Source organism: Dreissena polymorpha, chromosome 10 (genome assembly GCF_020536995.1).
Source record: "Dreissena polymorpha isolate Duluth1 chromosome 10, UMN_Dpol_1.0, whole genome shotgun sequence".
In the NCBI taxonomy this organism is placed as follows: Eukaryota; Metazoa; Mollusca; class Bivalvia; order Myida; family Dreissenidae; genus Dreissena; species Dreissena polymorpha.
The window spans coordinates 88,436,634-88,493,147 of NC_068364.1; the positions used below are offsets into that span (position 1 = coordinate 88,436,634).

At 35.2% G+C, this 56,514-nt stretch overlaps 2 long non-coding RNA genes and 2 other non-coding genes across 5 annotated transcripts; all 4 read right to left on the reverse strand.

The window, feature by feature from the left end:
• Positions 1-14,596: 14,596 nt before the first annotated feature.
• Positions 14,597-14,671, reverse strand: Trnat-ugu (transfer RNA threonine (anticodon UGU)). The gene has a single exon. It is a non-coding gene; the product is annotated as a tRNA-Thr (tRNA).
• A 199-nt stretch (positions 14,672-14,870) lies between these two features.
• On the reverse strand, positions 14,871-14,945 carry Trnat-ugu (transfer RNA threonine (anticodon UGU)). Its single transcript has one exon. It is a non-coding gene; the product is annotated as a tRNA-Thr (tRNA).
• Positions 14,946-18,370: 3,425 nt separating this feature from the next.
• LOC127848115 (uncharacterized) lies at positions 18,371-37,107 on the reverse strand. Of its 2 annotated transcripts, none has more exons than XR_008034367.1 (5): positions 36,968-37,107; positions 34,432-34,503; positions 32,542-32,613; positions 28,300-28,371; positions 18,371-18,424 (listed from the first exon to the last, which is right to left on the reverse strand). It is a non-coding gene; the product is annotated as an uncharacterized LOC127848115 (long non-coding RNA). The 2 variants fall into 2 exon arrangements; XR_008034366.1 differs by having other exon boundaries at positions 36,972-37,093.
• A 16,367-nt stretch (positions 37,108-53,474) lies between these two features.
• On the reverse strand, positions 53,475-55,193 carry LOC127848927 (uncharacterized). Its single transcript, XR_008034822.1, has 4 exons — positions 54,771-55,193; positions 54,348-54,515; positions 53,996-54,194; positions 53,475-53,557 (listed from the first exon to the last, which is right to left on the reverse strand). It is a non-coding gene; the product is annotated as an uncharacterized LOC127848927 (long non-coding RNA).
• Positions 55,194-56,514: the final 1,321 nt, after the last annotated feature.

The following is a 56,514-nucleotide window of genomic DNA, read 5'->3' on the forward strand; positions in this document are numbered from 1 at the left end:
TTTCCTGATGTATTGATTAATTTCGCATGCAATGGTACCAGTTTTTGCCATTAAAGTTACGCGTAATAATTATTGGGGACAAAAAATCAGCTGTCGTGACTAAGACTTAAAATCGTGCATTTCGACACTGATGCGGCCAATTTAGTGCCTCTTTTAATCGCCATTTTAAGACCTTTATGCCCATCCGAATGAACTCAAAATGCATATTCATTGTAAAAATAGTTCAAATCTCATGTGGAGAAAGTTTGAAAAAGGTAGGACAAGGTTGAGTTCCCTTAAAGGTTACATTACACTAAATCATTTTGTATCCCTCCGTGGTCCATTCGAAAGTGTAGTGCCTATTACTAAAGAGTTCCTTTTCTCTTCTTGAATAAAAGCCATTAAACAATGTGACACATGTCTTTTGTGGATATTTGTAATATCATATATGTGTCTGGAGTACTTTGATGCCTTGGATTGGAAGCTAACTGAAAAGATGAACTTTTGGGGGTGTCTTTTCTATTGTGTGGGGCATTTGTCGAAATTAGGCTTGCAAAACAGGTTTTTCTACGGTGGGTGCATTCAACAGCGATTTACTTTCTTAGAAGTTGCGAGACGGTATGTTTTTGAATGCAATTATTGGAAGAGGACACATCCATCTTTAAAATGATACCAGGTTCGGAAAAATTGATACGTCGGAAAGACAAGAAAAATTGAAAGTTGTCAGTTTTATAATGGGACCCTATGGGAATCCGAATTAGTGTAATATAACCTCTAGTTTAAATTTGTAACGTGTGCTTATTGCTGCGGATACGTATGCGTTTGTCGCATTAAGTATGTGTGGAGTTACATGACTATCCATTTCAAAGCCATAATTAAGAAGCTGTTCACTACAGGTTCCTAAGGTTGAAAGGTCCGTACCAAGCATTGCGTTTAATGTTCAGTTGAAACTGTTTATAGGGTACTCTCATCTTTGATAAATCTGTTCTCAAGTGCACCTTTGTAATTGATAGCGTTCATAATGTTGCTAACATATATGGCATGTTATCTCTTGCGGAATACTCTTTTTGACGATACATTAATTGATCAAGCGCAATGCCCTTCATATGTGATCCGAAGTTTTACTAACCATCATTTGTTATATGCTTCTATCATTATCACCCACTAAGAAATAAACATTTGGCTCAGTTATTACTGTATTTCGAAAAAAGAGGAGCATCAAGAGATAACATGTCGTGTATACGAGCTTCGTGCTGGCGACGATTGTAGTGGTGCATTTATTGTGTTTTACGTTGTAGGCTCCACCCCTGACGAAGGACAGCCTGTCCCGGCTGGTCGAGTACTTCGTGGCCTACGCCGACAACCCGTTCGAGAAAGTTCGAGCCTTCTACGTCTGGATCACTCACAACATAAAGTACGTGCACGGGATGAGCGGCTGGGGAGCTGTATTCTGTATATCACAATCGACATTCGTTTGTATACTCTTTTGTGTTGTTTACTTTTTATTATAATACCAATGAAGACTTAATAATATATGAGAATAACACTTAGATTTGAGCATTGATGTTTGCTCTTCATTTAACGCAAACCCTTGTTAACCAAATATTGATAGAAACAACCAATCATACGTGAATGTATCTTAATGAGCAGCATTTTGTGAAAACTGTGCTTAATGCATGTGCGTAAAGTGTCGTCCCAGATTAGCCTTTGCACTCCGAACAGACTAATCAGGGACGACACTTTCAGCATTTATGACATTTTTCTTTAAAATGAAGTCTCTTCTTAGCAAAAATCCAATTTAGGCGGAAAGTGTCGTCCCTGATTAGGACTGCACAGGCTAATCTGGGACGACACTTCACGCTCATGCATTATGCCCAGTTGTCACGGAACGCTGCTCAAATAGTTTAATGAAAGTTCAAGATGTGGGTCAAACAGGGAACATCACGGTCGTTAGGCAGCAACGTCATCTTGGCTGTTCCTGAAATAGCGATCAGTCACAGTCGAACATTTCCGCAATCACATATCATCCCTCTGAGACAAGGAAGATGTTCTCATTTTTGCTCCACAGTATCTATCAATACATTATGTCTAAAAAATTTAACGTGTCCCGGCTATCGGTTACATAGAAAGGAAACCAACTACAATTTACCCTTAACTTGTTGTTTTGTGTGAAAACGATCAAACAACCAATATCTAAATCAAATGAAATGGCATTCGCATCCGGGATATTTTTGCTGTTTTAAAAGTAGACACTCAAAATGATAACTTTAGGGGCTACTAACCCACTTTTTCAGTTATGACACATCCGGGTACTTCAATCGTGCACCACTGCGTCCCACCGACCCGGACTTGGTACTGGCAAATCGAGTGACTGTCTGCGAGGGCTATTGTAGACTGTTCGCTGCGTTTTGGAGGTCAGATCTTCTGATGGTACAATAAAGGAATTATATGAATTAATGATATATAGGGTTTGTCATGTCATATCATATTTAGTACATTTGTATACGAATTCAAGTATCATGCTTGTCAGAAAGCGAATTAATAATATTTATACTTAATGACAATATACTTTCTTAGTCGATTGAAATAGGCTACACTTACCTCTGGATCTAGCTACATGAAGGCATCAATTACAAATTACAAATATAACGTCATGTGTTAATCGCAGCCGGAATTTATTTACAGTGTAAACTGAAATTGCTTTGACTTTCAGTGAAGCAGAGATTCCGGCTCAGATAATTTGTGGCTATGCAAAATCATACGGCTATCAGCCTGGCGATGACGTCATGAGCAATAGTCACAACGCACATGCGTGGAATTCAGTATATATCGACAACGATTGGTTACTTGTGGATGTCACGTGGGGAGCAGGCTTCGTGAAGTCAAAGGAGAGAAAATACGTACCAAGGTTTACAAACGCGTATTTTTTTACAGATCCAGAAGTGTTAATCACAGAGCATTTTATTTCACGGTCAAATTATATGAATACTACGAAAGCGATACAAAGTGGCATTTGCTGGAGAAGCCTTTGTCAGACTGGACTTCTGTTCTGTTGTGAATTTCGATCAGTGTGGTAAGGACTGGGGCATTCGCAGTCTTACGCATCATAAAGCGATAATTTATAACATCGAGTATGAAATAGATATCGAATTAGAAACAATGCACACACACATATCAGACTTTCTTGCATTCCTTTACAAAGGGGAGCGGAAAATTGACAACTTCATTTACGCGTATATGCCGACAGGTAAAATAGTGCGCGTCCATGTTTGTATGCTCAGGCGAGGGGCATTCATCCTGCAAGTTTATGCACGCAGGCAACGAGATATTCCACATGGTGACTTCCAGCCAGTTGTAAAATATATTTTACAGTGCATCAACTCATTTGATCAGCCCATAACTTACCCCACCCACCACACGTTTTATGGGCCCGTTAAAGAGTTGGCAAAATATGGCATTGAAAGCATAGACCAAGACTTGTATTATGTTTAAGACGACGGGGAGATTATATTTTCTGTGAAACCCAAACGCTATATTGACATCTTTCCAAGGCTTCATTTTCAAGACCATACCATCGACTTAAACAATTACAGTTTTGTTGACCACTCGGATTATGGGATATTTCTGAATTTTCGACTACGTTACGAAGGCCATTACAAACTCGTTTTATTTGGTAAACAAGAAAATTGTTCGCCTTTCGCTTCGTATCTTATAAAATGCACCAAAGCGTGCTTAGACGGAGTATTTCCTGACGCTCACGAATATGCACTCAAATATAAATGTTGCATACTAGAGCCGTTAATCAAAGCGCTATATCCTTCCGCGGAGGTTTTGTTTTGTATCAAGTCGCCTATAGCTAAGTCACTAAATTGCAACGGTTCAGTACTAAAAAAGAAAGACGCCTGTACGTTCGAAGGTACGGGGAAAATGCCGGGCGATGATGTCACGGTGATGTTGGAGGGATGCGGGCTAGATGGCTCATTTCATCGCCTTTATTCCTACCACGTGGATACACAACTGAACACGTTTCGATTTTTCCTGGAAAATATACTGAATACAATAAAACATAATTATTGTAATATTATGTAGAATAATCATCATTTTAACATGATACTATAAGTAAACGATAGACAGCTACATAAATAAAATACTGTTCACGCATAATTATTAATACAGGTCGCAGAAAGAAACATTCCCAATGTACGCACATACTTATTGGACGAAATTATATGGACTGATATCTGACATTATTGTTCAGGCATGTTTGCCCGTTTTAGGGGCTTAAACACGCCGACACGGTAGAACGACGAAAATACGCGCCGATAAGACATATACAATCTGAAACTTAACACATAAAATGAGAACTGAAACTAAATATTTTAATCCAAAATGAATGATTCTGAAAGGTGACACGATTCATTGAACGAAAGTTCAACTGAGATCAGGGATGGAATTGAATATTAAATGAACTTTCCTTTTAATGCGTGTTGTATGATGGCTGATTTCTTTCATATGCAGGACAGTGGTGCCAAAACGAACGCTAAGACTGTTAATGTTAGAATTGTAATATCAAGTTCAAAATACCGTACGGAGTATAAACAATATAAATGAGAAAAACTCATTAGTTATGTTTTCTTGATTGAATATAATCCATAACGGTAGAGTATTCATTGAAAATATGACTTAAAAAACGATTTGCCAGTCTGTTAGCAAGTTCTTTTAACATTGTCGGTACGCAACATGTTAAAAACCCTATACTTAGCAGACCTTCGTACGTGTGAATTCACTTGTATCCTAATAAGACGACCTTCGATGGAGAAGATCAAGACATTTCAAACATAATCAAGTAAACGTCGGACACAAACGGTAGTCCATATTATTGTCCTAGACTTTTGACCCAGAAGGTACGCCATACTAATGTACTAGACGTTTGACACAGACGGTACGCCATACTTATGTACTAGACTTTTGACACAAACGGTACGCCATACTATTGTACTAGACTTTTTACTCAAGCGGTAGGCTAAACTATTGTACAGACTGACGGGTTTTTGGAGAAGTCAGGGTTCTCAAGCAGATCTTCAGAGAGATTACCATGGAGAAGATGAATTTCAGGAACGTCATGTTGCACGGGCCATGGACACAGTTGCTATTTATCTTCTGAGTGCAGGTCACATGATAGGATGTCAGCTTCCAATAGTTAGGATACACCCATATGCTGCCTGCAAAATTGAGAACAGTCAATATTGGAACGGCAGCAAAATGCGATAATATCATTTCAATATAAGATACTGATTAACTTTATTTTTAGCTCACCTGAGCACAACGTGCTCATGGTGAGCTTTGGTGATCGCCTTTTGTCGTCCGTTGTGCGTTGTCCCTTGTGCGTTGACTGTTGCGCGGCGTCAACATTTGCCTTGTTAACTCTCTAGTGGCCACATTTATTGTCTAATCTTCATGAAATTTTGTCAGAGGGTTTGCCTCAATGATATCTTGGATGAGATTGAAAATGGTAACGTTTGCTTGAAAAACATGGTTGCCAAGGAGCGAGGCATTTTTCCTTATATGGCTTTATATCGCTAAAATCTTTTTAACACTCTAGAGACCATATTTATTGTCTGATCTTCATGAAATTTGGTCAGAAGGTTTATCTCGATAATATCGAACGAGTTTGAAAATGATGCCGGTTGGTTGAAAAATATGGCTGCCAGGGGGCGGGGCATTTTTCGTTATATGGCTATAGTAAAACATTGTTAACACTCTAGAGGCCACATTTATTTTCCGATCTTCATGAAACTTGGTCAGAAGATTTGTCCCAATGACATTTCGGATGAGTTAGAAATGGTTACGTTTGCTTGAAAAACATGGCTGCCAAGGGGCGGGGCATTTTTCCTTGTATGGCTATATATGGCTATAGTAAAATCTTGTTAACACTTTAGAGGCCACATTTATAGTCCGATCTTCATGAAACTCGGTCAGAAGATTCATCCCAATAATAGCCTGGACAAGTTTAAAAATGATGCCGGTTGGTTGAAAACATGGCCACCACGGGGGCGGGGCATTTTTTCTTATATGGCTATAGTAAAACCTTCTTAACACTCTAAGAAGTCACATTTATTTTCCGATCAACATGAAACTTGGTCAGAAGATTTGTCCCAATGATATTTTGGATGAGTTCAAAAATGGTTTTGGTTGCTTTAAAAACATGGCCACCAGGGGCGGGGCATTTTTCCTTCTATGGCTATATATGGCTATTGTAAAACCTTGTTAACACTCTAGAGACCACATTTATTGTCAAATCTTCATGAAATTTGGTCAGAAGAATGGTCTTTATGATATCTTGGATGGATTTGAAAATAATTATGTTTTCTTGGAAAACATGGCTTCCAAGGGGCGGGATATTTTTCCTTATTTGGCAATAGTAAAATCGTGTTAACACACTAGAGGCCACATTTACTGTTCATGAAACTTGATCAGAAGGTTCATCCCGATAATATCTTGGACGAGTTTAAAACTACTGCCGGTTGGTTGAAAAACATGTCTGTCAGGGGGCGGGGCATTTTTCCTTATACATGTATGGCTATAGTAAAACCTTGTTAACACTATTGAGGCCACATTTATTTTCCGATCTTCATGAAACTTGGTCAGAAGATTTGTCCCAATAATATCTTGTTATCTCATGTGAGCGACTTTGCGCCTTTCAGGTCCTCTTGTTTAATTGGGAAATCGCAGTGTCCAGTTTTTCGGCTTTCAAACTGACGGTCTGAAGGACATACGGACAGTCAAGCAAGATGCATTGTGTATACTTATAATTGTGTTATAATGGTGAAAATAATTTTATTGTCAATTGTATAGGTAAGCAAAAGAAGAAAATCCATTTAACAGTTAGTGAAACGACATGGAACGCAAAGGACTCCAGTCTGTTAACAAAATCGTTGAATTAAAACACTGTTCATAGTGCACTGTCATATCTTACACAGATGTACCTAGCAAGAGTCCCTATAAGATGTAATGAGCACAATTTGCTTACAGTGAGCTTTTGTGATTCCATTTTGCACATTGTTAATCATTGTTCCTACCTTGTCCATTGTCAAAATCTTCATTATTAACACTCTAGAGATTATATTTATTTCCAATATTTACGAAACTTTGTAAGAGGATTAATATAAATGACGATTGGGTAAATTAAAAAACTGCTTTCAAAAACGAGGCTGCTATTTTAATTTAAATGAAAAGTTTCTGAACATTTCAGAAGTTACATGTTTGCTCCGAAAGCTTTTTAATGGTATATCTGCTGAGTTTGAAAACGGTTCAGGTCTACTGAAAAATATGACTGCCAGGGGGCTAAAACGTTTTCAATAGGAGGGTGTTATGAAACTTTGTGAACAATCTAGAACTCAGATGTTTTGCCAAATTATAATGTAACAATCAGAACAATTGTTCTCATGATATTTCAACAGTATTCGAAATTGATTCTGTCCGTTCCAAAATACGACTTAAGGTGAACGTAGTTTAGGGAGGGATTATTTCGAAGTCATTCTTGTTGATCGTTCAGTTCGTACGATTTTTAAAATAATCCCATGGTGGTGAAAATTGGCCCCTTCCTGAAGGTAACTTCCTTTATATGTACGAAGCAAACACTTAAACATTGTGTTCTTTGAAACCGCAAGGCCAAGATGTTTGGTTTTTTTGTCATTTTATTATGGTCCTTTACTATTCTTTTTAAATATCGTCCCTCGGGTTAAAACGGACCACGCTCAATGATGACGAAATATTTTAAGACTTAAAAACGTTGTTTTTTTTCCTCAAAACGTTATGACGGGGATTATTTATTTGTTTAACATCGTATACTTGTCCTGTAATTTTTTTTAAATAATCCGGTTTGGGTTAAAATTGACCCGGACCTATGGGTTACTTGTTTAATCTTATGTGTTAGTGAAAACTTTGAAAATCTTCTTTTCTGAAGCAGCAGGGTCCAGAGGCATGTAACGTGTTATAGTAGTCCACTGCTACAGTTGTTCAAATTATGCCCTCTGTAGTCAAAACTTCTGTTGTAGTCTAGCCGGTGTAATTAATACAACGCAATGCGTATGTGGCTACATGTTTATTCACTAATGTCCCAGCTACAAATGTCCAACAAACTATGTAACATAATCATATAAAGGCAACTCTTACGTATCTAGTTTAGTCTAATACATTTATGTTCCTTTCACTATTTCATTATGATATAGAACAACTTACATCCAGGAACTTAAATTATGTATAGACTTGTATAGTAAATATTGATTACTTCAAAAAAAAATCTTCTTTGAAACCGCAAGGGTCAGGGGTTTGATATTCGGTGTGCAACTTAAAATAATTCTCTTCTTATAAGTTTTCTCAAATTATGTGTCTGGGGTCAAAACTAAAAATAAAATTCCGTTTCGCAAGATCATAATGTCCGCACTTTTGAACATCCGAAAAAATTTGCCAATTATCATTCTGCTTAAAAACATCGACAAAACAAAACAATCCGAAATTATTTATTTTGGTCCTTTGTCGCAGTGCTAAGTATTAATAAGGGAAATTCTCGAACTCTGAATCAATCAAATCTTGCAAATCTCTTATAAATCTAGCATTCGCTGGACAGTCTCTAATCACTATGAAAATCATCACAATACCCGCTATTGTTTACATAATGCACGTTTTACGGTCCCAAAGCACTGAAGATGGGAACAATGTGAATCAGTTGAGCGTAAAATACCCCGTGTAACTATCAATCAATTATTTCAGTTGGCTTTGTTGTATTAGGTTAAATATTTGGAAAATCTATAAAGCAATGGGCTGTTACACCAAATTTCAAAGCTCAAAAAGCAAGAATATATAAATGCATTATAAAAAATATTTTTTTTTAACTTACACTAATTAACTTAAATAGTAGAAGCATTTAAAAAAATAATTTTTACTCTGAGATAACTTATCACAACACATATTCAACGGCATTCACTTTGAACTTCTACCTGAAACCACACATGAAAGAAGATTAATGTATGGTTATCATGTGTCCTAAACCGAAACATACGGTTAAAAAAGTGTCATAATTTACCTGAATACCTGAAATATCTTCGGACTCCAAACTTTCAGAAAAAGGGAGTCCACAGAACTCCTTTCTCAGAATACCGTTAGTTGGTGTTGAGCAAACCACTGCGCCGACGTTTAAATGCTATAGACACGTACCACACCAAGCCCATTGAGCGGACCGAAAAAAATCGTTTTAGTGCTTGTCACGGCGACGGAAGCTCTTGGCAATGAGGCTGCCAAACAACAACGTCAACACGCCGCTCACGATCAGGTAGATTGGGATTATCTTCTCGATGTCGCAGTGGTGCAGGTTGATAACGCCTGAAACGTGCAGCATGTGAAATTATAAACACATGTAGTTGAACGTTTTATATCCGGTAAATGTTGATTTTAAAGAAAAAAGGTTAAACAAGTATGGTAAGGTCAACATATTTTTAAACAAAAATTATAAACTCTCCATAAAGCAATATGAATCAAAGGTGTATATTTTAGGCAGATATATATCGAATTTCAATGACTAGCAATTTATGAATTAATCCGTGATTCTTGAATTGCTTTTTTTCCAAACAATAATAAGCTAACATGGTCAATTTTGCCAATATAACTACTCACAACGTCAACAAGCCTCATGGTAAATATTTTATAAACAGTAGCAAATCCTCACCCTAAACCGGATATTAATTAAAACACGATACTTGCTGTTTTTATATGGAATAATATGATGTTTAAACGCCCTAATGAAACAACGTAAAAAAGATCTTATTCTGGGAACAAGACATACATTATGGCTCTTAATTGCATACATATATGTAATTTTATTCTTAAATAGAAATAATAATCGCGATATGATATAAATGCTAGTTTGACAATACATAGCTTTTTTCTGATGCGTGGCTGGGCCACCGCTCTCGTTGTGTTTTCCTAAGCTTCCAAAATCCTAACCATTTTTTATTGGACGAAATCAACAACAACAACAACAACGATAAATAAAATCATGTTATCATATACAAAATATGTTTGTTTTTAATAAAAAATTGTCCATACCAATGTTACAAAACAAATCCAGCGCCCAATGCTATGCGTTAAACGAGTTTATATAGATGTTCATCGAAACCCGCTAACGTAAGTAGTTGCCTAACAAGAATGAAATAAGTCATACGAACTTCACTTTAAAAGCCAATATATATATATATATATATATATATATATATATATATATATATATATATATATATATATATATATATATATATATATATATATATATATATATATATATATATATATATATATATATAATAGTTTTAGTATTATTATGGCAACAAGGCACTGCAGATTTGAACAGTTCTTTATCAGTTATGCACGTTTTATGGCAACAAGGCACTGAAGATTTGAACAGTTCTTTATGAGCTATGAAAGAATAACCCTGTGTTAGTATCCATCGATATTGGGGTATTTATCAGGTTTGTATTACATCCTTGTTTATATCGGGTTTGGTTTATATTGTCTACCCATATTTAAGGCTCAGTACCAGATGTACTGCAGCTGTATTGCGGCACTGAGAGAAGACGATTAGAACTGTATATCCAGCCTGCACAGCTGTCAGTGCTAAACAAGCCTGGTTCTCTACACAGCGGCCTAGCTCCTTTACCGGCTATTAGTGCAGTGCTTTAAGACACTTGGGAACTTTAGTTTGCTAATGGACATTTGAACATGCATGTGCAACAATTTGTCCATTGTTGTGTAATGAAGACAGTAGTTTTAGTTTGTAAGTGACTCGTGGGACCAGGCTCAATGTTAAGTGTGTTTTTTATTTGTTTACATTCTAGTATGAGAGCAGATTATTGGCAATATATTGAAGTTATGTGCAATACAAATTAACTGTCGTTTCAGTCATGGGCACTTGCTTTAAATCACTTATTAAAAGATGTACTTGTAAACACTTGTGGTGCTGCAAGAGTTAAACATTCACATGGGGATATCGAAACATTTTACATAGTTCTTATTTGAGATTGATGAATATGTTTGCCTAACAGGACATAATGATTTTTAGCTCGGCTGTTTTCGGAGAAAACCCGAGGTATTGTCATAGCCAGCTCGTCGTCCGCCGTCCGCCGTCGTCGTGTTAAATTCTTAACATTGGCTCTAAAATATAAGTGCTTTCAACGACAACTTTGAAACTTCATATGTAGATGCACCTTGATGAGTTCTACACGCCACACTTATTCACACCCATTTTGTGGTCACTATGTCAAAGGTCAAGGGCACTGTGGCCTCTAAAAAAAAATCTGACAAACTTTCATTTATTCCAAACTGCACCCGCAGCCGAGCGTTGGAACCCGTTATGCGGTGCTCTTGTTTATTTATGTCATGATGTACAGCTTTGTATAGATATAATACAACTGGTTTAATGTGTTATAATTGTCCCATCTATTTTGGGTGAAAGGAATCTAGATTTTAAAAATCCTGCTTAAGGTCAACATTGCATCCCTTTGTTAGGTATCGTATATGAATGTGGCTATACTTTCTTAAATATTAAACTTGGCAAAATGATTATAAAAAACAACATTTTAGTACAATCTCTGAGAAACTTAACACATTGACCGACTGTGTTTGTCACATACATATCAAAAACTGTTATTTCAAGATTTTAAATGTTCATTGTTAAAAGTACCGGTGCTGTTACCAATTTAACGCCAAACAAAATGTTGACAAAAAAACCTTTGGCTCCAAAACCTGATTTGATTGACGATGCTGCTTCAGCAGCGCGTCTAAGTTATCATATCATGAACAAAAATCTTCACAATTGCGACCTATGTAAAAGACCAAGCCAGTCCGATGGAGATTTTTCTAATCGGCATACCTTGCTGATTAACATTGATAACATTCACCTAGCAGAGTTATCGTTCGTGCCTCAACATACAACAATGGCCGCGCCCATGAGAGAATGTTGACACTCGTGTCAACACTTTCTTACAGCAATAACCGGCTTGTTTGGCTATTTAGAAACTGTCATTTAGTATATTTGAGTTATTTATTCACTAAATCTCCGCGTATGACAACGGATGTAATTCGAAGGATATATTCGATGTGTATGAAGGACTTTCTGGATCTTGACAGCTTGACACGGCAAAACTGGAATACTGGTATTTTTAGTTATCAATATAAGTCACGTTTTGCTTAATAAATTGTATTCGAGTATTTTGCGACTTATTGAATGACTATGATACCCGATATCAACATATCATAGGGAATTTGAAGATCACCAAGCTGTCCTGAAATTAAACATTGAATACAAACACTTTACTGGTTTGTACTTTTTCATCCGTCTATTTTAGTATTTCATATCATTTTAAAGTTAAATGAACTGTGTCACAGTAAAAGAGACATTAAGGCGAATTTTGCCAGTTTGGATCCAGATCAGCCTGCGGTCGCTTGAAAGCTGTTTGACAATAACAAATAGTTTAATTGGATACTGATTGGACTGCGCTGTTCCTGTGACCTGGCTCAAATAATAGAGCTGTCATTAATCAAATGATTTATTTCGAACATTAATCTTTTTTTTGTATTGTCCCTCGGGATCAATGACTCCATTTTTTTCCTGTTGAGATTTGAATACTGCTTAATGCGATGCCAAGTCGGCGTGAGATATGTTGCACCTCCCATTATCGCTCGATTGTTCATTGTCGGCTCGGGTACTACTTGCATGTACCCAAGGTAGTATATTTACATGTTCCCCGGGTACGGTAAATATACTAAAACGTACCCGGGAAATTTAACGCTAAATCGGTCGTTGTCGGCTATATTTTTTATTAATTATATATTCATATTTATGTCAATTTTCAGTAAAATGGCCTGTATATTTTTGGAACACATACTCAAAAAGCATGTTGATGCAGTTTTTTGTTTAAGATAATCGGTTGCGCGTTTTACGCCATCGGATTTTGGGCGGGAATACAACTCGGGTACAGTGTAATATCGACCGAGTACGATTACGTATATTTACCGTAACCGAGGTACATGTAAGTATACTTAAGAGTACCCGGTTACATGTAAGTAGTACCAGAGCCGACAATGACCAATCGAGCTCCATTATCTCTCATGAACCGACTCAATAAAACCGAATTGGCAATATTTGACTAAATTTTTTGGTTTGGTTGCTCTCGAGGGATCGAACAATTTCAGAATCTTCCTAAAAGCCAAGTGGTAAAGTCTCGACTTTTATTGCAGGAGATTGCGTTGCAGGTTTGATCCCCAGAAGCGACATTGAAAACTAGATAACTTTGTTATTTAAAAGGCTGCTAAACCTGATATACTAAGATAATTTTAATTTTCTCTCACATGATGGTCATCATTTATATTATATAAAAACCCACAGCAGTAGTAAACAATTGGACAATAATTAATGAACGCATGTTTCATTTGTAATTGACATTTTGATTTTGACCTGGCCTCGATTTAAATATGTGACTTGACTTTATCAGCACTCTTGTAACAGACTGAGGTTTAAATGTTCCAATGAAAATCACCTTAAACCAGATTTGCTATAATAGAAGTGTGGAAAGTTTTAAGGTTGTGACAAGTAAGCAAAAATTGGTCATTAACGAGAAGCCACAACTGATCTACGACTGTTTAAAACAAGGAAAATACATAGTTCATTAAAAACTAATTTCAGAAGCCACAGGGTAACAGCTTAACGTTCATGTTACCAATGTGTCAGACCAGGGCATTGATTTTGAAATCTAGGACATGCATGGTCGGGTCTTGATGAAGTGAGGAAAAATTGTATTTTAAGTCCTTAATTGACCTGGCTATATTTCTCAAATTATTATAAGCTCAATCAGTATATTTATATCAATATCTATGCCTTGTGTATTGTAAACAAATACACAATCATGCAGTTACATGATTGCAATAAATAATAACAAAGCCACCCATACTATAAAGGTCATCGACAAAGCCTATTGTAAAAATGTGAACACAGTAAGTTATCGCCCTCTCGTGCCAGCAAAACAACACGTTGAAAGGTTGTCAGTTTTGACAGTTCTAATTTCACTTTCATTTTGTGATATCAAACTATTAACAATTATGTGGCTTGGAAAAAAATCTCCATTGCTTATTTAATATATTTTCTGCAAACTTCTTCAAAAAACTTACAACAATACCCGATTTTTTTCGTTAATTCAAACATTACTGACAGGCTACCGCTTTGTTTACATATTTCGCTTAAATTTAGACGGGCGTAGGTAGGACCGCATTACCGCTTCCGAAATGTGTATTCATACTATTGCCTTCGAGGTACTTATCCGATGTTTGACGGAAAGAGCCGAAAATGTGCGATTGTGGGTCAAGTTCCCCACAGGTACTAGTTCCCCGTACCCCCAATTTTTGTTCCGTACCCAAAATTTGTTCCACCCAATTTCTTTCGTACCCAATTTTTTTTCGTACCCACATTTTTTCATCACACCCACATATTTTTCGTACCAACAATTTTCTCGTACACAAAGTTTGTTTCGTACCCATTGTTTTTGTACCCAAATTTGGGTGGTGAAAAGTGTGCAGCCAGTCCGGGACTCGAACCCGGGACACCTCGCTTACAGGGCGAGTGCTCTCCCGACTGAGCTAACCGGGCCGCCACACATCTTTCCACCTATCCCGCTTAAGTTCGGTACCGTGACATTCTCCCCTGCCAAGTTGGAATTTGTCCTCGAATTCGAGTCACAGGGAACAGTGAAATACTGATCCCGACAAACCCACGGGCAGGTTCTATGGAGAACTGTAAACGCCACGGTCCCCCGTTGGGCGCCATTGTCGCCGGGTGGTGAAAAGTGTGCAGCCAGTCCGGGACTCGAACCCGGGACACCTCGCTTACAGGGCGAGTGCTCTCCCGACTGAGCTAACCGGGCCGCCACACATCTTTCCACCTATCCCGCTTAAGTTCGGTACCGTGACATTTCCAAATTATTTTTCGTACCCAATTTTTTTTTCGAATATTTTTTTCGTACCCAAACTTTTTATACCCACATTTTTTTTCGTACCAGCATACACAATTGTGGTAATGTAGATAAACTTAAATTGATGCTTTTATATCCATCCTCTTCAAAAGCATCGTCACACCAGTACTGTCAGTACTTTGATATATTTAAAACGTCTTTATAACAGATGGGGATACAAATGGTATTGGTCAACACGCTTGTTTGCAATCTTAAGAAGACAATACTTAACAAATGAAGTGTACTTATACACATAATATCTTGTTCGGTATATACTTTGATATTCATTCTTTGCAGTGAATACCAAATTCTATTCCCTTAGCTTACTAAACATACCAATATTATTATCTAAATGGTTTTATTAGTGAACATTTATTGATTGATTTTTAAAACTAAGGGGGATTTAACCCTGGTTTTCTGCCTGAAAGATGACCTCTTACCGAAGTGCTGAAGTACTTTTCATTTTCAATAGTATGTTATTATGCCCCGACTAAGATGGCATATAGCAGTAGGACTGTCCGTCCGTCTGAATGGCATTCCGTTTTCAGGATGTTTTTAGGCAACACTTTCGGATATTGAGCTGTTTTTTGGTGAGTCCACCTACATGGCTTACCAATGAAGTGTGAGTCTTATTCCATTGATTTGTTTCGAAGTTATGGGCTTGGACTAACACTTTCTCTAAAATAAACATTTACCGTCTGATTTTTTGGAACGCTTTTAAATAAAGAGCTAAATTTTGTTATGTTTGTCCACCTACATGACTTATAGTTAATGTGTGAGTTTCCTTGCAGTCATAGATTTGTTTTGTGAAATCATGGGCCTTGGACCTACCTAATTTCTCTACAATGGCTACTGTGCGTCTCAAAGGGCAGTATGGGGAATTGTGTTTCTTTAACACCTGTCTTATTTGCGAAGTTATGGGCCTTGGACTTATAAATTGTCTCTAAAAAACCATTTTTCGGAGGGTGTTAACGAAATCTCTCAAGTATTTCCCTGATTTCGCTGATTGTTGGTATGTGAGTCTACCTACATGACTTGCAGATGAAGAGTGTTTTGGAAGAGAAACTTGCGGTTTATATATATATATATATATATATGAGAAAGAAATTGTTCAAACAGTGTAAAACTTAAGTATCTTATACCCTAGCGCTTTCGACTACGTCTTCTTAAGGGGTGTATACAGATATGATACTTATCTGTATACACCCCTGAAGAAGACGTATAGTCGAAAGCGCTAGGGTATAAGATACTCATGTTTTACACTGTTTGAACAATTTCTTTCTGATATATATACTTATTTCTTATTGTTCTTGTATCCGCATGGGATCCTGTGTTTTTGAAAGTATATTCGTTGGTGTTTCATTATATTTTTCAACCATATATATATATATATATATATATATATATAGATAGATAGATAGATATATATATATATATATATATATATATATATATATATATATATTCACACATATGGCCAGTTACGGGGTCTCTGATTTAGAAATAGGTTATGGGGTTCCCACTTTAAATACATGTATCTCCATACCCTTTTTTATCCGATATAAACACGAATTAAGGTATATAGGGGTACCTACTATTATTATTGTATATAAATACGTCATTTATTTAACGTCTTATACAAGGAAATATATAGCGAACTTATGTGCGAGGTATATACAATTTCAATTTCAGACCTGATTGTGGTTTTCGATTTAAGACCTTATTGTGAGATTTGATTGCATTACCTCCCCTACACCCCCCTCATAGTAATTAAAGGAGCCTAGAATGCGGGGTTGTATATAGACCCCGTTTTTTATATTGACCTCGTAAGTAAAGTCTGAAAACTACCGAGACCGCGTAACTGGCACTATATATTGGTATATATATATATATATATATATATATATATATATATATATATATATATATATATATATATATATATATATATATACATAAAATAATGAAAGAGAGGTTATTTTTCAGGTTGTAGGAAACATCGGTACTACAAACAACCACGTTAATGGTATACTTTGTACAAAATTCGGGTTCCTCAAAGTATACTAGAAATTTAATTTATTATATAACAAGTAATTCTAAACAAGAAATAGTATACATTGACCGTATTATAAGCACAATTTATGTTAATAAATATCACTGCGTTATTGCCTACCTGTATACAGCCTGACTTTTTAGTTTTTTTTTCTTCCCAGGTTTTTGGCTTATTAAACATAATGCATTTTGTAAGAGAAATATACGGTTTTCTATAGAAATATATTCATTCCTTTCCCCCATAGAGTCGCGAAACACGGCGCTGAGTGGAAGTCAATGATTTACTACTTAAATGTAGCGAACAATCTTATTGTGGACGAATGCAGTGCCACTGACTGACATGCATTATTCAGTAAATGCAACCGTATGTTAATTTTATTTGAGAAGAAAGAACCTCAAACAGTGTCTGTTACGCTTTTTTTAAAGGTAAACATTTCAAACTGTTAGGAACACGCGTTTGCACAAATAATAGAGCATATAGTTATTTTTCGATATCTATATAACCAGGGCTTTCACTTACAGCTTTGATAGGTAAGCCAAAATGCTTCTTCACCCATACGCATAACAAGAACAATAAATTAACTAAAATATCGACATTCTCGTGTACATACAATTTATTGCTCTTAAACGGAAAAGAGAACAATTATATACAACTGGTATAATCGAACACTATTAAGCATAGCACATACGCAAACATGTTCATGAAAATTCCGAAATCTAAGTACATTTTGAAATGTCATAAACACCACTTCCACAGCTTAACAATTGAATTGTAAATTATGTTTTTAACCGACATCATCATTATCATCAAAATCATTATCAGGATGATCATCAATTGGTACAAATGGCAGTAGGAATACATGTAGGAATAGATTAAATGCAAATCGTTGGTTCCTCGTGCCCCATGCACCTTTTGTATATAGCAATCTGATTAGATCATGAACGCTTAGCAAATTGGTGTCTAGCATATTCAGTAGGACTGGTCGGTTAGGTCGCATTTGTCGGATACAAAATTGTGCAACGTGTTCTGCGAAATTACTCCGTTGCATTATTATCGTTGGTGGTTGTTCTATATTATTAATTCTCATTAATTTCTTCTCGATAGAATAGAATGATGTCCTTGTTTGAAATACGATAAAACAATGACCAAAAGGACCTTCTATTTCTGTTAATATCCATACGCGGCTAATACGTTCATCTTCTCCAATGACACCTATTAGCCTAGCCAAATGCGGCGCACCTAGACACTCTCTCCTTATCCTTACAGGAAACGCTCTCCAGTGAGGATAATAGTTGTCAAAGATGATATTCCAGAGCCTGTTGTGCCTGTTGTCTAAAGCCTAAAAAGAATGATTTTCAAATTATGTTTACTGCATTGATAAGTGTACTAGTGCGAATTACATGTTCAACTTTAAACATAGGCTCCATTTAATTGACATGGAAATGGAAGAATCGCTCATATGTAATAATTCAATCACATTTATTGCAACACATGTTGTCGTAATAAAGAATAATATGGTGTTTACATATTTTACATAATTCAATGGAGAAAGAGGAGAGGATAATAACTAGATTTAAATGTTCCACTAATTTTGTGGTAAATAATAGGGCCTGTATAATATACAATTGGGTCTGAAAGGCTCAGAGTCGCTCACCTGCGATAAAAAGAAATGTCCTGTTCTTTGCAACCCAATATATCAATGGAATAAATGTTCTAACCAAGTTTCATGAAAAGTGAACAAAAAAAGTCCCCCCTGGCGGCCATGTTTTTCAACAGATCTGAATCATTTCTGAACTCGTCCAAGATATCATTGGGACAAATCTTCTGATAAAATTGCATAAAGATCCGACAATAAATATGGCCTCTACAGTGTTAAAATGGCAAATATTCATGACGCACAACCCTTACCCTAACCCACGCACAACGGAAGACATACAAATGGCAAAAGGTAATCACAAATGTTCACCATGAGCAAAACATATTATGCTCATAAAGATTGTCACCATGTTTGAAGATGATATTATTAAAACTAATTGAGTAAACTAAATCAGGATATTATAACAACATTTTTACTCAGCAAGTGTCATTCAGATTGAACTAAAAATGTTACTAAAAGTATTCACAATGCTTCACTATAAACAACTATCGACATACAAAAAACCACCACCACCCCTGAGAGCCTTGTTTTTAAACAAACATTAACTATTTTCAGACTCACCTTTCAATTATCAATAAATCCGTGTTAAAACACAAATCTGCGATAATCACACATACAAAACTCAGACGTCATCAATAAACTGTGTGCCTCAAAAATTATATCCTCTCTTATCTATGGTGCTTCACATCAAAGAAATAGAAGAACAAGGTATCAAGTATCTGATCTAAATAAAGAACAACAAGGTTCCTTCAGAGATGTGTATTGATTTATGATCAGGCAGCTGATAAGGGTCAGTTGGAGTAATTAAGTGTGCATTCATGATTGGAATTTAAACAATTCAAGCTATAAAACGTTTTTTTCTCCCTTAAGTTATTTTCTGCGAAATAAATACTACTACATTAAACTTGGAAACATGCCCGCTCCCTGGTGGCCATGTTTTTCAACCAACCCAAACCATTTTCAAACTTGTCAAAGATATAATTAGGATGAATCTTCTGACAAAGATTTATGAAGATCGAACGATAAATGTGACCTCTAGAGTGTTTACAAAAGCCATATGTAGCCATATAAGGAATAAATGCCCCGACCTCTGGTGGCCATGTTTTTCAAGCAACCGGAACCATTTTCAAACATGTCCAAGATATTATTGGGACAAATCTTCTGACCAAGTTTCATAATGATCGGACTATAAATGTGGCCTCTAAAGTGTTAACAAGGTTTTACTATAGATATATAAGGAAAAATGCCCCGCCCCCTTAGTGGCCATGTTTTCAACATACCGGAACCATTTTCAAACTAATCCATGATATCACTGGGACAAAACTTCTGATTAAGTTTCATGAAGATCAGACAATAAATGTGGCCTCTAGAGTGTTAACAATATTTACTAATAAAAACAATAAATGGCCATAAAATAAAAAGTTCCCGCTCCTGGTGGCCATGTTTTTTAAGCAACCGGAACCATTTTAAACTGGTCCAAGATATCATTGGGAAAAATCTTCAGACCAAGTTTTATGATGATTGGAAAGTAAATGTTGCCTCTAGAGTGTAGACAAGGTTTGACTATAGCCATATAAAGAAAAACGCCCCGCTCCCTGGCGGCCATGTTTTTCAACCAACTGGCATCATTTTCAAACTCTTCCAAGATATTATTGGGATGAATCTTGTGACCAAGTTTCTTAAAGATTGGACAATAAATATGGCCTCTAGAGTGTTAACAATGTTTTACTTAGCCATAAATAGCCATATACGGATAAATGCACCACACCTTGGCATCCGTGTTTTTCAAGCAAACGTAACCATTTTCGAAATCACCCAATATATCATAAAGACCAATCATCTGAACAAAGTTCATGAAGATTGAACAATAAATATAGGCTCTAGTGTGTTAAAAAGTCATCTATTGACGCCGCTTCCCGGTGGCCAAGGCGAAACAAAAGGCGATCACAAAAGCTCACCATGAGCACATTATGCTCAGGTGAGATAAAAATGCCCTGCCTCCTTGGTGGCCATGTCTTTCATCCAACCGTAATCATTTTCGAACTTGTCCAAGATATTATTGGGAAAAATCTTCTGACCAATGTTCATGATGATCGGAAATTAAACTGTTGCCTCTAATGTGTTAACAAGGTTTTACTAAACCATATAAGGATTAATGCCCCGCCTACTAGCGGATGTATTTTTTTTATTCACTGTCATCATTTTGGTACTCGTCCAAGACATTATTGGGATTATTCTTCGGACCAAGTTTCAAGAAGATCCGACAATAAATGTGGTGTCTAGAGGGTTAACAAGGTTTAACTATAGCCTTATATAGATTTAAGGAAAACATCTCGGCCCATTGGCAGCCATGTTTTTCAAGCAAACGTAACCATTTTCGAAATCATCCAAGATATCATTTAGACCAATATTCTTACCAATTCCATGAAGATTGGACAATAAATGTGGCCTCTACAGTGTTAAAAAGATTTTAGTATATTTATATAAGGAAAATGCCCCGCCCCCTTGGCAGCCATGTTTTTCAACCAACGGGAACCATTTTCAAACTAATCCAAGATATCATTAGAACAAATCTTCTTATCCAGTTTCATTAATAGAGGGAAATAAATGTGGCCTCTAGAGTTTTAACAAGGTTTTTCTTAAAGCAATATATAGCCATATCAGGAAAAAATGCTCCGCCCCACTTGTGGCCATGTTTTAAAAACAACCGGAACCATCTTCGAACCTTTCCAAGAAATCAATGCGACTTATTTTCTGACGAAGTTCCATTATTTTCGGAAAATAAATGTGGCCTCTAAAGTGTTAACAAGGTTTTACTATTGTCATAAAAGGAAAAATGACCCGCTCCCTGGCGACCATATTGTTAAAAAACTGGCATCATTTTCGTACTCTTCCAAGATATAATTGGGTTGAATCTTCTGACCAAGTTTCAAGAAGTTCCGACGATAAATGTGGCCTTAAGAGGGTTAACAAGGTTTTACTATAGTCATACATAGCCATATATGTAAAAATGCCCCGCACCTTGGCAGCCATGTTTTTCAAGCAAACGTTATCATTTTCGAACTCATCCAAGATATCAAATAGACCAATCTTCTGACAAAATTTCATTAAGATTGGACAATTAATGTGGCATCTAGAGTGTTAACAAGGAAAATAGTGACGCCGCACAACGGACGACGGAAAACGGCGATCACAAAAGCTCACCATGAGCACATTGTGCTCAGGTGAGCTAATAAAAATAAATCAACATTGAACCGACACATTGCCTTAAATACACTTAATGTATAGACTACAAACGTTACTATATGACAGGATGCGCGGGCTGCATCTAAGAATACTCAGTTTCGCATTGTTCTTCAATGTTATAAAACTAAGTATGTCCCTAAAATTGGTATTAAGATAAACAAAGCATATGTGTCAAGCTCATGTCAATTGGCGAGATATACTTATCACTGCAGTTATGCTCTTCTGTTGTTGTTTTATTTCTTGTATTGCTTTGTAAGTAGATATGTAGATAGTACTAGATTTAAACAAGAGCATCGCCTAGCGGGTGCAGACCGCTAATCTACTTTTCTTTTTCAAGGTGAAGGGACCTATCTCAGTACTTCAATCAAAAAATTGGGAGGGTGATGGAGAGGTGTTTGGTCATTTATTACATTATCTTTCAAAATAAGAAAAACATTGAAAACAGTAGTTTTTTTTTTTTTTGGGGGGGGGGGGCGATTTTTGGGTGGGATTAATGGACGGTCTTTCAAAAATAAAATAATATAAATAAATATTTGTGTTGGTTTACCCATTTTTCAAAAAACAAATAGGGGCGGGGTTGGGGGTTGAGAGGGGGTATAGTGTGAGGGTGTAGTCATTTATAAGATGATCTTTCGAAAATAAGAAAAATTGGAAAAAAACATTTTTTTTGAGGGGGGAGAGGTATTCTGGGGTGGGGCTTGGGGGATCATTTTGGTGGAGTCTATTGTGGTTTGTCAGGTAAGTGTTAAGTTATGGCAATTTTAGCAATACTTAATAATACTTTAGAAGTAAAGAGGATCTAAACACAAAATTTAACTAAATATTTAAAGTTACTAAGTAAAAAAAGAGTTATGCAACTTGTCCTGTACAGTCCCCTTATAATAGTTAGTTTCGAAGTCTGAAAGCAAAAGCTATGATACTTTAGGAGTAAAATCGACCAATACACAAACCTTTACTAATTTTTCTAAGAATAAAGGGTTCAAAATTCTGTTAAAATTGTTATTATTATTATTATTATTAATTATTAATTATTGATTTATAATAATAATAATTCTGTTCAAATGCCAGTCAGAGTAACATAACTTTGCCTGCAAAGTCCCCTTATGATAGTTAGTAAGAGTTGCAAGTATAAAAGCAATAGCTTTGATACTTTAGGAATGAAGTGGACCTAAACACAAAATTTCACCAAATTTTTATTTTTTTAAGTATAAAAAGAGCACACAATTCTGTCAAAATGCCAGCAAAAGTTATCAAATTTTGCCTGCCCAGTCCCTTTTTGATAGTAAGTAAGTGTATAGAGTTTGAATGCAATAGCTTTGATACTTTATGAAAAAAAATGTATCAAAACACAAAAATTAACTGAACACCTACGCCGACGCCGACGCACAGGTGATAACAAGAGCTATTTTTTTTCAAAAAATAGATGAGCTAATAAAATAATTATGAAACACTTGAGCTCTGGAAAATAAGGCGAAAGGCATGTGCGTAAATTGGTTTCCCAAATGAGCATGTGCAGTCCGCACAATCTGATCAGGGATGACACTTTCCGCCTAAACTGGATTTTTGCTCAGAGGAGACTCTTTTCAAACAATACAAATAAAAGCCGAAAGTGTTGTCCTTGATTTGCCGGTATGGACTGCATATGCTTATTTAGGACAAAACTTTTACAGAGACAAGCTCATTTATATTGTTTTTTAGACAATGTTATAAACATCTATCATCAGCAATATTTATTTAAATTTCTTAGAAGCTAATAAGATGTTAAGAATTGATTAAAGGCCAACACATTAGGACCTTATATACAAGTTAAACATATAAACAATATTTTTAGAAGCATCTCAAGTCCACGGCATGTTAGACATATGCAAAATTACACGATGCCAAAAAACCTCACCAGTCTTTTTTAAACATCTTTACATTTTATTTTTTTACTGATAAAGTAGTTATTAACCGTAACAACAGTTATTTCCCCTAGAGGCAAGAGTTGAACAAAAGTTCAAGAACCGAACACAGAGCCAAACAGGCCATGGGCATGTAATTTCACAGAAAATCAGCATAAAGAAGGAAGTAACACCATTGACTCAACGTGTAACCCACCTGTCTTCCGAAAAGCTGTGGAATAACCCAAGAAAACCATGTCGCTATGCTGCCCTGTGAAACAAACATAGCAAACCTTGTTAGTGTTACTTCCCTTAGAAATATTTAGTTACACATGACTTACCTCCCTTAAAAATATATATAGTTATACCAGAATACATCTAAATGATGATTAGCTTTGGGATTTATGAACATGCCTCCCTTCAAAAAATAATATTGACAGAAAACACTGTTCACAGTTCACTTAAAACAATATACATCAAACAATTAAGTTCTTGCTTTTAGAATATCTTAACACAATGTATATCAACTCTCATCAAAAAATCATTTTTTTCCTAAGGATTAATGAACACATCTATAAAGGTCTTGCATATGTAAGAAAAGAATTGCATAGAGGTTGGTATTACAACGGAGGATATCCCATGAAACAACAGTCATTGTTTTAGTTTTATCTACGTGTTTGTTCAAATTTGGGACAGGTATTAAAGTGTTGGGAAAAGTGTTATATACTAATGGGAACAAGAGTACCGCCTAGCGAGTGCAGACCGCACATCTATTTTTCTTTTTAAAGGTGATGGGACCTATCTCAATACTTCAATCAAAAAGGGGGAGGGGTGGGGTGGAGAGGGGTGTATAGTGTAGGGGTGTGGTCATTTATTGCATTATCATTATCAAAATTTAATACTTTGACATTCAGAGTCAAGGTCATTCAAAGGTCAAGGTCAAATTCAACTTGCCAGGTACAGTATCCTCATAATAGTAAGACAGTATTTGAAGTTTGAAAGCAGTAGCCTGGATACTTTAGAAGTAAAGTGGATCTAAACAGTATAAAAAGGGCGCATAATTCCGTAAAAATGCCAGCCAGAGTTATGTTATCTTGCCTGCCCAGTCCCCTCATGATAGTATGTAAGTGTAGCAAATTTAAATGCAACAGCTTTGATACTTTATGAGCAAAATGGACCTAAACACAAAACTTACCCGAATTTAATTTTTTTAACCAACTGTCATCATTTTGGTACTCGTCCAAGATATTATTGGGATTATTCTTCGGACAAAGTATCAAGATGATCCGACAATAAATGTAGTGTCTAGATAGTTAAAAAGGTTTTACTATAGCCATATATAGCCATATTAGGAAAACATCCCGGCCCCTTGGCAGCCATGTTTTCCAAGCAAACGTAACCATTTTCAAAAACATCCAAGATATCATTAAGACCAATCTTCTTACCAAATTTCATGAAGATTGGACAATAAATGTGGCCTTTACAGTGTTAACAAGATTTTAGTATATCTATATAAGGAAAAATGCCCCGCCCTATTGGCGGCCATATTTTTCAACCAACGGGAACAATTTTCAAACTAATCCAGATATCATTGAGACAAATCTTCTTACCAAGTTTCATGAAAATCGGGCTATAAATGTGACCTCTAGAGTGTTAACAAGGTTTTTCTTAAAGCAATATATAGCCATATCAGGAAAATTGCTCCGTCCCACTTGTGGCCATGTTTTAAAAACAACCGGAACCATTTTCGAACCTTTCCAAGTAATCAATGGGACTTATTTTCTGACCAAGTTCCATTATGATCGAAAAATAAATGTGGCCTCTAAAGTGTTAACAAGGTTTTACTATTGTCATATTAGGAAAAATGCCCCGCCCCCTGGCGACCATATTGTTCAACAAACTGGCATCATTTTCGTACTCTTCCAAGATATAATTGGAATAAATCTTCTGACCAAGTTTCAAGAAGATCCGACGATAAATGTGGCCTTAGGAGGGTTAACTTGGTTTTACTATAGTCATATATAGCCATATAAGTAAAAATGCCCCGCACCTTGGCAACCATGTTTGTCAAGCAAACGTAATCATTTTCGAACTCATCCAAGATATCAAATAGACCAATCTTCTGACAAAATTTCATTAAGATTGGAAAATGTGGCATCTAGAGTGTTAACAAGGCAAATAGTGACGCCGCACAACGGACGACGGAAAAAAAGGCGATCACAAAAGCTCACCATGAGCACATTGTGCTCAGGTGAGCTAAGAAAAATAAATCAACATTGAACCGCCACATTGCCTTAAATACACTTAATGTATAGACTACAAACGTTACTATATGACAGGATGCGCGGGCTGCATCTAAGAATATTCAGTTTCGCATTGTTCTTCAATGTTATAAAACTAAGTATGTCCCTAAAATTGGTATTTAAATAAACATTGCATATGTGTCACGCTCGTGTCAATTGGCGAGATATACTTATCACTGCAGTTATGCTCTTTTGTTGTTGTTTTATTTCTTGTATTGCTTTGTAAATAGATATGTAGATAGTACTAGATTTAAACAAGAGCATCGCCTAGCGGGTACCGACCGCTAATCTATTTTTCTTTTTAAAGATGAAGGGACCTATCTCAGTACTCTAATCAAAAAGGAGGAAGGGCGATGGAGAGGAGTTTGGTCATTTATTACATAATCTTTCGAAAATAAGAAAAAAAATGAAAACAGTTTTTGTTTGGGGGGGGGGGGGAGCGATTCTTGGGTGGGATTAATGGACGGTCTTTCAAAAATAAAATAATATAAATAAATATTTGTGTTCGTTTAACCATGTTTCAAAAAAAAATTGGGGGGGGAGGCGGGGTTGGGGGGGTTGAGAGGGGGTATAGTGTTAGGGTGTGGTCATTTATTAGATGATCTTTCAAAAATAAGAAAAAATGGAAAAAACGTATTTATTATTTTTTTTTGGGGGGGGGCGGATTCTAGGGTGAGGCGTGGAGGATCATTTTGGTGGAGTCTATTGTGGTATGTCAGGTAAGTGTTGATTTGTCAAAGTATGAATACAATCTGATCATAAATAAAGAAGTTATGGCAATTTTAGCAATACTTAATAATACTTTAGAAGTAAAGAGGATCTAAACACAAAATTTAACTAAATATTTAAAGTTACTAAGTAAAAAAAGAGTTATGCAACTTGTCCTGTACAGTCCCCTTATAATAGTTGGTTTCGAAGTCTGAAAGCAAAAGCTATGATACTTTAGGAGTAAAATCGACCAATACACAAACCTTTACTAATTTTTCAATTTTCTAAGAATAAAGAGACCACAATTCTGTTAAAATTGTTATTATTATTATTATTATTAATTATTAATTATTGATTTATAATAATAATAATTCTGTTCAAATGCCAGTCAGAGTAACATAACTTTGCCTGCAAAGTCCCCTTATGATAGTTAGTAACAGTTGCAAGTATAAAAGCAATAGCTTTGATACTTTAGGAATGAAGTGGACCTAAACACAAAATTTTAACAAATTTTCAATTTTTTAAGTATAAAAAGAGCACATAATTCTGTCAAAATGCCAGCAAAAGAGATCAAATTTTGCCTGCCCAGTCCCTTCATGATAGTAAGTAAGTGTATAGAGTTTGAATGCAATAGCTTTGATACTTTATGAACAAAGTGTATCAAAACACAAAAATTAACTGAACACCGACGCCGACGCCGACGCACAGGTGATAACAAGAGCTATTTTTTTTCTCAAAAAAATAGATGAGCTAATAAAATAATTATGAAACACTTGAGCTCTGGAAATAAGGCGAAAGGCATGTGCGTAAATTGGTTTCCCAAAAATGCATGTGCAGTCCGCACAATCTGATCAGGGATGACACTTTCCGCCTTAACTGGATTTTGCTCAGAGGAGACTCCCTTCAAGCAATACCAATAAAAGCCGAAAGTGTTGTCCTTGATTTGCCGGTATGGACTGCATATGCTTATTTGGGACAATTTTTTTTACAGAGACTAGCTCATTTATATTGTTTTTTAGACAATGTTATAAACATCTATCATCAGCAATATTTATTTAAATTTCTTAGAAGCTAATAAGATGTTAAGAATTGATTAAAGGCCAACACATAAGGACCTTATATACAAGTTAAGCATAAAAACAATATTTTTAGAAGCATCTCAAGTCCACGGCATGTTAGACATATGCAAAATTACAAGATGCAAAAAAACCTCACCAGTCTTTTTTTTTAAACATCTTTACATTTTATTTTTTACTGATAAAGTAGTTATTAACCGTGCCAACAGTTTTTTCTCCTAGAGGCAAGAGTTGAACAAAAGTTCAAGAACCGAACACAGAGCCATACAGGTCATGGGCATGTAATTTCACAGAAAATCAGCATAAAGAAGGAAGTCACACCATTGACTCTACGTGTAACCCACCTGTCTTCTGCGAAGCTGTGTGCCATGAATACGCCCAGAAAACCATGTCGCTATGAAACTGACTATGCTGCCCTGTGAAACAAACATAGCAAACCTTGTTAGTGTTACTAACCTTAGAAATATTTAGTTACACATGACTTACCTCCCTAAAAAATATATATAGTTATACCAGAATACATCTAAATGATGATTAGCTTTTGGATTTATGAACATGCCTCCCTTTCAAAAAATAATATTGACATAAAACACTGTTCACAGTTCACTTAAAGCAATATACATCAAACAATTAAGTTCTTGCTTTTAGAATATCTTAACACAATGTATATCAACTCTCATCAAAAAATCATTTTTTTCCTAAGGATTAATGAACACATCTATAAAGGTCTGGCATATGTAAGAAAAGGATTGCATAGAGGTTGGTATTAAAACGGGGGATATCCCATGAAACAACAGTCATTATTTTAGTTTTATATACGTGTTTGTTCAAATTTGGGACAGGTATTAAAGTGTTGGGAAAAGTGTTATATACCAATGGGAACAAGAGTACCACCTAGCGAGTGCAGACCGCACATCTATTTTTCTTTTTAAAGGTGATGGGACCTATCTCAATACTTTAATCAAAAAGGGGGAGGGGTGGGGTGGAGAGGGGTGTAATGTGTAGGGGTGTGGTCATTTATTGCATTATCATTATCAAAATTTAATACTTTGACATTGAGAGTCAAGGTCATTCAAAGGTCAAGGTCAAATTCAACTTGCCAGGTACAGTATCCTCATAATAGTAAGAAGTATTTGAAGTTTGAAAGCAGTAGCCTTGATACTTTAGAAGTAAAGTGGATCTAAACAGTATAAAAAGGGCGCATAATTCCGTAAAAATGCCAGCCAGAGTTATGTTATCTTGCCTGCCCAGTCCCCTTATGATAGTAAGTAAGTGTAGCAAATTTAAATGCAACAGCTTTGATACTTTATGAGAAAAATGGACCTAAACACAAAACTTGCCCGAATTTAATTTTTTCAACCAACTGTCATCATTTTGGTACTCGTCCAAGATATTATTGGGATTATTCTTCGGACAAAGTATCAAGATGATCCGACAATAAATGTAGTGTCTAGATAGTTAACAAGGTTTTACTATAGCCATATATAGCCATATTAGGAAAACATCCCGGCCCTTTGGCAGCCATATTTTCCAAGCAAACGTAACCATTTTCGAAAACATCCAAGATATCATTAAGACCAATCTTCTTACCAAATTTCATGAAGATTGGACAATAAATGTGGCCTTTACAGTGTTAACAAGATTTTAGTATATCTATATAAGGAAAAATGCCCCGCCCCATTGGCGGCCATATTTTTCAACCAACGGGAACCATTTTCAAACTAATCCAGATATCATTGAGACAAATCTTCTTACCAAGTTTCATGAAGATCGGGCTATAAATGTGACCTCTAGAGTGTTAACAAGGTTTTTCTTAAAGCAATATATACCCATATCAGGAAAATTGCTCCGTCCCACTTGTGGCCATGTTTTAAAAACAACCAGAACCATTTTCGAACCTTTCCAAGTAATCAATGGGACTTATTTTCTGACCAAGTTCCATTATGATCGAAAAATAAATGTGGCCTCTAAAGTGTTAACAAGGTTTTACTATTGTCATATTAGGAAAAATGCCCCGCCCCCTGGCGACCATATTGTTCAACAAACTGGCATCATTTTCGTACTCTTCCAAGATATAATTGGGATGAATCTTCTGACCAAGTTTCAAGAAGATCCGACGATAAATGTGGCCTTAGGAGGGTTAACTTGGTTTTACTATAGTCATATATAGCCATATAAGTAAAAATGCCCCGCACCTTGGCAACCATGTTTGTCAAGCAAACGTAATCATTTTCGAACTCATCCAAGATATCAAATAGACCAATCTTCTGACAAAATTTCATTAAGATTGGAAAATGTGGCATCTAGAGTGTTAACAAGGCAAATAGTGACGCCGCACAACGGACGACGAAAAAAAAGGCGATTACAAAAGCTCACCATGAGCACATTGTGCTCAGGTGAGCTAAGAAAAATAAATTAACATTGAACCGCCACATTGCCTTAAATGCACTTAATGTATAGACTACAAACGTTACTATATGACAGGATGCGCGGGCTGCATCTAAGAATATTCAGTTTCGCATTGTTCTTCAATGTTATAAAACTAAGTATGTCCCTAAAATTGGTATTTAAATAAACATTGCATATGTGTCACGCTCGTGTCAATTGGCGAGATATACTTATCACTGCAGTTATGCTCTTTTGTTGTTGTTTTATTTCTTGTATTGCTTTGTAAATAGATATGTAGATAGTACTAGATTTAAACAAGAGCATCGCCTAGCGGGTACCGACCGCTAATCTATTTTTCTTTTTAAAGATGAAGGGACCTATCTCAGTACTTCAATCAAAAAGGAGGAAGGGCGATGGAAAGGAGTTTGGTCATTTATTACATAATCTTTCGAAAATAAGAAAAAAAAATGAAAACAGTTTTTTTTTGGGGGGGGAGCGATTCTTGGGTGGGATTAATGGACGGTCTTTCAAAAATAAAATAATATAAATAAATATTTGTGTTCGTTTAACCATGTTTCAAAAAAAAATTGGGGGGGGGGCGGGGTTGGGGGGTTGAGAGGGGGTATAGTGTTAGGGTGTGGTCATTTATTAGATGATCTTTCAAAAATAAGAAAAAATGGAAACAAACGTATTTATTATTAATTTTTTTTTTTGGGGGGGGGGGGGGGACGGATTCTGGGGTGGGGCGTGGAGGATCATTTTTGTGGAGTCTATTGTGGTATGTCAGGTAAGTGTTGATTTGTCAAAGTATGACTACAATCTGATCATACATAAAGAAGTTATGGCAATTTTAGCAATACTTAATAATACTTTAGAAGTAAAGAGGATCTAAACACAAAATTTAACTAAATATTTAAAGTTACTAAGTAAAAAAAGAGTTATGCAACTTGTCCTGTACAGTCCCCTTATAATAGTTAGTTTCGAAGTCTGAAAGCAAAAGCTATGATACTTTAGGAGTAAAATCGACCAATACACAAACCTTTACTAATTTTTCAATTTTCTAAGAATAAAGAGACCATAATTCTGTTAAAATTGTTATTATTATTATTATTATTAATTATTAATTATTGATTTATAATAATAATAATTCTGTTCAAATGCCAGTCAGAGTAACATAACTTTGCCTGCAAAGTCCCCTTATGATAGTTAGTAAGAGTTGCAAGTATAAAAGCAATAGCTTTGATACTTTAGGAATGAAGTGGACCTAAACACAAAATTTAAACAAATTTTCAATTTTTTAAGTATAAAAAGAGCACATTATTCTGTCAAAATGCCAGCAAAAGAGATCAAATTTTGCCTGCCCAGTCCCTTCATGATAGGAAGTAAGTGTATAGAGTTTGAATGCAATAGCTTTGATACTTTATGAACAAAGTGTATCAAAACACAAAAATTAACTGAACACCGACGCCGACGCCGACGCACAGGTGATAACAACAGCTATTTTTTTTTCTCAAAAAATAGATGAGCTAATAAAATAATTATGAAACACTTGAGCTCTGGAAATAAGGCGAAAGGCATGTGCGTAAATTGGTTTCCCAAAAAAGCATGTGCAGTCCGCACAATCTGATCAGGGATGACACTTTCCGCCTTAACTGGATTTTGCTCAGAGGAGACTCCCTTCAAGCAATACCAATAAAAGCCGAAAGTGTTGTCCTTGATTTGCCGGTATGGACTGCATATGCTTATTTGGGACAATTTTTTTTTACAGAGACTAGCTCATTTATATTGTTTTTTAGACAATGTTATAAACATCTATCATCAGCAATATTTATTTAAATTTCTTAGAAGCTAATAAGATGTTAAGAATTGATTAAAGGCCAACACATAAGGACCTTATATACAAGTTAAGCATAAAAACAATATTTTTAGAAGCATCTCAAGTCCACGGCATGTTAGACATAAACAAAATTACAAGATGCCAAAAAACCTCACCAGTCTTTTTTTTTAAACATCTTTACATTTTAGTTTTTTACTGATAAAGTAGTTATTAACAGTGCCAACAGTTTTTTCCTCTAGAGACAAGAGTTGAACAAAAGTTCAAGAACCGAACACAGAGCCATACAGGCTATGGGCATGTAATTTCACAGAAAATCAGCATAAAGAAGGAAGTCATACCATTGACTCTACGTGTAACCCACCTGTCTTCTGCGAAGCTGTGGGCCATGAATACGCCCAGAAAACCATGTCGCTATGAAACTGACTATGCTGCCCTGTGAAACAAACATAGCAAACCTTGTTAGTGTTACTAACCTTAGAAATATTTAGTTACACATGACTTACCTCCCTAAAAAATATATATAGTTATACCAGAATACATCTTAATGATGATAAGCTTTTGGATTTATGAACATGCCTCCCTTTCAAAAAATAATATTGACATAAAACACTGTTCACAGTTCACTTAAAGCAATATACATCAGGCAATTAAGTTCTTGCTTTTAGAATATCTTAACACAATGTATATAAACTCTCATCCAAAACTCAATTTCTTCCTAAGGATTAATGAAAAAACCTATGGTCTGGCATATGTAGGAAAAGATTTGCGTAGAGGTTGGTATTTACACGAAGGATATCTCATGAAACAACAGTCAGTCCGTTTAGTTTTAAATACGTGTTTGTTCAAATTTGGGGCTGGCATTCAAGTGTTGGAAAAAGTGTTGTATACTAATGGGAGAAAGAGAACCGCCTAGCGAGTGCAGACCGCCCATCTATTTTTTTTTAGATGTTGGGACCAATCTCAATACTTCAATCAAAAAGGGGGAGGGCTGGGGGCGGAGATGGGTGTATAGTGTATGGGGTGTGGTCATTTATTACATTATCTTTCAGTTTCCAAAAAAACATTCGGGGGTCGGGGAGGGGTGAGAGGGGGGTTTAGTGTGGGGTGTGGTCATTTATTAGATGATCTTAAAAAAGAACAAAATGGAAAAACATGTGTGGGGAGTTCTGGGATAGGGCGTGGCGGATGGTTTGGGTGGAGTCTATTGTGGTATGTCAGGTAATTGGTTTTTTTTTCAAAGTATGAATTAAATCTGATCATACATAAAGAAGTTATGGCAATTTTAGCAAAATTTAATACTTTGATATTGAGAGTCAAGGTCATTCAAAGTTCAATGTCAAATTCAACTTTCAAGGTACAGTTCCCTCATAATAGTAAGAAAGTATTGATTCCATGAAAATGCCAGCCAGAGTTATGTACATTTGCCTGCCTAGTCCCCTAATGATAGTATGTAAGTGTAGCAAGTTTGAATGCAACAGCATTGAAACTTTAGAAAAATGGACCTAAACACAAAACTTACCAACATTTTCAATTTTCTAAGTATAAAAGGGGCCATATTTCTGTGAAAATGCCAGTCAAAGTTACATTACTTTGCCTGCACAGTCCCCTAATGATAGTAAGTAAGTGTTGCAAGTATGAAAGCAATATCTTTGATACTAAAGGAATAAAGTGGACCTAAACACAAACCGTAACACAAGTTTCAATTTTCTAAGTATAAAAGGGGCCATAATTCTGTCGAAATGCCAGTCAGAGTTACATAAATTTGCCTGTTCAGTCGCCTAATGATAGTTAGTAAGTGTTGCAAATATGAAAGCAATAGCTTTGATACTTTAGGAATAAAATGGACCTTAACACAAAACTTACCAAAATATTTAATTTTCTAATAATAAAAAGGGTCCTGCCCAGGCCCCTCATGATAGTAAGTAAGTGTGACAAGTTTGAATGCAATAGCTTTGATACTTTATGAGAAAAGTGGACCTTAACACAAAACTTAACCTAAACACAAAACTTAACCTGACTCCGACACTGAAGCTCAGGTGATGACAATAGCTCATAATTGTTTAAAACAATAGATGAGCTAATAAAAACGTCTCGATTGGCATATTATATATGCAGATTTGTTCTCAAAAATAACAAAGTAGGTTTGCAAGTTTATAAACATGAGAGAATGACCCTTAAAACCTTGGAGTCGTTTGCTACAAAATAATAAATACTGATTATGTTTGTCTTTGAATTTGGTGCTATGTGTTACCATTCCAAAGTACGTCGTTCACGTAAACTGCGAATAACTGTCCACTGGTTCTACGGTTATACTAAAAGAGATCTGAAATAAAAGCATAACCAGCGTCTTCATTATTACACAATAACAAGAGAGTCATGATGGCTTTTGGTTGATAAACCCAGATAAACAATAACTTGTAATTTCGTTAGACATCCGAATGTGACCTACTAAAGAGGACATTAGTGCGAACAAAATGCAGACAAGGAAGACAATTAGACGGAATAACTCCTTCGAAGTCGTATAAAGTATGTTTTTGAATAAATTGTTTTATTTGTATTCAGCCACGTTCTGCCTCTACTTTCTGATGGCGGTGTTTAGAATGGCCCTCGCCCTTCCTTTCGTCCTTCTGATAATTGTGTCGCGCGTAACTATATTGCGGCCCAATATTAAAAAGCGTGTGGTCTTGCGCACCTCAATATTATGCTTGGTGTTTTGAAATCAACGGAGTTATGGCCATTTCAGTTACATTTGTTTTATATGTGCCGCATGAGACTGATAACGTTTGGTGATCAAAGGATGACATATTAACCAGCATGCAAACTTAAACATCTGTATAGTTTGGTTCCTATTTTATTCCGATTTGTTCGCGCGTTACCCTTAGCATATTGCTGGTGGCTGGAAGACACCTTGCAAACATGCTATCCAGCAAGTCAGATAGGGCAGCTAAATATTTACTTTAAAATTTTGGGCGAAATAGTTGTTTTAAGTCAAACAAGATGTGTTTGTTAAACACTATGTCCCCCCATGTATTTGAACTTTGACCTTGAAGGATGACCTTGAAATTTCACCACTCAAAATGTGAAGCGCTATGAGATAAACATTCATGCCAAATATAAAGTTGCTATCTTTAATATTGCAAACGCTTTGGCAAATGTTAATGTTGAAAGAACCAACAAACCATCAAACCAACAAACCAACCAACAAACCAACAGACAGGGCAAAAACAATATGTCCCCCAGTATATACCAGGGGACATAAAAATGGGTATTGGAGTGGAATTTGATGGAAAATGTATGTGCATAAGATAGTTTTGACCGCAGACTATTGACTGAATTAATCAAATACATGTATAACATGTTAATTTCTATAATCGCTAGCGCATAGTTTATGTCAAATTATTAAACATAATGGTGTGATTATTCTAGCAATTATTGTCAAAAACAACAACGGTCTTAGATCTCAAAAGGACGGTAGTTATGGTAATAATAAATTTTGTGTTCACCAGCATATTCATTTTTCAACTTGTATTTATTAACGTTTTCAAACCATGCTCTCACATTAATTGTGTGTGGAAATCAAGTATTTTGCATACTATTGTGTAGAAATATCGTTTCTTTAGAAAAGAAGCACTCACTTATAGTAACATTCTGTAGATTCATCATTGGGGCTGTCCAAAACACAATTTTAAAGCGGGTATAAACGATTTTTATATGTGCTGAATTGTAAAATATTAATACAAATATGTTATAATAACACACAATATGCAAGAAAAATGATACATATAAGACGAATTTCATAAAATACAGCAAATACAAATTAGCGCCCCGAGCCGATTGTGAAGAAGATAATTCGTAATTATTTTCCTACAATAACCGATGCATTCGTCTTTTTAGTAAGTGTTCGTGTGTCGTATGAATCGATATCGCTGCAGGAATTTCAAATGAACCGTTAAACTAAATTTAGATTCACATCGTACATGCATGATATACATGCTGGCGAATTCGGCTGTACAGCCTTTTTCGATTTCAGAATTAAATATCTGGCTTATTTAGCATTTTTCGACACATGTTCTTCTTAACTTTTATTTTAGTTTATATTGAAATATATGTATAATAAGTTTTTTACACATTTTATATTAATTAATAAATATTTGACAAGATCGTATATACCCGCTTTAAGCCTTTTGCATTAGTTAATTTTAAATTTGCATGCGTCATTGTACTCCAAAATACTCACATTTGTTTCAATAAAAACACAATCACGAAACAGAGGAATACATAGCAATAATATTTTTTAATGCATACATGTTATATGTGGTTTACCAGTAAGACGAATTACTCAGACACATAACTAAAACTGTTGGAGTGCTTTCTTTCGATTGGCATGTGTTTAAGTACGAAAATGAATTGTGCAAGTAATGAAACAATCTCTCATTACGCTTAGTATGAAAACAATATAAAATGCCTAATATTTACTTATGAATATCATATTATGCAGTAGCCTATATTAAACCTATATTAAGACTGTTTTTTAAGCATTGCCAAGTGAACGTATCTGTATTCATAACAACCCGTGTAAATTCATTCTTAATATATTATATAAAGTGTATACACAAATAACGCCAATGCGTAATATGTTTAAATAAAGCACATACTACTACTCATTCAAGGTTAGTACACATTTGCTAACTTTCTACAGTAAATGTGTCATTATATGCATTTCAAACTTACTCAAGTTTATAACATTTAAAAAGTAAATTACCTAAGTTATTATCAAAACACCTTACCTACGAAACATCCGTTTAACAGACTGCACAAAAGTGATTACATTTATTCAATGAAACTTGTTTTATCTATTAAATCATGACTCAAATGCACATGGTATCCGGCCTGGCAGACTGCTTGTTTGTAATACTTTAAAGGGCAGTGAAGTACAAAGACTAATTTGTGCAGACGATGTTCGTGCATGAGTCAGAGTTTGGTTAACAGCTGTCATCAATTGACGAGATGCTGATAAACATATGGTAGGATATCCGCTGAGAAGTAGTGTTATAAATGGATATTTATGTTAGTTTGCAAATTTGTCAATACACCGTCTTAAATCTATTGCTCAAAATAATGTACATGCTATTTCGAATTCATCTCTGAGAGAACAGAGGCAATTCGAACGGCTCAAGTTGTTTCCCTTTATAAACTAGCTACATGCTCAAGCTACATTTAACATTTTGATTCTAATTACTATCAAGTTATAGAAATCACCCACCATCTTGAGCCTGAATTATTTCATGCGCTCAAGTGATAAGACGAAGGCATGCTATTTAGCTTAGTATTGAAATAAAACAGGATTATGGTCACAAGTTTCCCGGAAATTGCGTATATCTTACGGAAACAAAATTTATTTAGTGACAAATGACGATAATAACAATCAAGTAACGTTTACAGTACGCCCCTTTTAAAAAATACATATAAGATGGATTTTTATTGGCAGTTGTGGCAATCAGTATTTTATTTCTTAAGTTCGTAAATCCAGACAGTTTGATCTTATGCTAAAAAATCGAATATTCGAATATATTGGGATAATGAAAAACTTATATTCAATTATTGGTTCAGTATTCGAATCATCTCTAATAATTAAAACAAGATGTGTTTGTGAAAAACTATGACCCCCCATATATTTGACACTTGACCTTGAAGGATGACCTTGACCTTTCATCACTCAAAATGTGCAGCTACATGAGATACATATGCATGTCAAATATGAAGTTGCTATATTGAATGAGCGATTTCAACCCATATAATTAACCTTTGACCTTGAAGAATGACCTTGATCTTGAACTTTCACCAGTCAAAATGTGAAGCTCCATGAGATACAAATGCATGCCAAATATGAAGTTGCTATCTGCAATATTGCATAAGTTATGGCAAATATTAAAGTTTTACGCACAAACAAACCAACAAACAAACTAACAGACAAGGCAATTACAAAATGTCCCCCAGAATATACTGGGGACATAAGAAACATAAAAAGAATATTTAGCCTTGATTCCTATGTCTTCAATGAAATATATATATTTTTCGGTTGCATCTTTCTATGGTATCGATCCCAATGGACAATGCCTAGCCGTCACTGGATTTATTTAATGATTTGCAATTGGGCCGGTCAAGAACCTGCAATCATATGTGTCAAAATAAGCGCTTTTGCTGAATGCTTTATGTGTATTGAATAAAGTGTGTATTATTAAAAACGAAAGCTTATTGCACGATATACTTGCATAAAGCTCCCCTTACAGTTGCTGTTCTCAGAATTATTGCATATCGTAAACATAAACACTATATGAATGTTGTATATTGAACAAAGTTAAATTTAAACTATTGTGCTCGTTGGTTGGAATTACACACTATCAACATAAATACTAACACATTGTTATCAAGTCCAAACAGCGTAAGACACGTTTATCGCGTTTATAAGCAAAAAAGCTGATAGCTCACAAATGAATAAATGACCAGATATAACAAAGAAAATGCTTCATTTCAATGTTTAACTTCGAAACTTGACATAGACGCATCGATTTTTGAATTATGTTCGAAGAAATGCATCATAAGCGTCTGCTTGGAAAGTATCTCATGAACATTAAAACCAAGTACTTCGACAATACATCCAAAATACATTTTCGTTCCTCCTTGAAAATGTGTATCAACTTGTGCACTGTTTATGCCTTAATAAAGACCGTTTGGTTATGTTTATGCACAGCACATTAATACAATAATACGAAGTATGTTTGTTAAGACAAAACATATGCAGATAATTCAAAACTCTTAGAATAGTCGTTGTTGTATTCCAAAGGCTTACAGAAATATATATTAATTATATTATATTTGCAAATGAAAATAAGCTCACGGTCAAACAGATTGCGCCTTATCGTCATTTCTGAGTTGCTGAAATGTATATTCAGTTTATAAATATAAAAGAATGCACAGTCGTTCCCATCTTGAACACCGTAACCAAAAGGTGATTCTTCATTGAAGATATCAATTGAACGGACTATGGCTTCGAACAATTCGCAGTTGTTAGAGACTATGCGGTCTTATCCATTTTATGGCATGAAACGATGTTAACTTCTAACTGGTCTAAAATGGTAAAATATATTGAATCTTCGTCATGTAGAATGCAAATTGACAGGAACGTTGTTTTTTTTTTTGCGAAATTGACGTCATTAGGTAATGGGGACTTGTACTTGTACGGCTTATTTCCGTCAAGTCTCTTAATGTTTTTAATCATATGATAGTGTATCTCAAGACATGCAAACGGAAGGACGAGCAAATACGTAGAATGGTAGTCTGTTTCCATTAGTCTCTCCACCCCAATTACCTCATACGGTGTATACGGACATGACTTGCTGGGTCTTACGTATAATCTTTGGTATTGAATATGAACTGCCATTGTGTATTGTCTGGATCCTGTTAATGCAATACAAATCACCAAGTCGTCGCAACCAATCATGTCTATGAGGCGTCGCACTGCCCGGATGTACTCAGCGGCTACAATAAATATGAGAGAGATACACTAGGTTTGAATAGACTGAATTCATTAACGGACAAGCCTTTGAATAATCGAAATGTATGCCGTCGGGGATACCAATGGCCATTTCATAAAGGCTATAAAGGGAGTTGTTTTCAAAAATATTATGCGAGTACAAATTTTGAAAACTAGCATTTCTTCTTAAGTGTTGCTTAATATGTTCGTACCGTTATAACATGCGTTAAACGGAAAGTACAACGAATTGCCCAACAAGTGTGAGGTAATCTAACTGGCTAGAATTAAAAGTCTACTTAAGGGAGCTTATGGTTGGATTATACACTTCTACAGACACCAACTTGTATACGTACATAAAACCAATTTCACAAGCAAACAGTACTCTACATAATATCACATTAATTTCATAAAGCTAACTGAGAACAATACAATCAGCAGAAATCCATCAGTACCAAGCTTTGCATTGTTTACAAAAAAAAAACGATCAACAACTAACCTAATATGGTGTTCAGTTGTTTTTAATTAATCTAATTTTTTAAACATTGAACAAAATTTCTCAATTGTCCCGCAAACCTCAACGTTTGACGAAACATTGATTAATCGCAATTCCATTACGAGTAATGACAAAACAAAATCCAAGATGATGAATTTTATTAATAAAAGCACCTTGAAAAGTGTGGATGTATGGCCTCGCTTTTGCTATTTTAGTTGCCGGGACCAGTCACATATACGGCTGAGAAAAATAGTCTAAAGTTTCAACACACTAGGACAACGCTTTTCCTTATATGTTAGTTTTGTCATTTTAATATTTCCAAAAATGAAAGGCTATGAACGGCTATGCAGATTGCTAAAAAACAGTGGATATATTTTAAAGAATGCAGAAATATGTTCAACAAGAAAATCAAAACACATCTGTGTTATACCACATATAAAATATTACAATTAAATTTTATAATTACCAACTGATTTAAGCTGGGCAATAAATTGCGTATAGATTTTAACTTTATTCTTTAGAATGAAAGGCTACCTCCATAGCGGTTGTCACTGTTCTTACATGTAAAATAATCAAATATCAATTGTATTTTAAATGCATCTTATAGGTTACTATATAATATATATATATATACTTTTACCATAATTACTCTTGCTTTTTGGTTAGTAAAAAATAATAAGGTTATGTTACGATCCACTATCTTTATGGCATTCATCTGTCGTGTTTTTACCGACATCAGGGTATTTAATACGTGTGATGTGCAAGCAGAATTACGCAGAATGACGCAACTCGGAAAATTAAGAGTCGTTAATTATTTTGAAAATCCGGATGTCGGAAAAAATGAGCCACACAAAACAAATATTACCCCACAAAAAGAATGAAAGAGTGTCCAAAAACTTAAGGGTATTTCATTAGAATATGTACTGTAATATACAGAATTTTCAAAAGAGCTGAAATAATATTGGTAAGTATAAGGGTTTTCGTACGCCTTTATATTGGAGCGTAATACCTACATATCTTGCACATAGCAACAAAATATAACTCTGTCAAATTCACTTTTAAATATTTATGTTCATTTTGCAACGGTAGGGCAAACACATTCGGCTGTGATGGTATCCTTGTATAATCAGAATGTCATACGCAGTAGAGATCACAGGAACAAGTTTGACATTGTAAACGGATTTTTAGCATTGTAAGAGAACGCAACGCAAGATTTCTTCCAGCAGTGGATGTTAAACACAACTTCGTACACTTTGTTTCCCGATTTGAATTCAGAAAGGCTTGCACAATCTTTTGGTCAAGTACAAAGGTTTTTCGCCAGTTTCTTTGCTTATAGGTTAAGTTGTATAACAGTTAAAGTACAATGGTTTAAAGCACTGGTTTGAGCGACCTACCTAGCAGTTCAGTACCTTAAGATAAAGATATTGTGTTAAATATGGTCAATATAAAAACATTATCGATTCGAAGATTACCAATACCGCGTATGAAACAATACAATTTTGAGTAATTTCGAGTACATGATTAGCAGAGACAGTTCTTGATTAATTTGTATAATATCCGAAGCTGCATAGTATAGTCCACTTCATTCATACATTTTAACAACTAACTTTTAAATACTAAGGATTTTTTTTATTAATACGGACATTCTAGGGCATATACATATATTAACATGTATGTTAAAAACTTTTTTCCGACAGACACAATTGCTTTATAACATAAACAAGCATTGTTTTCTTAAAAATCTGAATATTGTTACCAGCGAAAAAACACCGTTCAGAATTTCCAATTTCTCCTTATTGAGCAGATTGTCACATAATTGCATTTTTAACATTTCTTACGTATGAAAGCATTGACAAAACGATCCAAATAGTTTTACAAGAAGCCGTGACTGAAGCATAGCTGTAAGTCATAGATAAATGAACGCATGATACAGTGTTACGCATGATAGTTATACAACTGAGATGAGTTTGAATTTAGTAGTGACATTTATTTATTATATTGTATCATATGCTGACTGTTAATTAATGTTGTATTCACAACTAGGTTACGTCAAACATTGTAAGTCGTGCGATAAATACTATTTTTAACATATATGCCAGCATATATTGATGCCAAACTCTTACAATACTTTCTTGTCAGATTAAAGGCACTGCAGTAACTTGTTTTCGGACAGACATCTTCTATTTTCCTTATATACTATAAAGTCTATGCAATTTTTGTTTTATTTCGGCTTATATGGTACCAGGAAATGATACAATCTTCTTGGTATATAACAGGTTGAGAAAAGCTATTTTCCGAACATGCGTAATATTTTTTCCGTCTATGTCCACTTTAAGGACTTGAATGTGGATTGTTTATACGATATTACCGCGTTCACCACTCTTATCAGGGCCAAACAAATCCAAACAACTTCGATAACTTATTTGTATTGTCAAAGCTCTGGCATGGCGATGTAAGAAGTAGAGGCGAAATACATGAACATGAAAGTTACTTTTCATAAAGTTGACATAAACGCATAAATTCAATCAAGCTTTAATGTCACATTGAAAAGCCTTCTCTCAAATTCCGTAAAAGAATGTGAACTATTTAACTTTACTTTGTATAAATTATACAATTATTTAAACAAATATCCTGTGCGAAAATGTGCTTTATCATATGATGTATTAACGTGTTCGCTAAAATGATGAAGAAAGAATAAAAACAAATATAGTCATTTTATAATTTCGCTATAACGGACATGTAAGTTCACTGCGCATGCATTTACAAAGAAGTTATTGGAAATTAACACTCCATATGTGGCATCTTATCTCACTAAAAATGCATACAATAAATACATAACTACACTCATGTATCTACAATATAATCTAGTACTGACGGATATTATCAGATCCGGATGCGCTGAAAAATGAGTGTAGAGTGTAGACACCAAATAGTATTGTACAATGAATCAAGGTATACCTTCCACATAAATATGAGCGATTTTCCTTCACATTCTCTTGGTTAATAGTATTGACACCGAACTTGGTTTCGGAATTAGGAAGTGTCCAATGTCAAAATAGCATGGCATTTAAACATTATTAAATTTGTATGCGTATTAAAACTCAGGTCAACATTGACAACGTATTAACGATTAAGAACCGAATATATTTAAGGTCCCTTTTATGCGGTAATCCATCGATTGAGTTTGCGACAAAGGGACCAACCATAGGAACATGATATGTAAGAACGCTCAATGTGTGTGGCAAGGTCTATGCACTAACGCACGAGCTGAAGCGTTACCGCTGGAACATCATCGGGCTAATCTATGTTAATTGCCTAGGATTCGAAGAAACATACTAAGGGCATAAGATAATGTTCAGAGGTGAATATTCTATACATCGCCACAGGGTTGCTTCAATCGCAAGGAAGAAAGTAGTCAACAGCATTATAAGTTGCACATCAGTCTCCAGCAGACACATCTAGACTCATTCTATCCGTTTATCAGCAAAACCTCACAACATCCCAATCATCCAGTCTGCGTACCAACAGCTGACAACAAAGACGAGCGCATATTAGTCAATGTCCACAAGAAAGACATCCTCATTGTCAAGGGTGACTGGCACGTCACGTTAGGATCAGACGCATACCAAGATTGGTCAGGGACAGTAGGTAGATTTTGCATAGAAGAGACCAACGACAGAGATTTGAGACTTCTTGAGTTCGCAAGAAGCAACCAACCTACCCTGGCTTAAACGCTGCAACCACACAAACCGTCCAAAACAGTGACGTATCATGCTCCAAACGGGCAAGTGCAAAACCAAATCGATTTTATACTGGCGCCGCAACGGGTCAAGTCAAGCAACAACAAATCGAACACAAGAATGTTTCCAGGCGCAGATATCAGCAGTAACCATGACTTAGTTGTCACCACCATTAAGCTGAAGATAAAGAAAAGCTCATCACAAAGAACCCTCACATTAGATTTTTATTGGAGAAATTGAAAGATCCAGTGATAGACGAGGTATTTCAAGCACAGACAAGGACATTGACACCATTAACAACTACATCAAGGATGTCCTACCGTCATAGACCAAAGAAGTGCTTTGGAGACTGAGACAGAAAGAAGAACAAGTCATTGGTGAGGTGCAAAATCATGTACCTATGTGACAAAAGAAGAGAGCTGAGGCAGGAGCAGTACACCAGCCTGGCCTCAATGGCAAATTACTAGAAAGTGAACATAGACGTAAGGAAGAACATTACAGAGGCCAATGAGGAATGGATTGAGGAATATAGGATCATCATCGACAAAAAGATAAAAGCAGGCAGCATAAAGAAGGCCTACAGCATCCTCGAGACCCTCACGTAGACTAGGCAGACAAAGGCCAGTGTTACACCAGACGCTCACGGGAATCTCCTTACCGAGAATGCCACAGTCATAAACAGATGGAGTGAATACCGCTGTGACCTCTAAAACTATCCGCTTTAACCGGACTCCAGTCTCCTTCAGAATGATCCCAGACCAGAAGCGGACGACAACAGTCCGTCCATACGTAAGGAAGAGGTTGCAGAGGAAGTGCGTTGTCTTTAGGCAAGACAAACTCCGTAAATCGAAAACGTCCCATCCGAGCTGATTAAGCACGGAGGAGAGTTAACGACTGCAGCATTGACGGCACTGTGCCAAAACATCTGGGAGATGAAGAAGTAGCCAAAGGAGTGGACCCAATCACCAGTCATACTCATACCGAAAAAGAGCAACTTAAAGTTGTGCGAGAATTACCGCACTATCAGTCAAATCAGTCATCTCAGCATCCTTAATCGATTGAAAAGTAAGGCCGATAAATTGTTCGCCGAAGAGCAGGCTGGATTCAAAGTTAGGCGGAGCACAGTTGAATAGATTTTCAACTGAAGAATCACCTTTGAGAAACATCTGCAGCACCAACGTAAGCTCTTCCACTACTTATTCGACTTTAAGAAAGCTATCGTGTGGCATGATGGTCTATGGCATGTGTTTAGAGGATTCAACATTGACAAAGAACTGGTGCGAATCATTCAATAACTCTATGGAAACGCCATCATTGCGGTACTTCTCAACAGACAGCGGGGAACATATTCATTGATAAGATAATACAGGACACTCTCCATAACCACTACGACTTAATGTCCAACGGTGTAAGACCCATCTCCAACTTGAGATACGCTAATGACATTTACCTCATAGGTTGCAACAGCAGTGAGCTTCACGATCTCACCAACAGGCTCTTTAAAAGAGCAAGGGCATACGAGATGGAGGTCAGCACAGAGAAGTCGAAGATCATGGTTTACAGCACGATCAAAACAAGTGCAGACATCACCATGAACGGCGAGAAGCTAGAATAAAATACCAGCTTCATGTACTTGGGTGCAACTCTGTCCGAGAATGTTACCGATAACGCTTAGGTCGTAATAAGAATTGCCATGGCGACCGAAGCGATGGCCAGACTGAGCAGGTTGTGGACAAGCAGTTCCATCAGCATCCTCACCAAGTACAGGCTCTACAAAAATCCTTTGTAGTCTCCATCCTATTCTACGGCTGCGAGACTGGACGCTTCACGCGGAAACAGAGCTCAGGATACAGACATTTAAACATAAATGTCCTCAAAACCTGCTCCGGATTTATTATACGGACCACAAGACCAACATGTACGTCCAGAACATAACTGCAACACATGTTGGTCCACAAGAACCCCAACTGGCGACCGTCAAGGACGAAAACCTGCTTGAAATTGACACCTCACAAGGCACGACTCTCTGTGCAAGACTTTTCTACAGGGCACAATTGAGGGAGGAAGACGTCGAGGCCATCAAAAGAAAAGCCGGATGAATAATGTAAAAGAGTGGACATCCCTTTCCATGGATGAATTACTCTCAGCACACAACATACCTGATTGGAGAAGGATAACTGTATCCTTGTCCCTCATTTCCCCCCAACAGCTTAACCAGTCAATGGATTGATGATGATGATAATAATGATGATGATGACCTTGGATGATAATAGCTCGAAAATGAGCAGCAGTCATGCTGAGTCCAGTAAGTCAATTAACAACTACTTTGAATATATCAGATTTTGTATCTATAACCCGCCATTGTTTCACAAAAAAGCATACACACACGTTCTCCATGACGTCGACACACCTAAATAATTATAAATTATGTCGGCTTCATTAGCATAATCTAGGTGAAATAACCAATGTGTCGTCAAATGAATATTTACATAGAGTAAATATGTTAAGGTAAAAATGAAATTTAAATACCAAATTAACAATATGAAAACACTCTGTATATCACCTTATACAAATAGGTAATGAGGATTTACTGCGCTGCATAATGCAGAAATGATATGTTTGTCAAAAGTCTACTTTATCTCACATGTAAGGACATATATTTTCCCGGGGGGGGGTAACTGCTTATATACAGGTGTTTAGGGGTGTGCCGATTTTATTGGGTGTGTTTTTCGATTAAAATTATCGATATGGGTATGGTTTTGAGCATCTAAGTATCGATATGGGTATTGAAATCAGGAATTTGCTTGTTTATAAATGCATATAGATTTGAAAGTATCAGTATCAAAATGGGTATGATAATTGTCATTCTTGTATATAAATGGGTATCAAAAAAGTAAAATTTCAGTAGCGAGAAAGATGCAGTAACTCCGGGTAGTAACTTGACTGTTTTTATCTGTTGCTTGATCGACCAAGATGATACTGTGACGTCATATATTAACATACGTCGTATATTAATTGACGAAAGCGTTACATTCAAAATTCTTGTATTGAAATGGGCCCACTCTCGCAATGGTATCGTATACAAATGGGTCAGCTTTTTCAAAAATTGTGTATCAAAATGGGTCTACTTTATCAGAGTTCCGGTATAAAAATGGGTCACATTTCGGAAGTCTCGGCGGCACACCCCTACCCCAAAACTTGGGAAGTTACCCCCCCCCCCCCCCCCGAGTATATTTTACTGAACAGAACCTCTTAGAATTTCTGGAACCACCTTCACAACCCTGGGATTTCTTTTTATAATGAAGCAGAACAGGATATAGTTTTACTTCCACTGAGCATATACAGCTCATCGTCATCAACATATACACATATTTACAGAATGCGTTTAATGTATGTAAAAACATGCATCGTTTAGAAGAATGAAAAATGTACAACAAACAAAAAATATACATGTTTTCGTGTGAATGTAGCCTGGATGCGATAAATGGTAAATATACAGTGACCACTAAATGTCAAACCTTGTTGAATAATTGCAACAATTAATACCTTATTCTGTACCTAATTTGATTAAGCAGACATATATAATTATTGTAAACTACATATATAACATATTATCTTGTATTTCAAAGCATTTAAAACTCAACATATAATTTTCTTAACAATGTTTTGAGTGAGTATTTAAATAAACTTGAACATATTTTGACTTGATCTATAATACTTTGGAATTAATGACTTCCTAACAACAGGGGCATTTTATAACAAAATGGTATTCCTGATCGATATCATTTAGCTTAAAATAATAATTTAAAATGGATGATGCATATGCATTAAATAAGTTAAACATTATATTTATAGGAACGCTCATGTCTTTTCTAGGGTAAACAAAGATTGCATTGTCTTTAACGATTTTCCATACAGTGTATTATGGTAAAATATATTTTTTTTGCAATTTCTATTTCTTGACCTAAATATGTGCATTTTAATTATCTACTGTCACTTATTGTCCCCCTTTTCCGAATACAAATGACTTTGTCTTATTTGAACATACATACATACATACATACATACATACATACATACATACATACATACATACATACATACATACATATATACATACATACATACACAGATACATACACACATACACACACACACACACACACACACACACACACACACACACACACACACACACACACACACACACACACACACACACACACACACACACACACACACACACACACACACACACACACACACACACATACTTGTAAAACCTTCCAACCGGGGAAATGTGTTCTAAACCTGCCAACCGGGGACCACCATTTCCACATACTCTAGAAAGATGAAAGTGATAAAGAACAGACAAGTTTCGAACCTAAAATACGAATTTGACATAAAAATTATGATAAATAGGGTAGTAAATCAAAGAAAATTTTACATGCACACCGGGGAATTATGTGCGTACCAAATGAGGAACTGCGATGTGTGCCAACTGGGTAACGGTGTATACCAACAGGGGTACTAAGTGCGTACCAACTGTGGAACTTCAATGTGTACCAACAGGGGAATGGTGTATACTAACAGGGGAACTTAGTGCGTTCCAACTGTGGCACTTCAATGTGTTCCAACTGGGGAACGGTGTATACCAACAGGGGTACTATGTGCGTACCAACCGTGGAACTTTAATGTGTGCCAACAGGGGAATTGTGTTAACCAAATGAGGAACTTAAGCGCGCTATCACCGTGGAACTTCAATAATGTCCAACGGGGAATTTGCGTTTACGAACAGGGGTAATTGTGTGTAATCATGGTACCGTTGTTAATAGGACAATGGCGTGCACGTTCATGGATAATATTTAAGTTACTACAAAAAATTGAAAAGAATATGTATGAAACAATATGTAAATTAAATATGTTTATCATATGACCTTATATAAGTTATACAAAAATGCCTTATTTGATTGACTCAAATATTATTCACATCAAAATAAGCATAAGAGACATAACGCAAATCAAACAATACATGTATGACTTCATTAGCTATAAGCCGACTACAAGCATGCAAGTGCTGCATTATACCATAACAAACATGTTGCAATTAATTAACAAATGAATACAATTCGTTCTTAAAAATAAAAAATAATGTTATTTTTTTCCGGCCACGCTATTTGTCAAACAGAATGAAGGAGAGGGGGGAGAGGCGGCTTATTTGTTTAATTCCTTTTTTCCATCAGAAAAAAACATTCACGATTTTCACGTACTATGAAGTTTTTATCCTAAAAGTAGAACTGCCCATATGCATGTAGATTGAGTAGTGTAAATTTACTTTGTCCTTACTCTGACATTATAAAATAACTCATGCATTTAATCCCCTGAAACAGGTAAACATCAGAAAATTCATTCACACGCATGGCAACTTCCACTTCACTTAAATTGTCTTAAATACATTTATTGCATTTTCAAAAATAATAAAATCTGTAACTTTAAACAATCATGAACGTTTCACAACGAATGTGGCGAGGCCTGAGAAACTAAATAGTTTAGTAAACGAGCAAAACGACTTGATAACAATGCATTTTGATGCGCCAGAGACTTAGTCTACGGCAGTAGGTCAATCTGAATAATAATCAGTATTTATTGTTATAGTATATGTATTCCAATTCTACATCTGTGATACCATTACACATGTACTAAATCAAAAAAATACAGTATGTATGCACTTGTTTGAGTAGAGAATGCCAAAAACGCGTTAACGTTAATAATGAACTTACATATAATTCTACCTGTCGAAATAACAGATTATATTTTAAGGAAAATAGTCACTGGCAATCGCTTTGTTTTCCCTTGCAAACCAAACACCTTTTTTTCAAGAGTTGGATTAACGTATTTTGTTCAAACTACCTTTATGTAAACCAACGTATGTACCTAATTTTTGCATAAAATATAAAAGAAAGAGTGTATTTTAAGCACTGAAAAGTTATGCCGATGTGTCATCCATATATTATTTGTTGAAAACAATATAAAAGTTATAATTAATGTTGTTATACACGTATAATCACCGCTGACTTTGACAGCATTATCATTATATAAAAACATTAATAATTAAATATGAACCAAAGCAAACACTTATCAAACACGTAGTTTAATATAATTTTAAATCACTTACATTATAGTATATATACTTACTGGGAGTGCACATGTGGATCAATTGTTAGACCCTTGTTGGTGCCAACTTAAAAATAATATGTACCAACAGGAAAATTATAACAGTGTGACTCAATTCTGAATATACAGCACCAAATCGAACAAGATCAATTTCGCATACATGTCAAAACACTTAATTACATTCCAGATGGCGGATAACATGGTTATCATAATGATTAATCACTAAAACAACCGACATTATAGCATCATATCGCAAAGTGTATAAACATGATGAATTATTAGCTTTGTGCATATATTTACATATCACATATAAATATATGTTTCAAATATGTTTTGTTCTTGGTAAATTTGGTAAATGGTTCAAGTGTGTGTATATGAAGAGTATTCGAAAAAACAAGTAAACAGCTTGTGTTAGAATGCATAAAAGAGGTCAGTCGCAAACGCGATACATTGTTTTAACAATATCTTAGTCTGGGAAATGGGTATGTTAATTGATCTTTAACCATAAATGAGACAAAACATAACTAAATCTGGCATCTTAGTAATTTTCATCGTCGTTGAATTATAAACTTCAATTAAAAACATGGGAAAAAATGCATAACTCCTCGCGAATTTTTGTAGATCAAGCAATTTTGATATGAAAAACATATAAACATACCATTATATACACAAAGCAAATATGTGAATTGATAGTTAATGTGAATATCTACACGCAAAACAAATGCACAAAAATCTGTGTAGGAAATTATTGTCATATTTAACAACCATTTAATCAATTCTAGTGCGATACTTACGCAATAATTTACATTTTGGTAAATTTTTACTTTAAAATAACTATTAAGTACTCAACTGCAAGTCAGACACCTGTTATTCAAAACAAATTTTGTAAGATTGACAAAATATTCATTTGTATTTTTTACATTGTAGCAGTAGTTTAGCAGTAGTTTTTTATGTTATTTACATTTATCTTATTACATCTTAAAGTATTTGTTTGTTATGCTTTAACAAAATGTTTGTTTCCATTTATCCGACTGATTTTTTGTGTGCCTTCTTTGAACATTTAGCCTTCTAGATTGATTTGTTATCATGTTTGCTATATTCATTCATATTCACCAAGTTTAGGGTAAAAAATAACTTGTATAGTGAGTAATTCGTAGAAACTCGTAATAGAAAGTACAAAGAAACACTCTTTGGCCGAACTATATACCAATCCTAATTTGTTCGGCGATATGATTATGAACAAATATCGTTTTTGACTGAACCGTATTAATAAAACATTCAAATACAATAAGCACACATATATCGTTTTCGAAAAGAGTATATAGAACAAGAAAACACAAAAAAATGTGGCAACTTCATCCTTAAACGTATTCTCCTAAACGTGCATTATATGTGTAATATTTTTTTGAGTTAAAAGTACCCGTCGCTTTTTTTGTTTCAATTAAATTTCTGCAAACGTCTTTGACATTTTTCCAACTTCTGTTGTGAAGGTCATTCTCACTTTCAATACACGCAAGTATTTCTTTTTTCCCTGGTAATTTACCCATTATCAAAAAAACGATCAAAGTGTCTGTGAACAGCTCCTTTTTCGTTTTCACTCCATTGCTTTTTGGCTGCTTGTTTTGTTCTCCTGGTATTTGAATTCCCTTTTCTGTACATGGATAATAAAACACCATTTGACGTCGCTAACTGCCATGTGTAAGATATTCATATTAAATATATATACTTCAGTACAATTTTTCATAGCAAATTACGACAAAAGCGTCCAGGTACTTACGGCACATGATAATGATATCGATGTCACACGACAAATTTGGAAACATTATTTTGCCTAATGAATCAAACAATTACATGTAAGCAAATCATGTTCTAAGAAACATAAGAAATTTGGAGATACAATACTTGAATGCATTCACATGTGTATGCATACCTTTGTCTGTTATTTTTGGTTGACTGGTGCTGGGAAGCAGAGTTTCGAGGTCTTCAGTATTTTCATTTTCTGATGATTCAAAGATATTGTTCATCTGTCGTGTAAATCACAAGATCAAAAATTATATATAATTAATAATATAACAATAATGGAAACAACCGAAGCACACCAAATAAATGTGCAGTTAGTGCATTGAAATTGAAAAATTAGAAGTAGCCAATGTAAACCTTACTGAGCACAAAATGAGTGTAGACTTTACATTCCACATTACCTGGTCGTCTCCGATTAAAAAGAATTGCCTTGCATAACACAAGTATATTTCAGAAAAATGTTTATAATTCTTTTTATCACTTCAGGTTATCAAGTTCGGTAATGAGCCCATTATTTACATTTTACAAGTTTACTGTATGAATTTAACACTGAAAATGTGACATACCTTCAATACATTCGTCGTCAACATCAATATCGTCTAGCGAATTGACAGAATTTATGGTAATTTGTCCATCATCATGAGCAGCTTGCTGACTTTGGCAACCTGCATGGTTCCATCTGGTAATCTGTAGAATTCTCTATGTACCCGAATGTCGTGACCAAGAAATTTAGCTAGAATGTCTAATTCATTTTCAGACAAGTTAAAAAGCTAAGTCATTGTGGCAATATGTTTCCTTAACTTTGTAGAACGAAGCCTTTCCGGATGTTCAGCTCCACAGTCAATTGCAATCGAACGTAATACATCTGTCCCACGAATATGCGATGATGCAGATTTTGTTGCGAAAAGATATTTACTTTTGAAACAGTTTGTTAGAGAATTTCTGTTGCGTATCAGGAGGTCGATATTTTCTTTCACCTGTCTTGGAAACAGTACTGCAGATATTCGACCTCGTTTTGCAATAATCTCTGTACGTTAAAAATAACGGCACAGGTCTTTTTGCAGTTTTGTTAAACATCCATCTTATTCTCCATCGTCATTTGTCAATTTGTGGCAGCGTATAAGTCTTATACTGAAAATTAAAATTAATGATATTACACTTCTTGGATAAGCGATAATTAACGTTTTTGTGATTATGATGAAGTCGATGTTTATAGACTACAGTGGTTAATACACATGCTCACCAGTTTTATTGACAGGTGTAAATTCTAAATTCTTTTTGTATATGAAGAGTTTGCAAGACAAGTAGTTCAAAGTAACTAAAACTGGTAAACAATATTTTATTCTTTTAAAATTCGCATAACGTGTGCTATAACATGTTAATATAATGATCATCGACGTACGTGTTATGTTAAGCCCAAATACCAATTAGCATCACCCGGAATAAATATTGGCTCAATATAATTTAAGGCAAAATTACGCCCATTTCACTGAAGACTCAACCAAACCAGAAAATAGGCCAAAGTAGCTTCGACATAGTGAAATATTACAAACCGTCTCATCGACTTCTTCCGTGTGTACGGATGTTGTTTTTCCTGGTTCCTGGCTGTCCGTAGATCTAGTAGCCATTGTGTTGCCTATTCAAAACAACAATAAAATTTGGTATTACACATAATCTAGCCAGTGTTAGAAAGTTCGTTAGTTATGAAACCATTAAGTACATTTGTATTAATGCATGTGTAGTAATAACAAATCACTGTAAAACATACCCATTTTTTGCTCCGTGCATTTATGAAAATTCAAATAGCAATTACACAATTACACATTATCAGACAGACCGCATTAAAGTAGAGCTTGACGACGTTCAATGATTAAACATTTTAATTCACGGCAAAAAGATATTTGACTATCTGTTTTAAAAATGAACAACTCATGAATGAACATGAATGTAATCATAAAACTGATTGGCTATATTTATAAAATTAATAATTCAAAAGACATGTAAAGCTAATTTAAAATGTGATAAATATCAGTGATAAATCCATCATAGATGACATCTTTACAATATAATGTACCTTTCTCCATGGAAGTGTTGGTACTCCATAATCATATCGGAGTTCCTCGCCAATTGCAATGTCTCTGTCGGCGATAGTGCATAGATGGGGAGTTTGGTTGACTTCAACTATTTTCATTACACAATTTTGTTTTGCGTCTCCATTTTCGGCATCATTTATCATTCGACCCTCATGAAATATATCGTTGGTATCGTCAATGCTGAATAAGACATTTAAATAAACACTTCTGATGCTTTAAACTAAAATAACGCGCATGCCATATTTAATTATTATGGTGAAAAAACTAAAGATAATTCTTCTTCTAATGGCGTGATTTAATTTGATGTGCAAAGTAAAGATAACTTGTAGTTACCAGCAAGATTTGTCTCTGTATTTAAAAAGTACATGAAGCTGCCTTGACCCTCCTTTTCATACTCTTTTTCTAATTGCCGTGCATGTTTTACTCGTGTTATCATATCTCCTTTGTATTCGAGAAGAAAGTCTCCTTTTTAAAAAGGCTTAGTGGCAAGGACTCCTTCGCCTGAAATATTTATATTTGTAGACATTTTATATTAATAATCATTTTGGTCATATAATTGAAGGCTAGATATAGGCGCCAATAGTGTTTTATTCATAAAAAATCAATAAATCTTTATGCTACTTCCATATATCTGCCCAGTATTAAGTAACCCAATAGTCCATGTTTGTTTTCTTCTTTTTAATGGAAAGGGGCTACGATGTTCTTTTATAATTTCTAAACGACCTTAAACATAACCATATACAAAAATATTTGTACCTATGACATCATTGACGGTTTTTACTTCAAAACCTGGTGGATCAACGTAATTCTGGCAGTACGTTCTTGCGAGATCAAGGGGACTTGTCCCCTTTTGGCTACTAAATGTTAAAATGGAAATGTCGATGAGAAAAACTACAAGAGTTGTCAGAAGACAGCGCGCTCGACTATTCAAGTGCTTGACAGTATAAAGTAAGCCACCATGGGGAAATTGTTCATATTCAATAAGGTCAAGGTACTATAGTCATATTCTAACTGGAAGAGGACCATAATTGAAACATATTGATCGCTTATGTTTTAAAGAAGTGGTACATTATAGACGACTCTGAGTTCAGGTATGTTTTCCACAATCTATTGAACATTTGTAAAGACATAAAACATAATAATAAGATTGTATTTCAAGTTTGATAGCAATAGCTTGGGTAAGATGGTTGGACGGTCTTAAGAAAAAAAATAGGTTTTTTTAAAGTGTTAAAAAAATAAGGAAAATAAAAACTCTTTTTTTTTGGGGGGGGGGTGGATTTCTAGGGTGGGGCGTGTGGGATGGTTTGGGTGAAGTCCATTGTGGTATATCAGGTAAGCGTTGTTTTGTCAAAGTATGAATCAAATCTGATCCTAAATAAAGAAGTTATGGCAATTTAATCAAAATTTATTAATTTGACCTTCAGATTCAAGATCAAAGGACAAGGTAAAATTCAACTTGCCAGGTGCAGTACCCTCATGATGGTAAGAAAGTATTTGAAGTTTGAAAGCAATAGCCTTGATACTTTAGAAGTAAAGTCGATGTAAACACAAAATTTAACAAAATATTCAAAGTTACTAAGTGGAAAAAGGGCCATAATTCTTACAAAATGCTTGTTACAGTTGTCTGCTCTTGTTTATAGATTGGGGTCATGTTGGTCAAGAAGTATGCAAAATATGAAAGCAGTATGTCAAGGGACAATTAAAATATTCCAGGTGGTACGCAAACTTTAACAAATAATTATTAATAATATGCATATTCTAATTGAAAAAGGGGACATAATTCATACAAAATGCTTTTTACAGTTGTCTGCTCTTGTTTATAGATTGGGGTCATGTTGGTAAAGAAGTATGCAAAATGTGAAACCTTATGTCAAGGGACAAAGAAAATATTTGAGGTGGTACGCAAACTTTAATAAAGATTTATCAATAATATGCATATTCTAAGTAGGGGCTATAATTCTTACAAAATGCTTGTTACAGTTGTCTGCTCTTGTTTATAGATTGGGGCTATGTTGGTAAAGAAGTATGCAAAATATAAAATCAATATGTCAAGGGACATAGAAAATATTTGAGGTGGTACGCAAAGTTTAACAAAGATTTATCAATAATATGCATATTTTAAGTGGAAAAAGGGGCCATAATTCTTACAAAATGCTTGTTACAGTTGTCTGCTCTTGTTTATAGATTGGGGTCATGTTGGTCAAGAAGTATGCTAAATATAAAAGCAATATGTCAAGGGACATAGACAATATTTGAGGTGGTACGCAAACTTTAACATTCCAACGCTCACGCTAACGCTCACGCTAACGCCGGCGTATATATACATATATATATATAACGAAAAACTACCTAGAGCTTTACTTAGTTTAACGTATATTTATAAAATATATTCGTGAAATATGTACCATAAAACAAGCTTTGTAATCAAATGATATTTATATAAATCGATCTTTAGAATTCGTGTTCCAGTATTACTTTAACGTTTACATAAAAACGCTTT